Source organism: Ceratotherium simum, chromosome 5, assembly GCF_057802395.1.
Source record: "Ceratotherium simum simum isolate JZ-2026a chromosome 5, ASM5780239v1, whole genome shotgun sequence".
NCBI lineage: Eukaryota > Metazoa > Chordata > Mammalia > Perissodactyla > Rhinocerotidae > Ceratotherium > Ceratotherium simum.
In genome coordinates this window covers 14,023,952-14,096,040 of record NC_141904.1, presented here as the reverse complement: position 1 = coordinate 14,096,040, position 72,089 = coordinate 14,023,952, and the positions used below count along the sequence as shown (strand labels likewise).

General features: G+C 41.0%; 2 protein-coding genes across 2 annotated transcripts; one reads left to right on the top strand and one right to left on the bottom strand.

Annotated features, from left to right (window-relative positions):
- Positions 1–14,575: 14,575 nt before the first annotated feature.
- Positions 14,576–31,136, top strand: MRPS22 (mitochondrial ribosomal protein S22). The gene is made up of 8 exons (XM_004419312.3): positions 14,576–14,750; positions 20,887–21,050; positions 22,138–22,302; positions 24,523–24,666; positions 24,981–25,064; positions 26,401–26,546; positions 29,704–29,812; positions 30,901–31,136. The coding sequence occupies exons 1-8, from the start codon at positions 14,579–14,581 to the stop codon at positions 30,994–30,996; spliced, it is 1,080 nt and encodes a 359-aa protein (XP_004419369.1). The 5' UTR covers positions 14,576–14,578; the 3' UTR covers positions 30,997–31,136.
- Positions 31,137–31,706: 570 nt separating this feature from the next.
- Positions 31,707–66,391, bottom strand: COPB2 (coat protein complex I subunit beta 2). Its single transcript, XM_004419309.3, has 22 exons — positions 66,250–66,391; positions 62,508–62,645; positions 58,667–58,753; positions 58,345–58,471; positions 57,335–57,483; positions 55,315–55,461; positions 54,370–54,469; positions 53,575–53,717; positions 53,120–53,319; positions 51,621–51,731; positions 49,558–49,646; positions 49,365–49,471; positions 48,155–48,298; positions 47,355–47,485; positions 46,893–47,100; positions 42,576–42,686; positions 41,375–41,589; positions 33,077–33,169; positions 32,805–32,985; positions 32,551–32,619; positions 32,324–32,395; positions 31,707–32,084 (listed from the first exon to the last, which is right to left on the bottom strand). The coding sequence occupies exons 1-22, from the start codon at positions 66,250–66,252 to the stop codon at positions 31,989–31,991; spliced, it is 2,721 nt and encodes a 906-aa protein (XP_004419366.1). The 5' UTR covers positions 66,253–66,391; the 3' UTR covers positions 31,707–31,988.
- Positions 66,392–72,089: the final 5,698 nt, after the last annotated feature.

Here is a 72,089-nt window from a genome sequence, read left to right as displayed (position 1 = left end):
CCTTGTGCGGTCTTTCTGTGGCTGGCATTCAGAGTTAACATTAAAGGACATTTCGTCCAAAGCCACGACAAGGATGGGAACTGTGCACTGGTGTTTCAGAAGGATTATCAGCCATGGGCAGAGAAGGAAAAGTGATTTCAGGTGCCTCTACTCCCCACTGAAGAGCCCACTGCCCCAGACCTCACACAGCCAAGGTCACCTGGCCGACACTTCCAAGGCTCGGTGATAAGGTTGCTGTGCAGGGAGGCGCTGAGGACACAGGCCTCGCCACAACGCATGGACAGGGCCGGCCGGCCACAGCACCATCTCCTTCCGGTGGGTGGGAGGAGGTAAAGGCCGGCGCGTTGGCATACCACGTGGCCCTGTGGTTTGTGTGGTTTTCCCTCAGAGCGGAGATGGCCCTGTCCTCCGCACGTTTCATCCCCAAGTGTGTCAGTGTGTGTGTATGTGTTGGGCTGGCACTGCCATGGGTCCCCAACCAGCTTCTGTCCCTGAGACAGCTCAGACTGGCCGGGCTCCCAGCCTTGCTGGGAAGTGGGAGGGAAGCCTTGGGACACCATTCGTGGCATCGGTGCAGATGAGAACACGCGTGTGAACAGCACCGGGTCACCTGTTGGGTGCTGCCTGCTGCCGCCTGGCCTCCTTATTCTCCCACAGGAGAGCCCGCTGCCCCAGATCTCCGGCCAGCCAGGGCTGTCCTCCTGAGATGGAAAGGAGGCGGGAGCCTCAACTCTCAAGCCCATTTCAACTGTCAGGAAAAGTCAGAGGGGGAACCGCACTTCCGAAACCACAATTAAGAACAGAGTGGATGGCACACAGATTATGGGAGCCTCCAGGCTGGCTTCCCAGCGCTCCCCTCTCACTGCTGCCAGAGGAGTCTCTCCAGGGCTGCTCATCTTGGGTGGAGGTTCCCTGATGGCTGGGTACCGGGTTCAGATTCAGTGGCCAGGCACTCAAGTCCCGGCATCTGGCTCTGTCCTCTCTTCCGGCCTCTGGACCAGGCCCCACTGACCGCACTTTCCAGTCCCATGCTCCTGGAAACCCACTCCCCCTCCACGCCTAATCCCAACGCCTGGCTTAAGGCCTGTCTCTCCCTTCCAGCCCCCTCTGGCCTCCCTGCCCACTTCAGCCATTTTGTGTGTCCCAAGGCTGTCCCAGTCTGTTATCTTCTGGTGATAACCACATCTCACAGGCGCCTAGAGCTTGCCAGCGGACAAAGCACTACCACAAGGCACACTCATTTATTCCTCACTGCCCCCCTACAAGCAGGAGTTGCTCTCCCCTTTGCAGATGAGCCTCAGAGAAGTCACCATATTCTTCTGGTTCTAAATCACCCTTTTGTGGAGGCCAAGCTTGCCCTCCAGGTCGGATGGTTCCTGACTCATGCTCTCTCTTCTGCCCCACATTGAAGGATCCACAGCAAAGGCCTGTGGGCACAGGTCGGGGTTCCCAAGTGCCAGGTGGGAGGGAGAGTTGGCCCTCTGGTTCTCCTAAACAGACCCTTTTAGAGAACCCAGTGTCCCCAAAGACAGGGTTGCAGAGATTTATCATCAATCTTCCAGAATTAGAAAGAGGAGTTTTGGCTTTTAGAAGGTAGACGGGTTCTTTGCAGCAAGGTCACCTTCTCTCTCAGGACCAGTGCTCATGTCTGCTCCCCACCGCTCCCTCCATCCTGGGAGATCTGGTGCCTCTGTGGCAGAAAGGAGGGAGGGTCGAGGTTCTCTCTGTTCCTGGGGGCCGGTGGGGAAGGAATCAAAAGGCCGCATGAAAAGGGAGGATGCACTGTGTCGTTCTGAGAGATGCCAGCACGGAGCGGGGCTGCCACAGCTCCACCAAGGGCGGGCGGAGAAGGGCTCCACTAGGGCTGAGCCTCCTGGGAGGACTGAACGCCCGGGGTCTGCATCCCCACAACAGTCCCACAGCGCCACCTAGTGCCAGCTCAGTAGAACACAGACCCCCTCACCACACAGAGAGGGGCGCTGGGCAGGGACCCAGAGAACCTCCTTTGGCTGGAACCTGGGCCAGGCGCTTTCACACATTAAGTGGCCGAATCACTGAGTATAATCCTCCCACCAGGTCCGCCTGGCAGGAGAAAGGACTAGGCTCAGAGAGTGAGTGATCCTGGGAGGTCGGTCCCTCGCTGGGACAAGTCAGCTGCTTCCGGCAGTGGCTCCTCACGTCCACCTCCAGTGCCCTCGGCCCACACCCACCTGTGTTCCCCCGTCCCTGCTCCTCACTGGCACGCTGGATGATCTTCCGTGCCCGTCCTCTCCCACCACGTCATTTTGGGAGGCAAATGAAAAGGCTGTAATGTAGAATGGCAAAGTGCCTTGCAAAAGTAGTACCACTCCCTGAATGCCTGCTCTGTGCCCGAGGCTGCGCATCATTTATGCCTATTATCACTAAGCCTCACAGCAACACTGAAAGGCAGGGATTAGCCACCCCATTTTACAGAAGAGAGACTGAGTCTCGGAGAGGTAGAGTCATGCATACAAACTCACCCTGCTGGTACAGGCCAGAGCTGGGATTCACACTAACCCCAAAGCCTTTGGGTCCCTGCCCCCCGGGAGGCACTCTCGCATTGTCATCTTTGTCCTCTTAGAGCAGCCTCTGCTGTGGTGGAAGAACACAGGCCCTCCATCATACGGCCATGGGCTCAAAGCCGACCCAGCCACTCAGCAGCTGTTTGGGTCTGGACAGCCACATCCCCGCCTCACAGCCTTCCCCTGTGCACCTCCCCAGGAGTGCCTTTCTCTCCTGCCGCAGCTCAAGTCCCTCTTCCTACAGGGAGGCCTTTCCCGCTGACCACCCAGCTCTCAGAGAGTGGGGCCTGTCTTCCTGTGATCTCCTGCGGCCCTGCCGTGGGCCCCAAACCATCTGACACCAGAACTGAGGTGCTGTCATGTTGCCCCCCCACCCCGTGTCAGCATTGCCTCCCCTCAGCCGGGTTGGAGGCTCTCATGGCACACGGGCCCTCTATGCAGTAGTACCCCACAGGTACTCTGCGTGGTGGTTTGTACACGTGACCGCACGTTCTTTGACACTCCTCCCTTCGTAAGGTGGAGTCTAATTAATTCACCTCTCCTTGAACATGGGCTTGCCTCCGCTATGTGCTTCGGTTGAATAAAGTGAAATGGAAACGATGCTGTGCGATTTCCAAGATGAGGTAGAAAGGGTGATATGGCTTTGGCCCGACTCTCTCTCCCGGGGTGCTCACCCTTGAAATCCAGGCCACACGGAGAGGCCACATGGAGGTGTTCTGGCTGAGAGTCCCCACGGAGGTCCCAGCTGACAGTGTCAACTGGGAGACACATAAAGAATGAGCCTTCAGATGATCCCAGCCCACAGCCTTTGAGCCGCCTCAGCCGGTGCAGGGAAGATCAGAGACGAGCTGTCCCCACCACACTTGCCCAGATTGCAGATTCGTGAGCAAAATAAATGGTGTCACTGAGGTTTCAGGAGTTGGTGATGCTGTAATAACCAGAACAGTCTGTCAACTTGTGGAGGAAATTGTGAGCACCCACTGAGTATTGAGCACATCCGGGGGTGAAAGGGCTATAGAGATATCAGATGTTGTACCAGGCAGGCCAGGCAAAGGGAGTAGAGAGGAGACAGAGAGAAATAAGACCAAAGCCACTCGAAAGTCGTGTTGATCGCACATGTCACTGACATTCTGGTCTTGTGCCCAACATTTTAGGACTGTGTTCACCGACCTCCCCTCTCATCTCACCAGGGGCCAGTGTGTGCGTGTGTGTGCATGTGTACGTGTGTGTGTGTGTGTGGCACATCATCATTTTATCCCTTCTCAACAGAGAATGCTGCTGACTGAGCAGCACCTGGTGGTCCAGGTTCCTGGCTGCAGGGCGTCTGCCCCCGTAGGATCACTCAGGTGACAGTGCCCAGGTCACCGCTGTTTGGGGAACCCCAGCTCACGCACTCAGCTCTCTCAAAGTGGTCATTCTCCATTAAGTAATGAAGTGACACCTACCATGTATTGAGAGCCTATTATGAACCATGCACTTCATTTGCATCATCTCAGTCCTCCTCAGCCCCACAAGGCAGACTGTATCACCTCCATTTTCTAGGTAGCCAAATTAAACTTGCTAATGGACACATGGCCGAGGTTTGACCCTGCATTTGCTTAATATCACAATCTCTGGTCTTGCCACTAGCTCCCCTCCACCGCCTTCCTGAGGAAGTGAAAGACTTAGGCAGCTCTCTGGCCTTTGTCGGTACTCTGTTAACTGGTGCATGCAGTAATTACTAATAGCAACATTTTCAACAAAAAAATTCATTAAAGATCCAGTCCTTCCATAAATATTTGCCAAGACTGAGCATATATACCAGAAACTAACCTAACTTACTTATTTTTTTTTTTTGTAACAAGGAAGAAAACAGCAATAAAATGGTGGTCTTAAGCTTTCTGACCACATTCAGATTCTTTCTTTCTTCATAGCTTAAATATGAATGAATGTCATTATTGTCATCATCATCATCAACATGATATGTTCAACAAATACATAATTAACCCCCTCTCATATCACTGCAGGGGCCCAAGGAGACTCATGGCCCCTGTCTGCCCTCAAGGTCACCATCATGGCTGCTCTCCAGCTCCTAGAAGGAGGGCTTGAAGGAGGTCTGGGCCCTTTTCTCCTAATTCTGCTTATCATTATTTCTGTATTCATTCATTCATGTATTCCATGGATATTTATTGAGCTCCTGCTACATGTTAGGCACTGGGATGAGTACTGAAGACATAATGCCAAAAGGCTCTGCCCTCATGGAAGCCATAGCCTGGAAGGTAAAATAGATGATAACCAAGTAAACTAACAATTATTTAGCTGTAATCTTCATAAGCACTAGGAAGGCAGGGCTGGGATGCTACCATAGCATGTAACAGGGGAACTGGCCATTGTCTGGGGGTTCCCATCTCTGCAGCCTGCCCCTTGTCCTCCAGCCCACACTGACTGTCCATTCTAGAAAATCCTCCAGCCCTGTGGCCCTCCATTCTAGAGGTTCAGTGATAATTCCAATTTCCTGGAATTTCATCACTTTCTTATAGTTGCATCATAGTTTGTTTTACTTGTGAGTCTTCATGAATTCTAGTTTTTAAATCAGAAGAAAAATGTCCCTTGATGGTCTGGGTTCAGAAAATTCATGTTCTGCAATCTTGAATTACTCCTTAATGGTATCGTATAGGTGTTTTTCCCTGCCAACTCCATTGAGGAGGACTTCCACCTCCACCGGAGATAGAGGAATAGGGACTAGATTTACCTGAAACAAACAAAAAATAGACAAAATATATTAAAAAATGGTTTTCAAGACACTAGACATCAGGCCATGAAGGGCAGTGATCCCTGAAACACAGGAAACAAAGAGGTGAGTCCTACAATTTTCACAGCTTACTGCCTTGAGAGATTTTCCAGGCTACAGCACAGAGAAGGGGAACCCAGGCAGAGCCCAGAACATTCCCTGAGTTCAGGAGATGGAGCTGAGAGTCCAGGGAGATCAAGGTGACTAGAATTTGCTGAACACAGGATCAAATAAGCAGAGAGCTGCAAAAAGAGAGAGAAGTCCCAAGATCTGTAGAGGGTCCCCTCAAGTAGTCAGCAGAGCACTGATCAGAGCATATGTATGAAGAAACTACCAGAAGCTGAGGGGGGTGGGGGGAACATCTTAAAGGATTAGAGAATAGTAGAAGCACACACAAAGAACTGTAAATAGTGTCTTTTCCCACAAGCAAGAGAAGAAAAACTCATCAATTATGGGGCATTGGGTAGAATATTTGGCAAGGTCTTGTTTGAGCAACATGAAATAATTAGTCCGAGGTGGAGCACTGCTCCAGAACCACCTAACAAATCATAAAACAATATCCAAAAAGATCAGATGTTTCCAATTCACTTAACTGCATCCCAGACCAAGGCACAAGAATATGTATAGGAATACCAAAATATCCAGCACCCACCAAAGTAAAATTCACAAAATGTGGCAACCAAACAAAGATTAACAGGCACACAAAGGAGCAGGAAAACATGACCTGTAATAAGAATAATCAGTCAATCTAAACTGACCCTGAACTGACACAAATGTTAGAATTAGCAAAAAAGGATATTAATGGTGATTATAACTGTTTTCTATCTATTCAAAAAGTTAAGTAGAGACATAGAAGATAAAAGAAGGGGCCTAAATCAAACTTCTAAACAAGGAGACGACAATGTCTGAGATCAAAAATACACTGGGTGGTATTAACAGCAGATTAGATGTAGCAGAAGAAAAGATTAGTGAACTTGAAACCATAGCAATAGAAGCTCTTCAGAATGAAACACACATAGAAAAAAGAAGTTTTTTGTGTTTTGTTTTTTAAAAAGGAAAGAGGATCAGTGAGCTGAGGGACAACTTCAGGTGGCCTAGTATATACATAATTGGAGTGCCTGACGCAGAGCAGGGGATGGGGGAGTGGACAGGAAAATATTTGTAGAAGTAATGGACAAAAATTTTCCACATTTACTGAAAACTCATACACCTACTGATTCAAGAAGCTCAACAAATCTAAAGCACAAGGAACATGAAGGAAACTACACCAACACGTCATAACCAAATTACTCAAAAGCTAAGATAATGAGAAAAATCTTAGCTGCCAGAGAAAAAAGATACATTATGTACAGAGGAACAAAATATAAGAATTTCAGCAGATTTCTCACTGGAAAAATGTTAGCAAGAATACATTGAAGCCACATCTTTAAAACACTGAAAGAAAAAAATGACAATCTAGGATTTTATACCTAGCAAAAATATCTTTCAAAAAATGAAGGTGAAATAAAGATTTTTTCAGACAACAACATATGAAAAAAATTCCACAGCAGCACACTAAAAAAAAATGTTAAAGAAAGTCCTTCAGGCAGAATGACAATGATACCAGATGAAAATCTGGATCTATGCAAATAAATGAAGAGCACTGGAAATGGCATACATGGGAAAATATATAATTTTTTCTTATTACTTAAATCTCTTTAAAAAATAATTGTTGAGCATGCAAAATGGTGCAGCCACTTTGGAAGACAGTTTGGCAGTTTCTTACAAAACTAAACATACTCTTACCATATGATTCAGCGACCGTGCTCCTACGTATTTACCTAAATGAATTGAAAACTTATGTCCACACATATACCTGGATATGAATGTTTATAGCAGCTTTATTCATAATCACCAAAAATTGGAAGCAATCAAGATGTCTCCCAATAGGTGAATGGGGACTGTGGTATATCCATCAATGGAATGTTTTTCAGTAATAAAAATAAATGAGCTATCAAGCCATGAAAGGACATGGAGGAATCGTAAATGCATATTACTAAGTGAAAGAAGCCAGTCTGAAAAGGCTACATACTGTATGATTCCAACTAAATGACATTCTGGAAAAGGCAAAACTATGGACACAGTACAAAGATCAGTGGTTGCCAGAGTGCAGGGGGAGGAGAATGGGATGTATAGTTGGAGCACAGGGCATTTTTAGGGTGGTGAACCTATTCTGAATGACACTGTAAGGGTGAATGCATGACATTACGCATTTGTCAAAACCCATGGAATATACAACACAAAGAGTGAGCCCTAACATAAACTATGAACATTAATTTTTTAAAAAAAGTATCAAGATTGGTTCATCAGTGGTAACAAATGTAAAACAATAATAATAGGGGAAACTGTGGGGAGAGAGTATATGAGATTTCTCTGTACTTTCTGCTCGATTTTTCTGTAAACCTGAAACTGTTCTTAAAAAAATAAAGTCTATTAAAATAAAAAAAATTGACTGTTTAAACAAAAAATAGTAATAATCCATTGTGGGGTTTATAACATATATAAGTAAAATGTATGATAAAATAGCATAATGACTGGAGGGAAAAAATAGAAGTATACTAATGTAAGGTTCTCATATGTGAAATGGTGTAATAGCACTTGAAGGTATGCTATTATAGACATATACTATAAATCCTAAAACAATCAATGAAATAAAAATATAACAAGCCAACAAAGGATATAAGTGGATTACTAAAAAATACTCAGCTAATTTAGAAGAAAGCCAAAAAAGAGGGAAAAGAGATCACGAACAGTTTGGACAAATAAAACCCAAAGAGGTTTCTGGTCTGGCACGTCAGGAACTTGGAAGTCATCACTCTATCCTAACAAATAAAAAGCCAACAAACTGAAAATGAACAACCTTTCTTAGATCCGTCAGAGAAGTGAGGTCACAGGGCAAACTACTGCCCCCAAAACTGGAGAGACAGAATCTTGACACACAGAATCACAACTTAGGGGAGCAGACACCTCTGCAGGCACCAGTACTGAGGTAGGAAAATTTGAACTGTAATTAACAAACTGCTGGAGGCTCCATGTGGACAAGTATGAGGGACAAAAACTCCAGGGGGACCACTCACAGGGGGACCTTCAGACTTTTGTGAGTTTTCCCTCCAGGAGCTGGACCAGGTTCTCACAGTGAATATCAGAGAAAAATCCCCTCCCCTCATGCTTCCTGCACCAAAGGGGGAGAGTAACCATTTTGAAATATGCCAGAGCATTGCCTTCTTCTTAACAAGGTCTGCCCTCAAGAAAAACTGTTTAAACAGAGCCTAACCTGCTGGGGTTTTATCAGAGCCTAACTGACCTGGGGGAAGGAAAATACCCACCTCAGCCCCCTCCAGCCATCCTGTCCCACCTAAGGGGATCGGGGAAACTGAGAAGCATACGTGATGTTCACAGCTCAGGAGCACAGGCTCACTGAAAGACTGAGACCCGATCATAGGACCATAGAACACTTCCTTTCCCCCACACCCACCACATCACTAAAGGCCAGTTTACTGCAATTCCCTTTACTCAGTATATCATGAAAAAATTACAAGGCATACTAAAGGGCAAAAGACATAGTTTGAAGAGACAAAGCAAGCATCAGAACCAGACTCCAATATGGCAGGGATGTTGGAATTATTAGAAGAGGAATTTAAAACAACTATGATTAATATGCTAAGGACTCTAATGGATAAATAGCGTGAAAGAATAGAGATGGGCCATGTAAGAAGAGAGAAAGTCTAGAAAGAATCAAAAAGAAATACTAGAAATCAAAAAGTCTGTAACAGAAAAGAAGAAAGCCTCTGATGAACTCATTAGGAGCTGATGGGGAAATTGTGATTTACTGACTTAGCAAAGTCACGACGGGGTGAGGGGATCCGTCTGGTCACTCATTTCTCTGGACTGGTAGTTCAAGTCAATTCATTTCCATCTGAAACGTATGCCGCCCTGGATAGGTTATAAAGGAGACAGAACGAATGAAACACAGCCAGGGACCAAGATGAGATGAGACAAGAACGATGGTGATGGTGATTAGAATAGTGATAATACTAGTTCCCACTTGAGGGGCACTGACTGTATGCCAGAGTGCTGTTGCCTCATGTCTCTTAACCCTCACTTGGTCCTCTGTGGAAGCTGTTACCACCCCATCTCAGAGAGCAGGAAACCAAGTGGTCAGATGCAGGGGCTCATATGACTAATGTGGAGTGAGAATTTGAACCCACATCTATCTGATCCCAAAGTTCTTACCATTAAACTGCCCCCATTCCCAGGCCAGCATACACAGGTGAACACATGCATATCCACCTGTGCACCGATGGCCATACACACAGACACATGTGCTCACTGTGCACACGTGTGTACATGCACACAAGGACACACATGCATGCCCATATATATTTGAACACACATGCACATTCACGTGCATACACAATGGCCACCCATACATACACACACGCAAGCAAATACAAATGCCCCACGAAGACACACACGTATGCACATATGCATTTGCATGACACATAAGCCAAACATACACACATCTGCCTGTGTTCATACACACACACACACTTAGAGCACCCTGAGAACATACATTCTGCCCTTTCGGTTCTGGCTTTCCCTCAGCAGCAGCCAGTGCATCCCACTGCCGGCCTCTCCCAGCCCAGGCCTCAGGAATCTTCGGGACACTGCAGTCCTGAGTCCAAAGTGAAATTGGGCTCAGGCCCCTGCTCTGGGGACTGCACACAAGTCAGGACAATCAGATGCATCACATTTTCTCATGAAAGAAATTTCTGACAGCCTTACTAACCTTTGAAAAGACCAGCTCTCGGTCCGAAGGACTTCCTGAGTCCAGATCTCACTGCAGAATAACCTTGTGACAGACCACCCGGGTCTGAGCTGATGGGAGTTACTTTCAACCCAGGCCAGCTTCTCCCTCAGACAAAATGTTCCACATACCAAACCTGACAGCAGCCAGCTCTCGGGAGCAGGGGAGTCAAGTGTCGGCTATTGTCGATCGTATCCACGATGGCTGTGACACGGGGTGATTGCTCCGGGCCTGCGTCACTGTGGGGGCAGCTAGGATGGCAGGAAGGAGCCGGCCTAAATGCCTTTGACATTTATGTCCCTGTGCTGTAGGACAGAGAGTCTGCCTATCCTCACAGACAGGTGTAGCCCTAGCCTCTGGTAGTCGTTTTTGTTTTGAGTGCTCAGTTTGGGGTAGAATCTAGTTCAGTGAGTACCGTCACAAGAAAAGAGACAGAGTGTCATGTGGAAAATGAGATAAACTGATAACTGAAGGAGCTGACTCATCCACCCCATCGTCTCGTGCTGGAGGACAGTCTCCCTGCCTGCTCTCTTTTGGGCCACATTCTGGGCTCACCCGACAGTCTGTATCATTTCTGGCAGTCTCAGTGTTTTCCCTGACCCCATGAAACACATGTGAAACAGAGCTTTGCCACCATAACAGCTGTCAGGGACTCCAGAGTTTAGCCCTGTCTGTGTATTGAATAAATTGAGTGGCCTTGGGTAAGACTCTTAACTTCAGAGCCTCGGTTTATGCATATAGAAGATGGGAATATTGGTGCCTTCCCTTTCTACCTTGCCAATTTGCCACAAAGACCAGTGGGATTAATGGGAAGACAGCGTACTCCAAGTGAGAGGGAAGGTGGCTGTGCTTTGTCACCTTTCAACATCCTCACCATTGCTCAAGGTTTTTCTGCTCAGGTACGGCCCTGCACAGGCTTGCCAGCACATCTTCAGATGTTTTCCGTCTTCCTTTAGAACTATCGGAAATAGTTTCCTGGCTTCCAGATCCTGCTTCCTCTTCTCCCGCACTCCTGCAGACTGTCCCACCACTCGGTGGGCTGGTGTTGCTTCATGTTCTAGCATCACAGCCACGTGCACAGCCCCCAGCAACTACTTTAGACTTCTCAATCCTGCAGCTCCCAGCACAGCTCTACCTTTTCTCACCTTTGCTTAGAGAAAAGAGAGGCAGAGAGGCAGGAAGGCCCTCTGATTCCCTCCCCAAAACCTATCCACACTCTATCCATCTTTAACTCCTTGCTTCCTGGTACAAAGGCCCCTTCCCATCAGTGGCTGATGTCCTCACTTAACATCTCATCCCTTGCAGCTTCATTGGGAACCTCCCATCATCACTCGACCTTCTCCCTTTACTCTTTCCCTTGCTGCTGGTCCCTTCTCAGCACACAAAGGGGCTTTGGCCATGGAACTTGTGTCTGTAGGAACATGTTGGGAGTTTGGCCTCTGAACAGGAACAGGGGAAAAACACTCTGAGTGAGAACAAAAATGGGGCAGATGTGGTCCTTGGGGAGTGCTTTGAACATAGGGTTTTGAAGACTGTATAGAAGTTGCAAGGGTGTTCCTGGAGATTGCCAAGGTTCTTAGATTGTCCAGACTGACTCTTCTCCATCAGGCCCTATTCTTCCTCTTTCCATCCCTCTTCCTGACTTCTACCCCCACACCCTCATCTTGAAGAATTCTAAAAGACTGGGACAAAATTGCAGTCCCTTTAGGGAAACAGAAGTTCAGACCCTGTAAAATCACTGATAGTTGGGTAATGGAAACATCACTATACTTTTGTTTTATAAAACATAAGACCCATTCCTGCTCCACAGAGCTGGTGATCCTTCTCCCAGATTTGACCAGATGATCCTACCATTAGATGTAGGCGGGGTGTCTGGGGATTGTCAGTCAGAGGCTAGCCCGCCCCGTTCCCCGGGGGTGAACAGCACCCACCCAGGCCCATCAGCTTCTCTTACCAGGAACCTGAATTTGATGAGAAGCCTGTGGTTGGAACCAAGTCATTCTGACAGCAGCCTCCTGGAGAGATTTCTCTCGAGTTCCTTCCTCTGGGACCCCTGGAGCTTCCATCCTTCAAGTCCTTGCTGAGGCTGGGCTATTCAGCCTTCCCTTTAGCTCTGTGACAAATTCCACATACTTTGCATCACTTCCATCTCTGTTTTAGGAAAGACTTCTGTTGCTTGTAACCAGAGAATCTTAACTGATAAACGTAACTCTCTAAAGCTCTTCCTCTGAAGATCTTTAGAAAGCCACTGACTTGCTGCCACATGACCTTCTTGCACCCCCTTTATGAAACACCAAGCATCAGATCCTGAAAGTACTTCATCCTCAAAGTCTGCAAGGCAAGTACTATCCTTATACCCATTTTGCAGGTAAGAGACTGAGGCTCTGAAAGATGCGGGCATCTGCCCAAGGTTACAGCTGGAACTAGGAATCTTGGTTACTCTATGTCAATAAAACTTAGTGTAGTCCAAGTTAAAGGAGGCTAATGAAAGGAAAGTGGGAGAATCTCTGGCCAAGATAGCGCCTTTCTCCATCTCTCTCTTTCTCAAACCACATAGTCTCCCATCTCTGTTTTTGCTCCATTTCCCTGCCTTTCTCTGCAGACTGATTTTCTCTGCTCATTCATCAGTGAGCATATTGCCGAAAAAGGCTGCTCTACACCTAACTCTAAATAGTTATTCACTTCAAGCTTCTGCCATCAGCTATAGTTTCTGTGTTTCTTAGTTTGAAATATTGAGAGAAAATCTGCTTTGTGTCTGGGCAGCTGGGGTAAGCTGAAAAATGTCCTCCCTTCCCAAAAGATATTTACCTCCTAATCCCTGGAACCTGTGAATGTTACCTTATATGGGAACAGGTCTTTGCAGAATTAATTAAGGTTAAGGATTTTAAGATGGGGGGCAGTTAGCCTGGATTATCCAGGTGGGCCCTAAATGCAATCATATATATCCTTATCATAGTGAGGCAAAGGGAGATCGGGCACAGACAGAAGAGAAGGTGATATGAAGATGGAGGCAGAGACTGGAGTGATACAGCCATAAGCCAAGGCATCTTGCAGTCACCAGAAGCTAGAAGAGACAAGGAACAGATTCTTCCCTAGAGCCTCTGAAGGCAGCACAGCTCTGCTGACACTTTGATTTTGGCCCAATGATACTGACTTCAGATTACTGGCATCCAGAACTGTAAGAGAATAAAATTCTGTTATTTTAAGCCACCAAATTTGTTGTAATTTGCTACAACAGCTACAGGGAACTAACACAGCAGCCAATGGATTCATTCCTCCTGCATTAGGTGTCCACTCATTGCCCAATCAGTTCTGTCCAGGGGGATGTTAACAGGAAAAACACCGCCACTGAGGCCTATCCTCTCAGCAGTGGCTATGGGAAAGAAGTAGGTGGTGGATTCTCGGAGAGGGGAATGGGCTGGGAGACACTGGCATGCATCCCACTACCGCTCCCTGACACCTGCTATCACGCAGGTGAGAGAGGAAGTGTTGGGAAGCACAGGGCAGCAGTCAGGCCTGAATGCACCAAGCCTAGGGCTCTCTCCTTCCCCACCTGAATAAGGAATGAGTTCATAAACAGAGCTCTTACTGGGCAGTGGGGGAAGAGGTGAAGTTAGAAGATGAGTCTGCCTGTCCAGCTAATTCAAACAAGTGTTGACTTAACGCCCCTCTTTAGCCAGGCCTTGGGGTAAGTTCTTAGCACAGGCACCAACTGATAGTCTAGGGAAGGATAAGACTTGTGCATCCTGGACAGCTGGGAAGAAAATAACATGATCATTTAGTCATTTATTCAACAAATATTTGCTGTGCACATAGATGTACTAGGCTAGGTGATATTATAATAAAATATATAGAGTCATTGTCTTCATGGGGTGAGAAAAATAAGTAAGCAGATGAATGAGTAAAATAATCACATATTGAGCAAAGGGCTATGAAGGAAAGGAGTAAGGTTCTGAGACAGAGAATAAGGTGTATGAGCTGATGTGGGATGGTGGTAGTAGTGGTCATCAGGACTTGGAATCAGGAGTTATCTTTAAAGTGTGTGTGGGAGGGTGTCTGTGAGAAGTCTGAATGGAGAAGTTGAATAGGCAGTTGGATTTAAACTTGGGGCTGGGAGAAAAGGTTTGGGCAGGAAATGGAAATTTGTTAGAGGCATGGGAACAAAGGAAAGGTCTAGGAAAAAGAGCACAATAGGGAAGATGGTGTAAGTTCTACCTTTGGCTCTATACACAGAGAAGGACATGAACATCTACGTGCAAACAAGCAGTTTACAAGGAACAATCTATAAAAGGCCTAAAAGTTGCGTCGCTTCCGGCTCCTCCCTCTCTCATCCAGACTACATTTCCCAGAATGCCATACAAACCGCGGGAGACCCGGAATCGCTCCCAGCCGCTTCCGGTGCAAGTGGCCCCGGATAATATGGCGACCCTTGGAGCCTCTGTGTTGCTGCGGAGCCTCCTGACAGGTTCTCGGGGCACGGAACGGGTCTGTTTCTGGGCCCGAACTCGGCCCCGGCCCGGCGCCCTGCTCCAGCCGCTGCCCGGGCGCTGCGGGGCGGGAATGCCATGCCGTCGGCTCGGCTCCGCGGCCGGTAAGTGACCGCCGGACGGCCGCTGGGGCTCTCTCCGGGCACACCTAGGGCTTTGGGCGGGCGAGAAGCACGCGGAGGCCCCGGCTCTTCCCGCAGCGCGCCCTGAGACCCAGTCGGCTCGCTCCTGAACCTGCGCCGTCTGTCCTCGCCCGCGTTCGTTCGTTCCCTCATTGATAGGGGAACACACGTAAGAGTGGCACTCCAGCTGAGTTAGAAGGGCAGGGAAGGGTTCCTGGAAAATATGACCAAAGCTGACACCTGGTTAACCATGCTAGGGAGAAAACAAGAAGCATTCCAAGCGGAGGAAGCAGCGTAAGCAAAAGTAAAACAGGTAGTTTGGGAACCCATTTTGAAGGTAGCATTGAGGAGGCTTGGTTATGACTTTGGATTCGGGTTTAAATGGAGAAATCAGTGTTGCTTCTCAAGTTTCTGGCTTGAGTGGAGAGTAGTCTTATTTAGACCAAGACAGAGAAGATTAATTGTAGGAACACTTTTTTAGGGGGAGGGGTAGAGGAGGAAGAGGCAGGAGTAGGTGAGGTGAGGAGATGGGAAGGGAGGCGGAATTAAACTCCTGTTTTGGACACGTTAAATTTGAGGTGCTTTTGAGATTCAATTAGAGGTGTCCAGTATTCAGCGACATATAAATTGAGAAACTCAAACTATAAATTGGGGTAAAGATGGTAACTGAAGCTGGGGGAATGGGTGAGATTGTCCGAGTAGAGAGTAGTCTGAGCACCTGTTGTATACCAGGCACTATACAGGACCCTGGCTGCTGGAGATGAGTTCAAGACAGGGTTCTGGCCTTGGGAGAGCTCATCGTCTAGCGGGGGACAGTGAAGTTAGCAGACCACCTTAGCTTTTTGTCTAAATGATGTTGGAATCCATTGGTGAGGTGTTTTTTTTTTTTTTTTTTTTTTGGTGAGGAAGATCAGCCCTGAGCTAACTTCCATGCCAATCCTCCTCTTTTTGCTGAGGAAGATTGGCTCTGGGTTGACATCCATGCCCATCTTCCTCCACTTTATATGGGACGCTGCCACAGCATGGCTTGACAAGCAGTGCGTCGGTGCACCCCGGGGATCCGAACCCAGGCAGCCAGCAGCGGAGTCCGCGAACTTAACTGCTACACCACAGGGCCGGCCCCCATTGGTGAGTTTTAAGCATGGGAGTGATCTTGATTACAGTTTTTAAAATGTAAAAATTTTTTTTCCAGTTTTATTGAGATGTAGGTGACATACAGCAGTGCATAAGTTTAAAGTGTACAGCATAATGATATGACTTACATATATTGTGAAATTCTCATCACAGTAAGTTTTGTTAATATCCATCCTCATACAGATACAAAAAGGAAAAATAAAAAAATTTTTTTTCCTTGTGATGAAAACTCAGGATTTACTCTCTTAATTTTCGTATATACCATACAGCAATGTTAATTATAGTCATCGTGGTGTACATTACATCCCTAGTACTTATTTATCTTATAACTGGAAGTTTGTAACTTTTGACCTCCTTCATTCCATTTACCACACCCCCCCACTACTACCAACCCCCCCCCCCACCTCTGGTAACCAGAAATCTGATCTTTTTTCTATGAGTTTGGCTTTTTTTTTTAAATCCTGCATATAAATGAGATCATAAGTATTTGTCTGACTTATTTCACTTAGCATTATGCCCTCAGGGTCCATCCATGTTGTCACAAATGGCAGGATTTCCTCCTTTTTTATGGCTGCATAATATTCCACTGTATATACATACTACATCTTCTTTATCCATTCGTCCATTGATGGACGCTTAGATTGTTTCCATGGCTTGACTATTGTGAATAATGCTGCTGTGAACTTGGGAGTGCAGATATCTCTTCAACATAGTGTTGTTGTTTTTTTCAGATATATTCCCAGAAGTGGAATTGCTGGATCATATGGTAGTTCTATTTTTCTTTTTTTTTCGAGGAGATCAGCCCTGTGCTAACATCTGCCAATCCTCCTCTTTTTTTGCTGAGGAAGACTCGCCCTGGGCTAACATCTGTGCCCGTCTTCCTCCACTTTATATGGGACGCCATCACAGCATGGCTTGCCAAGCAGCGCGTCGGTGCGCGCCCAGGATCCGAACCAGCGAACCCCGGGCCGCTGCAGCGGAGCGCACGCACTGAACCGCCTACGCCACCGGGCCAGCCCCGGTAGTTCTATTTTTAATTGTTTGAGGAACCTTGTTTTTAATTGTTAGAGGAATTCTTTTCCATGGTGGCTGTATAAGTTTACAATCCATCAAGCAGTGCACAAGGGTTCCCTTTTTTCCACATCCTCACCAGCATTTGTTATCTCTTGTCTTTTTGATGTTAGTCGTTCTAACAGGCATGAGGTGATACTTCCTGGTTGTTTTGATTTGTACTTCCCTGATGATTAGTGATGTTGGGCACCTTTTCATGTACCTGTTGGCCATTCATATATCTTCTTTGGAAAAAGGTCTATTCAGGTCCTCTGTCCATTTTTTAATTGTATTATTTGGTTTTTTGCTATTGAGCCCTATGAGTTCTTTATATATATTGGATATTAACCCCTTATCAGATATATGGTTTGAAAATATTTTTTCCCATTTTATAGGTTGTCTTTTCATTTTGTTGATTGTTTCTTTTGCTGTGCAGAGGCTTTTTATTTTGAGGTAGTCCCACTTGTTTATTTTTTATTTTGTTGTTGTGCTTTAGGTGTCATGTCCAGAACATCACACCAAGACTGATGTTAAGGAGCTTACTGCCTATGTTTTCTTCTAGGAGTTTTATGGTTTCCGGTCTTACGTTTAATTCCTTAATACATTTCCAGTTAATTTTTGTGAGTGGTGTGAGATAGGGGTCTATTCTTTTATATGTGAATATCTAGTTTTCCCAGCACCATTTATTGAAGAGACTGTCTTTTCTCCATTGACTATTCTTGGCACCCTTGTCAAATATTAGTTGACTGTATGTGTGTAGGTTTATTTCTGGGCTCTCAGTTCTATTCCATTGGTCCATGTGTTTTTATGCCACTACCATACTGTTTTCATTGCTATAGCTTTATAATATAGCTTGAAATCAGGAAGTGTGATGCCTCCCGCTTAGTTCTTTCTCAGGATTGCTCTGGCTATTTAGGGTCTTTTGTGGTTTTATGTAAATTTTAGGATTGTTTTTTCTACTTCTGTAAAAAATGCCATTGGAGTCTTGATAGGAATTGCTTTGAATCTATACATGGCTTTGGGTAATATGGACATTTTAACAATATTAATTCTTCCAATTCGTGAACATGGGATACCTTTCCATTTATCTTCTTCCATTTCTTTCATCAGTCTTATAGGTTTCAGTATAGAGGTCTTTCACCTCCTTGGTTAAATTTATTCCTAAGTATTTTATTGTTTTTGATGCTATTGTAAATGTGATAATTATTTCTTTTTCAGATAATTCACTGTTAGTGTATAGAAATGCTAGTGATTTTTGTATGTTAATTTTGTATCTTGCAACTTTACTGAATTCACTGATTAGATCTAACAGGTTTTTGGTGGAGTCTTTAGGATTTTCTGCATTCATCACGTCATCTGCAAATAGAGACAGTTTTACTTCTTCCTTTCCAATTCTGATGCCTTTTATTTCTTTTTTTGCCTGATTGCTCTTGCTAGGATTTCCAGTACTGTGTTGAATAGGAGTGGCAAGAGTGGGCATCCTTGTCTTGTTCCTGATCTTAGAGGAAAGGCTTTCAACCTTTCACCATTGAGTATGATGTTAGCTGTGGGTTTATCTTATATGGCCTTTATCATGTTGAGGAATGTTCCTTCCACACCTAATTTGTAGAGTTTTTATCACGAACAATGTTGAATTTTGTCAAATGCTTCTTCTGCATCTACTGAAATGATCATGTGATTTTCTTTCATTCTATTAATATGATGTATCACATTGATTGATTTGAGTATGTTTCAACCATCTTTGCATCCCAGGGATAAATCCCACTTGATTATGGTGAATGATCTTTTTAATGTGCTGCTGACTTCAGTTTGCTAGTATTTTATTGAGAATTTTTGCATCTGTATTTATCAGGTATATTGGCCTATAGTTTTCTTTTCTGGTGATGTCCTTTTATGGCTTTAGTGTCAGGATAATGCTGGCCTTGTAAAATGAATTTGGGAGTGTTCCCTCCTGTTCGATTTTTTGGAAGAGTTCGAGAAGGACTGGTGTTAATTCTTCTTTAAATGTTTGGTAAAATTCACCTGTGAAGCCATCTGGTTCTGGGCTTTTCTTTGGGAGATTTTTGATTACTGATTCAATTTCCTTTTAATTGGTCTGTTCCAATTTTCTGTTTCTTCCTAATTCGGTCTTGGTAGGTATTGTGTTTCTAAGAATTTTTCCTTTTCTTCTCGGTTGTCCAGTTTGTTGGCATATAGTTGTTCATAGTAGCCTCTTATGATCCTTTGTATTTCTGTGGTGTCAGCTGTAATGTCTCCTTTTTCATTTATAATTTTGTTGATTTGGATCTTCTCTTTTTTCCTTGGTTATTCTAGTTATAGGTTTGTCAATTTTGTTTATCTTTTCAAAGAACTAACTCTTACTTTTGTTAATCTTTTCTATTGTTTTCATTACATTTTTAAGAGATCACTCTGGTTGTTCTGTGGAGAATGGTCTACAGTGGGGTCCAAATGGCGGCAGGGAGACCAGTTAGGAGCCTAAGGCAAGAGATAAGGGTGGCCATGACTAGGTTAGTGGCAGTGGGAAATGGAGGAGTAAAGAGAGATTTATGAGATATAACAAACAGTATGTTCAGTGTCAGTGTTCTTGTTTGTAAAATGGGGATAATCATAGAATTTATGGGGTTGTAAGGATTAAATGTGCTAAGTATGTAAAGTACTTATTAGCTCAGTAAGTACAGGCACATAGTAAATATCTAACAAATGTCAGCTGTTATCATTACTGTTATTGTTATTACTGCTATTGGCTAGATGTGGAGGAGAGGTAAAGGAGAAGTTAGAATGACTGTAAGGTTTCTGGCCCACATGACCTGTTGGATGGCGCTAGGATAGGGAACAGTAGGAGCGCAGGTTTGAGACAGGAGAAAGTGGATGAGTTCTGCTTTGGCAATATTGAAGTGCCTGTGAGATGTCCGTTGGGTAGTTGGATGGAAGATAATCTCAGCTGGAGATTCAGATTTTAGAGTCTCCAGCATATAGAAGTAATTAAAGTTATAGGCGGCTAGAGATCATCCGTTAAGAATGTGAGAAGGGAGAAGAGAAAGATGTAGTTCAGAATCCTGAGGGACGCCAGCATTTACAGGACTAGCAGAGGAAGAGGTGGCTGGGAAGGAAGGGCTTTTTTCCTTAATGGAAATGGAAATGGAGCTTAGGCAGAGGGATAGGCAGACTGCGTGAGGCAGAGCTGAGATCTGGGTCTCCTCTCCTGTCCAAGGCTCTTCCATGATAGCACATGGCCTCTTCAGTGTCCTGTCCAGTGATCCAGGCGTCTCTTTCCTAGCTGCACCCCCTCAGCCTAGAATTTCCTTTCCTTTTTTCCCTATCCCACCCAGGTCCCTAGTTAGCCTTCTTTGACCCTGCCGTGCCCTTTTCTGCTCCCAGGCTATGTTTAATTCCTTCCTCTGTCGGCACACGACCCCTCGTACCTCCCCTGTACGTAGTGTTTGCACTGAGCAGCACCGTGATAGATTGGAATTGATAGAGGCTCTAGAATCAGGTAACCCTTGGTTTAAATCCTGGCTCTAGCACTTAATAACTAGTTGTCTTAGGCAGGCTCCGGTATCCTCATTTATAAAGCTGGGCTATCAATACTATTTTGTGGGTGGTTGTAAGCATTCCTGAAAATGTATGTAATGCCTGGCATGTAAGAGACAACTCTGTAAATGGTAGCAACCATTGTTATTATTAATATTATTACATTACTTTTTCCTGTTGCTTCCTTCACTAGACTTTGAGTGCCTTTTTGGCAGAAACTATCTTCATCTTAGCGAATGCTCAGTACATTTTAAATGAAGGAATGAATGAATCTTGTAGGTATTAGCATTATGCATACTGAGGTAGACATTGTATTCATCATTTTTAGTGTTAACTTACTTTTCTATTTAGAGGTGTTGGCTTGTCACTTTTGCCATCATCTTATTAAAATTCGTTTTAACAGAATCTGGTAGCTCAGAAATCAAGAAACCTACATTTATGGATGAGGAAGTCCAAAGCCTACTCATCAAGATGACAGGCTTGAATTTGCAGAAGATTTTTAAGCCAGCAGTACAAGAACTGAAGCCGCCAACCTATAAGCTGATGACCCAGGCACAGCTGGAAGAGGTATGGGAATGCAGGAATATTGGTAGAATACCTTTCTTTAAAGGGTTAAACGAGATTTCCAGAGGCCCCTCCAGATGCTGATAGCTGCTTTTCCTCAGGTACTAATGAGGGGGTGTCGCAGGCACGGAACCGAGAAAAGAAAGGCAAGCAGCCAGAGAGGAGCAGGGAGCATGGCCCAAATTAGGTAGACTGGGGCACGTGGGTCAGGTCTGGGTGTCCAGGCAGAGCCTCTTCTGCTCCAAAACCAGCCTGAGCATCCTTCTTTTGTCCTGCCTGCTCCGGCTTCCCTCCTGGAGAAACATCTGCTGTGAGCTGCTTTGAGGCTGAAGCTTTGGTGAGATTATGAGATCCTGCTGAACAGCATTCTCCTCCGGCACCAGTGTCCTCCTGGAGTCATGGGTTTTGAGTGCTTTGTAAATGCTTTGATGTATGAATATGTGAAGCATTATTGCTCTAATTCAAAAGTTATTTATAGTCATAGCAAAAAATTCAGATATCTGATAGTGTATCACATGAAGAGGGAAAGTCCCCCTTTCATCTCTCAGAGGTAATCACTGTTAACAGTATGGCATGGAGCAGTGTGGTCAGTGGTTAAGAGCATGGGCTCTGGAGTTGAGTTGCCTGGGTTCAAATCCCAGTCCTTCCAGCAATTTACTTAACATTTGTGTGCCTCCATTTTCCCTCCCATAAAAATGAGATAATAGCACCTAGCTCTTAACGGTAATTGTGGGGATTAAACGAGCCAAATACATTCAGAGTATTTGAACACTATCTGGCATATAGTAAGCACCCAATAAATGAATTCCCTTATTCTGTTTCAAGCAGCTCTTGTGTGGCCTGGCTCTGTCTCGGAGCATTCCTTTGCTGTTTTGAGACCAGTTGAACCCATAGCTGGTGTTCTCAGTCACACCACAGAGGCAAAGGCCAGGGCCCAGGAGCCCAAGTCTGGCTTTTCATTCACTGATTCATGCCTACAGCTGCTTCTCTTTGCAGTCCTTAGCATTTTTGATTAGTATCTGCTTTTGTTAGATAGTCCTTTTGGTCTGTAACCTTGTGGCTTTCCTTAAGAAATATTTTATTTCATTAGGCTACGAGACAGGCGGTTCAGGCAGCTAAAGTACGATTAAAAATGCCACCGGTTCTGGAAGAGCGAGTGCCAATAAAGGACGTGTTAGCTGAAGATAAGATTTTGGAAGGAACAGAAACAGCCAAATATGTGTTTACTGATATATCATATAGCATACCACACCGGGTGAGTATACCTCTAATCACAAAATGATCTTAATGTGGAGATGGGCCTGAGGGACGAGGGTCAATATCATGTGAGCCAACTGCCTCTGCTCTTCCAAACCAGAATTCCTGTGACTGGGTGAGATCCTTCTAGAAGATAAAGCATAAAGACGAAGAGAAATGCAGACCAGCCCCACATCATCATGTTACCATTTCCCTACATATTATGCACACAGTATATTCCAGATTGACTACAAGGAAAGAGACAAGTGTGCTGAGAACAGAGCAAGAGATTTACAGGCAGAAACCCATACCCAAACCACAAACAGGCAGAAATCTTAAAGGCAGTGGGAGAAGGGGGATTCTTTCTGTCCAAGTTAGACTGACTTCCTTAGCTGAAGCTTTTTGAGGAGATGAAGGGTTTCTTTCCTGTAAATTCTTGATGATTCCAAAAACCCCAGACTTCCCAAAGGATGTTCACTTTTCAGAATTTGCATGAAGAATGGCAGATTACCCTAGATAACTTTCAGACAGCACTGCTTTTTCAGTGAGAGTTTTTGTTCTCTAGCTCTTCTTCCCTTGATTGCCAGGTCCGGAACACTCTGGCACTTATAAAATGTATGTTTTGTGTTTGAGCAGTTTCAAGTCAAGGGTAAAAAGAATAATTTACAATTCAGCCTACAAATTGCAGAATACTGTATAATGCCACAGTTGGGTGAAGGGCCACCCCATATTAATCTTTTTTATCATATACGCTTATGGTTAGAAGACATGATTTGAGCAATGTCCATGCCTGTACATCAACCACCTGTATACCTGACATAATGAACAGGGATTAGAGTTTCATTTTATTTAGAATTTTTCCTTGGGGTGCTTTAATGTATGTTTGCAGTGCTGTGAAGGCTGGTTGTGGGAGCATTCTATAGCCTGAAAGGGAGAAAGGAACTTGGAATGCAAATTACCAAAATCCTTATGAGGAACAGTTGTGTTATTTTGGCATTTGCTGGTTTTTTTCTATTTGTACTGCTTGATGAAAGTTTTAATTATATCATCCTCAAAACTCTTACACCTCTGAAAAGTTGAGAGTCAGTACCATCTGGTTAATTTCAACAATCAGATGTGTACCAGTTAACTGCTATGTGCAAAGCTCTGTGTAAGTCACTCTGGATGTTACAAAGAATTACAACCTACAGTTCCTGTCCTTTTGAGTTCTATAATGATATCTGAGAGGTGTCAAGAATCTTGCACATGATAAATTGCCAGTTGAGTGGTACAAACAGTGAGTGGAATTCAGAGGAAGTGATCCTGTGGCCTGGGATGTGGCAGTTGGAAGAGTGAAGAGACCAGAGGCAGGTGGACTGGTCAGTCTCTCTGACACAGTTATGTCTCATGCCAGTATGAGGAATCATGGAGGTGTGGAATTAAGACTCCACATTCTTGGGTTTGTTCCTTTTATCCCAGGGACTTAATATTATGAATTTTTTTTAATTTTTAATTTTCTATTGAAGTATAGTTGACATGCAATATCCTGTTAGTTTCAGGTGTACATCATAGTGATTCGATATTTATATATGTTATAAAATGATCACCACAATAAGTCTAGTTACCATCTGTCACCATACAAAGTTATTACAATATTATTGATTATATTCCCTATGCTGTACATTACATTCTCATGACTTGTTAATTTTATAACTAAAGTTTATACCTCTTAATCCCCTTCGCCTATTTTGCCAACCCCCACCCTCCTCCCCTGCTTCTGGTAACCGCCAGTTTGTTTCCTGTTATCTGTGTATCCCAGAGACTTTAAAAGTGGATTAGAAAGTAGTAAAGTCTGTTTAGGTGAGACTTCGGGATGGGGAAATGAAAAAACTCGGAAAGGTCTAATAGCACTTCTTTCCTCTCAAATGGATTTAGATGAATCTCAGGTCAGCTTTTTTTATTTGAACCATTTTATGTATTGAACCCACTTTAGGACCATAGTTGGCACTTAATAAATACTTTCCTTTTAGATTTCTGATTATCAGAACCACAGCAGTGATTAGTAAAGGAAGTATCAAATCTTGCCAAGTGTTTGAGGTTTAAAATTATCCTTGAAATCATACACATGATTGCATTTTACGTTTCCCAGTTGCATTTTATATTGTTGATTGCAAATTATTTTTACTATAGTGCTTAGTGAAACATTGGAACTAAAAATAAGTCCTCATAAACTCATCCTTGATTATGTTTTCTATTTCAGGAGCGTTTTATTGTCGTCAGAGAACCAAGTGGCACACTACGCAAAGCCTCTTGGGAAGAACGAGACCGGATGATACAAGTTTATTTCCCAAAGGAAGGTCGTAGAATTTTAACACCAATAATTTTCAAGGAAGAAAATCTTAAGGTAAGGTGACTGGTTTCATAGTCAGTGGTGATGGTTTCTTTGTTGAATCGGTTGGCTCTGATGCTGCTGGACATTCTGCTTTGATAAACACAGATAACATTTCTAATAATAACTAGGATTATCTATTTTGTAATTGGCTTAGCTGGGATTTGAATCCTGGTATGACAGTTACAAAGCCTGTGTTACTTCTGCATGCCTCTTGATCGGCACAGATGTGGCCTGTATGTGGATGGGCAGGCCTGTCATGGTGGCAGGACAGGTGTTGAACTTTCATGTTCCTTTCATCTAATTCCAACTCTGCTGTGTGCTTTTAGACCATGTACAGTCAGGACCGGCATGTTGATGTCCTCAATCTCTGTGTTGCCCAGTTTGAGCCAGATTCTGCTGAATATATCAAAGTGAGTATATTTTATAGTTTCTAAAGTATGGGCTTATATGGTTATGAGTAAGATTTTTGATCTAGGACAATGAGTTAGGTAATAAGCTTTGACACAGGGGAAAGAGAAGGAAAATACTCGAACACCTTTTGAGTACCTGATATGTATACCAGATAGATATTTTATCTTCACAACAACCTTTGAGTTAAGGATGAGATAATTTTAATCTTGGAGAGTTAAGCAGCTTGCTGAAAGTTGCACGACTAGTAAGAGTTAGGACCCAAACTTGATGGCAAAGCCTGTCCTCTTTTCACTTTATCATACAGGAACAAAGTTATTTATTAAAATTTGCCAAAATGCAATGTATGTGTCTTACAATTCAATTTAAGAAGTAATCATGTAGTACCTTCGACGTGTAAGGTATTATTGTGGATAGTATAGGTGATGACAGGAACTAGGATAGGGTGTGCTGTGTCAAAGCTTACAGTCCAGAAATGATTATGGGGAAGGGTGCTAGATAAGTATACAGATGATTATCACCTTAGGTCTAAGATGTTAGTTGCTAAGAGATGGTTACAAAGTGCTCTCAGGAAGGGCTTCATAGAGGTCTTGAAGAGAGTTCTAGAGGGGCAGGGAACACTGTGGCAGGTGGAGCTGGGTGAGGGAGAGGTGTTTCAGGTAGAGGGAACAGTGTCAATAGGCAGGAAACAACAGAGTATGCTTGAGAAATGGCCAATCATCTGGTTTGCTTGTACATGCAATTTATATGTAGGGGAGTGGTTCAAGATTAAGCTAGAAAGGTGGGTGCGACCATGTCACAGGTGACCTCAGATGCTAAGCTGAGGAATCTGGACTTCAATCAGCAGACCTTTGAAAGCCTTTTGAACACAGGAATACCCTCATCCAAGTCCTTATTTGGGAAGGTCAATGTGGAAGGAGAACTGAAAGGACATTAGTTAATAAGATGGAATGGGGTAGTTGATGGGATAGGGGAAAAGGGCAAGAGTGAAAGAATATTCTTGATTTATTTTTTCCCATCTGACCAAGAAATGGTGGTCCATTATTTCCAGTGGTCTACATATATGTAATAGATGTTTCATAAATAGCGCTTGGCTGCTAAAAAGTAATTGATTTGGCTATAAATGTTTGACAGACTTGTTCCAGGGTGCCACATACTTCTATAGTGGAGGGTTGGTCTAAATCATACTTGTTAGTTAATGATAGTGGAGGCAGGTTAAGTAGACCTGGTTTTACTGATAACTTTCTTGGGCAGCACTCATGCTAGTATAGTGTATCTAATAATGCTGCTCACTTCTTTTTATTTTCATGTTTCTGAAAAATTGTTTCATGTGGATAGGTTCATCATCAGACCTACGAAGATATAGATAAACATGGAAAGTATGACCTTTTACGTTCAACGAGACACTTTGGTGGAATGGCTTGGTATTTTGTAAATAAGAAAAAGATTGATGGCTTACTGATTGACCAGCTTCAGAGAGATTTGTAAGTATGATCTCAGTAAGTAAAAGAAATTTTTATTACCATTACAGTAAACCTATATTTAAGCTATGTTATTTTTCCAGTGATAACAGTTTATTTCTGGGTTTGTCTTTCGGCATAACCCAGTTTTCTCAGTCTTTGCTTTTGTGTTGTGTAAACAGGGCTAGATTCTTTGAAAGAGTAAATGGCTTTGGAACTGTACTGTATACCTTGATACTGACTTACCCCTGGTCTCGCCCGTGCTCCTGGGTATCAGTGACCTTTCCAGATACTCAAAGGGGATTAAATAGGAAATATAAAGAAGCAGACGTAAGCTCTAGTGGGCACTTGTTTTCTAGTAGACTATTTCTAGGGCTTTTCAGTAAAAGTGATTTATCAAAACACTCTTGCTTTTGCAAATTTTTTTTTGTGTGTGTGAGGAAGATCAGCCCTGAGCTAACATCTGATACCAATCCTCTTTTTGCTGAGGAAGTTCGGCCCTGAGCTAACATCCGTGCCCATCTTCCTCTACTTTATATGGGATGCCGCCACAGCATGGCTTGACAAGCAGTGCGTCGGTGCGTGCCCAGGATCCAAACCAGCGAACCCCAGGCCACCACAGCAGAGCACGCGCACTTAACTGCTTGCGCCACCGGGCTGGCCCCTTGCAAGATTAAGACATTGAAAAAGTTAGTTTTTTTCAAAGTCACGTGAAACAAAGAATGTCTATTGTATTTTAGCATGCAAACTGGTGTGCTCTCAGGCTTCTAGCTGAAATAATAGTCTACTTTACAACTTGTGATAAAACTGAAGAGAAACTGTTTTTGAGTATCTTTCTATCGGTTGGGTTAGAAAGGCCAAAGTGACAAGAAAAACAAACCAGCATGGCTGTAGTAAGAAAGTCAACTTTCCACAAAAAACCCTTGCTTAATTCAAAGTCTGAACTACAAGAAGAGGGTTTAGTGATTATTGCTACCTTCAGACTGTAAGGAAGTTGTGACTCACAGAGTATCCTCCATGTAGTCTGAACCATTCACACAAAGGTAAGGCATTTGGAACCAGGTTCCATAGGCACTAAGAAGTACAGCCCATAGCTGGAAACAGAGCATCATTTCTCATAGAAACAGCATTCTTAAGGGTAGATGATTTCTAGGCCAGCCCATTTCACCATCATGTGTAGTATAATCCAATTCAGAGGGCAGAAATATACCTTTTTCCCACATAAGCAGGGGGCTGGCTGGCGGTCATGAGGATCCTCAAAAGTGACTTGTGTTAGGTGCGTTAGCAGTAACATCTCCTGTGAATGAATTTTCTTATTAAGTTTCTCAAATGTAATCATTCTGAAATTATATTATAAAAACAACATAACGTATTTCGTAAAAAATTGGAGCCACACAAATATATAATTTTGAAAATTAAAGTTCTTTATTGAGGTGTACTAATACGTGATATTGTAGTAATACTTATCACCTGTAAGTTTTACATGTGAAACAGTTTATTTGCATACTGGGAGGGAGTTTTGAGTACGCAGTTAACCTTGCCTGCTCTGCGTAAGTAAAACCATTCCTGGGGAATTCTGAACAGGACAGTTTGCTGCAGATCCCAGGCTAGACAGTAGAGGGTGCACGTCCTCAATGAATGGAGCCCAGGCTAGACTTGGGATTCTGCACACATTTATTCCAGGCTCAGGTCCCACTGTTGGTTTTGAATTGATATTCTTTTGTAATATTTTTGAACATGTAAATTTATTTGCTCTCAGTTTCAAATATGGGCTGGGTGTGAAGTTAATTGTTCTGTGAGATGCAAGCATTAAACTTTAGCATGACTGTAATGAAGCCCTCAACATGATTCTAATACATAAAAACCCAGCTAAGCTCTTTACAGGGCCACATGCCTAAGCTCTAATGGGAGTTACTTTTATTTATTTGGGGGATATTTTGTTGCTGCATTTATTGCACTTTGTTAGATTATAACAAGCATAAAAGATCTGTAATGAACGTGTTTGAATTTTTTTCCCCTGGGAAGTTTTACTATATGAGCAGCTCTGACTTCTCAGTTCTCCCAAGAGAGGCCTTTAGAGCGGGTGGGCCTTGGGATAAGCCCAGAGCATTTCTCTAAGGTCACCATGGCTTGAGAAATTGTTTACCTCTTCCCACTGTCACCCCACTCTTTATCTCCCTGTTCAGGTCGTAGGAAAGCAGGGAAGGTCAAAGAGTGATGGCTGAGGGAGCACTGAATTAGGGTGTCCTCACCCCCAACTAGAAGCCAGTAGCTCACTAAGTGTATACAGCAGAACCTCAAAAGCACAAGCATTTTAGAAGAGTTATTTTTATATGCTCCCTCAGCTTTGAGGTGGCGGTAGGAAGGTGTTGACTGTGTGAGAAGAGAAGATAGTGATTGTTTCATTTGGAGAAGGCTAGGGAAGTTTTGATGTTGATAAATTGTTCACAGGTTTCTAAAACGGTAAATACAAACCAGAAGAATTGAATTCTTGTTCCGGCTTCATCAAAGATAGTTGTGTGACACTAAAGTTAGATTGCCAAAGTGGAACCTGACTTTCCTTCTGTCTGATATGCATAATTTCAAATTTGCTTCACTAGGATGCTACTTTTTAACTAATGGGGGCCTGGGAGTCTTTCCTTGGACTCCTAGGAGGCCTCCTATAGAGGCATTTATCTACTAATTCAGAGTCTCAATGAAAATTTGTTAGATGTTACTGCTACTGCACTTAAAGGCAGGTGGCTTTCAGCATCCCCGTGACTACTAGCCTCTGGATTATGTGGGATGAAGGTATATTCTTACTCTCTGAGTTGGTATACATTATTATCTGCTGAAGTGGGCTGGCCTAGAAATCATCTACCATTAGGAATGCCCTTTCTATGGGAAATGTTGTTCTGTTTCCAAAAAGAATACAGCCACATTTAGAATATATTCACTTTCATAAATTGGCCACTGCCTATAGTGACTCCTGCCCTACCTACCGCAGAGTAGGTATGAAGCCTCAATTAGCCCCTTTTCCTGAAAACACCTTTGAAAATATAAAACTGAAGGCTTTTAAAAGTTTTTTTGGCCCAAGGAAAGTTTGAAATGTAATTTAGTTTTAAGTTGGCACACACTTTTATAGGACTGTGAAGCAAATGAAGAAAATCCCTTGGTAACAGTAAACCCTTTCACTCTATAGAGTTGATGATGCCACCAGCTTGGTCCAGCTGTATCACATCCTCCATCCAGACGGCCAGTCAGCTCAAGAGGCCAAGGAGCAGGCTGCTGAAGGGTTACATTTAATTAAGGTAAAGGGACTTGTTTCACATTGCCTGTTGTCGGGTGATAACTGACTTGGGAAGAATTCTGAAGTGGGTCCTATTTAATGGTAACTAAAAAGATGTGTGAATATTGAACATTTGTGGTCTTCAAACAGTGATTAGAGCCCTCATATTTCTTCAGCCTGGACAACAGACAGATGGGGTGGGGAGCTACAGCTGGAACCCAAGATGTTCGGATGTTGGGGCAGCAGCCCCCTTGTTCTGTAGGGAGTACTAGCATCTGAGGTAACCAAGTCACCAGCAGGGCAGGGTGGAGGACTAGCTGGCACATGTCCCCAGTGCAGCTTCCCGTTCCTTCATCGTGGTCAAGGTGTGCAGAAGGCGGAGAGGGTGTGCTTGTATATCACTAAGCCTTACTTGCGTTATTATTTTGGAACTGCATACCTCAAAAGTACGGGTTTACACAGGTTTCTCTGTAAATGTTGAGAGCTGAGATGATTTTTTCAGGAAGGGGAGATCACTGTATAATTTTCATATCTTCTAATGCTCAGCATAGACACGGTTTTGTGAATCTAGCTTCTATCCCAGTATTATTTTATGCAAACTGCAAAGCAGCTATAAAGCTTACTGAGGACAAAAACAACCAGTGATGACACCCTAGGGAAACGACAGTACTAATTCTGATTTTCTGTGCTAAGCCAGATAAAACAAAATGCTTTTGGGGAAAATATTCTTTAAAGTGAAAAATTACTTTGCTAACTCTCATCCTTCAGATTCGTCTTGAACCTCGTGGTTTTCATTTTGTTCTAGCAGGAGGTGCAATGTCAGGTTTTCTTAATCTTTTTCTGAAAACAGGCTAAAAGAGATGGCAGCCATATTAGGATACTTCTGGGTTTTAGAATTAGTATTCTTGAACTGTGTTAGATACTGTTTTTTGGTCCATGTAGTATGCTTATTGTTTTGTAATCAGAAAAACAATTATTGTGAAACTTGGAAGACTTTTTTAACTGAGACTTTTCTTTGCTACTACAGAAATGTTAATGATGTCTCAGAACTGAAAGCTTTAGTATATGTTCTATTGCTTTAAAACTTTTTTTTTTTTTCAATTTAAACAGGTCTTTGCAAAAACAGAAGCGCAGAAGGGAGCATATATAGAATTAACACTGCAAGCTTATCAAGAAGCATTCATTAGCCATTCTGCAGCTTCCTGAAAATACTTGAAAAAATAAATTTCATTTCACTAAATACTAACCAGCTTTCTCTGTTAATACTGAGCTGAATGTTTAAAAATGTCAGAATTAAAAGGTAATGATTTGGAGTTCCCAATAAAATTGTTTTTTTACATTCCAAATCGTGTCTTTAACAGAAATAGAAAGAAAACTTCTGAGTTGTCCCCTTGCAGCCTAGGAAAGTTTGAAAAGTTTTTCTTGTTACCCACTCACTTTCCTAGGCTACAAGGGGACAACTGAGAAGTACAGTTGAGTGCCTGATTATGAATTTCTGTAAGCAGACAAGTGCACTGTAAAAAAAAAAAAAAAAAAAAGTACTATATCTTGCTGTGTTACCAAATAGGCCAATAGGTAATTTAAACAGAGCCCCACTTAATGAGGTCAGAGAAGCTGGAATTTCAAACTCTGACTCCAGAGACAGGTAACTACTAGACAAAATCACAAAAAGGCACAAGAACCCAAGCTACACAGACTGAGAGGAATAATGCAATGAGATTAAGAAAAAGGGGTGAGAGAATTCTAGCGTGGATATTCTGTTCTAAGAAAAAATGTGATTGATGATATTTGAAAATATGATTTAGTTATGCAAAGAAAAGAGAATCACCTAGCTGATCTCTAGGTGAGGTGTAGTTTTGGCTTAGCCTTCTAAAGCTGGAAGCCTGTTTTCATTATTCAGAAAGGAAACTTTGAAGTATCTTTGTTAATTCAAAAAATTTTATGAGATATGGTCTAATAACAGTATGAAAAAAATCAAAGCCCACCTTTGTTTTAGTTAACAAGGAAACAGTGATTTAGTTGCTGCACATAAACTCACTCCTTCTAAGAGGAGGAGGGCACTGTGCTCCCGGTGGGCCACAGTGTTCACATATAAAAATCAAAGGAGTTTCTCAGAGTCCACAGCACTGCGGTAAGGGTGATGATCAATACCTGTGCATAATAATGAGCTGTTTAGTTGGGTAAATGGGAAACATTATTCAATCATCCAGAATATCTTCATCCAGGTTGATATCTGTTGTGTCAATATCTTCTAAGTCCAAATTATCCAAATCTACTTCCAGTTCAAGTAAACTCTGCAAAGAAAAGGAAGGAGGTGAGTTACATAGTACTGTGTTAGAGACAAGTTATCTCTGATTCATAATCCAAAGAGAACCAAAACAGGTCAGTCCAAAGGGCATCTTCCCATTCAAAGCCCCTACTCTGAAACTGATTACATCACTTAAAACGCAGAGGCCTGCACATTCTGCAGACATTCATGGGAGGGAGGGAGAGGCTGGGGTTCCCATAGGAAGTTTGGGTGTGATGTCTGTACCTTTTCTTCTTTTTTGGCTGTGTGGGAGGCCACAATAACTGGAGTAGGAGAAGCAGGTTTTCCATCAAGTTCCTGAAAGCCCAAGTGGAGATACATATAAAGACAAAGGAATTTGTTCAGGAATTTAAGTTTTCCCCAAAGGAAAGTTGATCAGATTTAGGAAGTGGGAGATGATACTTAAAATGAACAAGTCTCAACCAGGTTATCTCCTGTAGTATTCTACTGACCTGTTGAGCTGCAGATCTTGAGGGCTGAAAGCCTTTTGCCTCTTCTATAACATTTCTTTCTTCATTTGGCTATCAGAGAAGCAAGCAATGATGAAATATTCTGAAGTCATAATTCATCTATGAACTTGGCCTAAATCCCAGACACTAGCTCTCAATCCAACAATCATGTGTGTAGCACAGTTCAAACCTTAAGTTGAGAATGCACTTCCACCCTGCAGTCACACTAAATGAGGCCTGGCATCCTGGCCACTCACCGTGACAAGTGGGTATTGTTTGGCTGGCCACAGATCAGCATGTGTTTCCTTTACCCATTCTTCCACAACAAAGGCTTCTTTTAATCCAGGAAAAAGGTTTTCATATTCTGTTGGATCAGCAAGGGATTCCGCTGCTTTCTGATTGACTTTTGAGAGATTTTCTCTCCAGAGTTTCACCACCCTGTTATAGATACCATGGAACCAAAGGGAGACTGAATAAGTGTGCTCTGTTTTTATCTGCAACATTTCTCCCTAAAATTAATAGTCTGTACCTTGAAACCTGACTGGGTAAGTAAGTCCGGGCCAGGAAGGCAGCTTCTGGCAATCGTCCAGTTCTAATCAAGAGCTCCAGGCAAGCATCAAGCCTAAAGATGAAAAAGGAGAGGCACTGTTACCAAGAAGAAACACTATAATGATGGCACTTAGCACCTTAAAGAAATGTGGATTTAGTGTTGCAAAGTCAGCATTCCTTCCCCAACTCCCACACATACACTTCATTTCTGTCACTGAGCCATTAACTTGTCATCACTGATGTGTCACATAATCAGTGGACTCCAGGAGTATGAGAGAGAAGACAGCTTTTGTGACCATGTTCAATCTCCTTGTTTTAACAACTAAGAAGACTCTAAAGGGGCTTTTCCAGACAAGGCAGCTTAGATGAGCACATTTTAAAGGCTTCAGGAAATATAGGAGCAGAAACTCAGTTTCACAAGTGGGAATACTGAGGGCAGTGTCTCCAACGTGGGCTGTGCTGGATGATCCAGTGGTGCCCAGTAGGAAAATAACCAAGTATCTATTTTTTCTTAATTTCAATTTTTTCCTATGTAAGTTTGATAAAGGGGATAATGTGTTTTAGAATTGAGATTTTTTTTGGATTTTAGAAAGGTAATACAGTATATACACTATACCTAACATCCTCAGCATCAAATAAAAGTCACAACACTAACATTCTGCAATAACACATGAATACTAAATGCGATAAAAACATACTAAGTGGCATAAAAGCAACTCATAATAAATATCTCAGAGTTCAGGTCAGGTTTTGCCATCAAATAAGTCATAAAAAACTTCAAAATATTTTTGGATTTTTGAATTATGGATAAGGAATAGTGAACCTATTCTTACATATATAAATATAAATTTATAAACATTATAAATACATATATTGAGGTGCACATTCAAAGTTTTTATAATAAAGTGTGGGGTTTAAAAAGTATTAGGACAAGGTTAATGAATATTTTTGTGTCTTACTTCATAATATGGTCAACTAATGTTGAAATGATACGGTCTGCACTAACAGACTTTTAGAAATCTATGACATTTCTAAATGTCATATTGGCTACAGTTGGACTCAAATCTAAAATTAACTGGCATCCTCATCTCCCTTTATTCTTGCCATGAACAGATCAGAATTATCCCATTTGGGTAAAATCAACTGCCATTCAGGTACCAACTGGGACAGCACAAGAGCCTCCTGCTGTCATAAAATAAAATGGCCTCAGCCAGTGAGTGGAAGGGCTTTGGAGAAAGGGGTGGAGATTAGGGAGTCAAGATGGCGGCGTAGGCAGACTCTGAACTCACCTCCTCCCGTGGACACAGCCAATTTACAACTACTCGTGGAAAAATTACCCCTGAGACAGAACTGAAAACTGGATAAGAGGAACTCCTGCAACAACGGACAATCCTAATTGAGGTGGAAGAGGCAGAGACTCCCTTCTGGAGAGGGAAAACGCCGCCTTCACAAGCCGCCAGCTTCACGGCCGCCGGGAGCAGCTCACAGGTACGCAGCCTCCCTGGAGGCGCGGGGCCCTGAGCCAGGGAGCGCCCCCGCTGTGGGCATTTTGTGGACCCAGCACAATTGAGACCAGCAGCATAATATCTGACTTTGCCTGCTACTAAAGCATTGGGTAGCACCCCCAGAAAACCCGGTTCACAAAGAAACTAAAACTGGCTCTTAAAGGGCCCGCGCACAAACTCACCCGTTCCAGAAAGCATCCTAAAATCACCAGAAAGAAAGGTGCACAGTGCTTCGGTGACAAGAGACTCACCTAATAGGCCCTGAGTGCATTTCGGTGAGGGGTGAGACCTCTCCAGGGACTGGGACATTGGCGGCGGCCATTGTTGTGGCCTGGTGTGAGCGTGCTGACACAGACGCCATTGGAGTTCTCCCTGAGACCTGCTAGCCCAGGGTCTGCTCCACCCGCTAGAGCACCGATTTAATCCAGCTCAGCCAGGGCAGGCAGCCCACCCTAGAGACTAGCCCCACCCAACAACAAGCCCTCAGGCAACGTGTGGGCCTGCATAGATTGGTGACTGGATTCTCTGCAACCTGGCAACTGAGCTGACTTGAGCGGGGCAGGGTGTGCACAAGGAGCGGGTGGAGAGTGTGGGGCAGTGGCAGAGTGTGTGGGGCTCCCGCCGTGGAGAGACTGGGTCCACTTGGGGAGGTCGGGGCACTCACACGGGGCAGGACTGTGTTGACTGTGTGTGTGGACCTGTGGGCGGCAGGGCTTCTCAGCCGCAGAAGACTTGTGTTTCTCAAAGACCCACATAGGAGGTTTGCCCCACCTTCCAAAGCCTGAAACAATTGGGTGCTCCTGTGCCTGAGGCCAGCCCCACCCAGCTGCAATCCTCAGAGAGCTGACAAGAGACCTAATAGGCTAGAGGCTTACAGCAATTGTAAGGCCCTGAGCCTAACAACCTGCCACGCTGGGGGCCTACTCACTTAAAAGAAATACTGCAACACAAATGTGGTATTAGAACTTGCAGCCAACTGTGCTGGGGCTCCCCACAGCTGATAAAGAGACTGAAGGGCCCACAACAACTACAAGCAGCTGAGCATTACAACAGCTGGCCAGGAGCATAACTCAGCCTCCCTGGGTGCCTCCAGGGAGAGCAAACAGGCCACAGCAGAAGGATACACGTAGCCCACATAGGGGTCACCCCTGGAACATTGAGAACTGAGGGAAGCACACTGGAAGCCTCCTAAGCCATCACTTACATAAGGTCACCTATCCAAGAGCAGGAGACGTAGCTGACCTACCTAATACGTAGACACAAGCACAGGAAAGAGGCAAAATGAAGAGGCAAAAGAATACATTCCAAGTAAGGGAACAGGACAAAACCCCAGAAAAGGAACTTAGTGAAACAGAAATGAGCAACCTACCCGACAGAGAGTTCAAACTAAGAGTGTTAAGGATGCTCACTGATCTGGGGAGAAGAATAGATGGACTCAGTGAGAATGTCAACAAAGAAATGGAAGATATAAAAAGAACCAATCAGAAATGAAGAATACAATACTGGAAATGAAAAACTCATTAGAGGGACTCAAAAGCAGAGTAGAGGATACAGAAGAACGGATCTGTGAGCTGGAAGAAAGACTAGAAGAAATTACCCAAGGTGAACAGGTAAAAGAGAAAAGAATTAAAAAGAGTGAGGACAGTCTAAGGGACCTCTGGGACAACATCAAGCGCACTAACATCCGTGTTATAGGTGTCCCGGAAGGAGAAGAGCGAGACAAGGGGGCAGAGAATCTATTTCAAGAAATAATAGATGAAAACTTCCCTAACCTAAGGAAGGAAACAGACATCCAGGTACAGGAGGCACAGAGAGCCCCAAACAAGATAAACCCAAAGAGGCCCACACCAAGACACATCATAATCAAAATGTCCAGAATTAAAGATAAAGAGAGAATCCTAAAAGCCGCAAGAGAATGTCAAGTTAACTTACAAAGGAAACCCCATAAGGCTATCAGCTGACTTCTCAGCAGAAACCTTACAGGCTAGAAGAGAATGGCATGATATATTTAAAGTGCTAAAAGGAAAAAACTTACAGCCAAGAATACTCTACCCAGCAAGGTTATCATTCAAAATGGAAGGAGAGATCAAAATTTTCCCAGATAAGCAAAAATTAAAGGAGTTTGTCACCAAGAAACCAGTGTTACAAGAAATGTTAAAGGGACTGATTTAAGGGGAAAAGAGAAGACCACAAATAGGAAAAATTATCTATTTCCACGATTAGAACGTAATGGATACAAATGCACAAAAAAGAGGTTGGATATGATATCAAAAACATAAAAGGAGGGAGGAGGGTAGTTAAAGAGTACAGCTTTCAGACAGAGGTCAAACTAAAGTGACCATCAATTCTGTATAGAAGAAGTAAGGAACAGAGAAGGACTACTAAAACACTGAGGGAAAAAAAAAAAAGTTAAAAAATGGCAGTAAGTACATACTTATCAATAGCTACTTTAAACGTCAATGGACTAAATGCTCCAATTAAAAGGCATAGGGTGGCTGACTGGATAAAAAAACAAGACCCATATATATGCTGCATACAAGAGACACACTTCAGACCTAAAGACACTCACAAACTAAAAGTGAAGGGATGGAAAAAGATACTCCACGCAAATGGCAATGAAAAGAAAGCTGGGGTAGCAGTACTCATATCAGACAAAATAGACTTTAAAACAAAAACTGTAAAACGAGACAAAGAAGGGCATTACATAATGATCAAGGGAACAGTCCAACAAGAGGATATAACACTTGTAAATATCTACGCACCCAATGTAGGTGCACCTAAATATATAAAGCAATTATTAACAGACATAAAAACAGAAATAGACAGTAACACAATAATAGTAGGGGACTTTAACACTCCACTTACACCAACGGATAGATCATCCAAACAGAAGATCAATAAGGAAACATTGGCCTTAAACGACACACTAGAACAGATGGACCTAGTAGATATATACAGAGCATTCCATCCAAAAACCGAGGAATACACATTCTTTTCAAATGCACATGGAACGTTCTCCAGGATTGATCACATATTAGGCCACAAAACAAGTCTCCATAAATTTAAGAAGATTGAAATAATACCAAGCATCTTTTCTGACCACAAAGGTATGAAACTAGAAATCAACTATAGGAAGAAAATCAGAAAAACCAGAAATACATGGAGATTAAACAAAATGCTACTGAACAACGACTGGGTTAATGAAGAAATCAAAGAAGAAATCAAAAAATACCTGGAGACAAACGAAAATGAAAATACGACATGCCAGAATTTATGGGATACAGCAAAAGCGGTTCTAAGAGGGAAGTTTATAGCGATACAGGCCTATCTCAACAAACAAGAAAAATCTCAAATAAACAATCTAACAATGCACCTAAAGGAACTGGAAAAAGAAGAACAAACAAAGCCCAAAATCAGTAGAAGAAGGGAAATAATAAAAATCAGAGCAGAAATAAATGAAATAGAGACCAAAAAACAATAGAAAAAATTAATAAAACCAAGAGCTGGTTCTTTGAAAAGATCAACAAAATAGACAAACCTTTAGCTAGACTCACCAAGAAAAAAAGAGAGAAGGCACAAATAAGTAAAATCAGAAATGAAAGAGGAAAAATTACAACAGACACCTCAGAAATACAAAAGATTATAAGAGAATACTATGAAAAACTATATGCCAACCAATTCGACAATCTGGAAGAAATGGATAAATTCTTAGAATCATACAACCTTCCAAAACTGGATCAAGAAGTAGAGAATTTGAATAGACCAATCACCAGTAAGGAGATCGAAACAGTAATCAAAAACCTCCCCAAAAATAAAAGTCCAGGACCAGACGGCTTCCCTGGTGAATTCTACCAAACATTCAAAGAAGACTTAATACCTATCCTTCTCAAACTCTTCCAAAAATTGAGGAGGGGGAAGCTCCTAACTCATTCTAAAGCTGACATTACCCTGATACCAAAACCAGACAAGGACAACACAAAAAAGAAAATTACAGGCCAATATCACTGATGAACATTGATGCGAAAATCCTCAACAAAATACTAGCAAATCGCATACAACGATACGTTAAAAAGATTATACACCATGATCAAGTGGGATTTATTCCAGGTATGCAGGGATGGTTTAACATTCGCAAATCAATCAACGTAATACACCACATTAATAAAATGAAGAACAAAAATCACATGATCATCTCAATAGATGCAGAGAAAGCATTTGACAAGATCCAGCATCCATTTATGATAAAAACTCTGAATAAAATGGGTATAGAAGGAAAGTACCTCAACATAATAAAGACCATATATGAGAAACCCACAGCTAATATCATCCTCAATGGTGAAAAACTGAAAGCTATCCCTCTAAGAACAGGAACCAGACAAGGATGCCCACTGTCACCACTCCTATTTAACATAGTATTGGAAGTCCTAGCCAGAGCAATCAGGCAAGAGAAAGAAATAAAAGGGATCCAAATTGGAAAGGAAGAAGTGAAACTGTCACTATTTGCAGATGACATGATTTTATATATAGAAAACCCTAAAGAATCCACCAGAAAACTTTTAGAAGTAATAAACGAATATGGTAAAGTTGCAGGATACAAAATCAACATACAAAAATCAGTTGCATTTCTGTACACTAACAACGAAGTAGCAGAAAGAGAAATTAAGAATACCATCCCATTTACAATTGCAACAAAAGAATAAAATACCTAGGAATAAACTTAACCAAAGAGGTGAAAGATCTGTACACGAAAACTATAAAACATTTCTGAAAGAAATTGAAGAAGACACAAAGAAATGGAAAGATATTCCGTGCTCTTGGATTGGAAGAATTAACATAGTTAAGATGTCCATACTTCCTAAAGCCATCTATAGATTCAATGCAATCCCTATCAAAGTTCCAACAACATTTTTCACAGAAATAGAACAAAGAATCCTAAAATTTATATGGAACAACAAAAGACCCCGAATAGCTAAAGGAATCCTGAGAAAAAAGAACAAAGCTGGAGGTATCACACTCCCGGATTTCAAAATATACTACAAAGCTATAGTAACCAAAACAGCATGGTACTGGCACAAAAACAGACACACAGATCAATGGAATAGAATCGAAAGCCCAGAAATAAACCCACACATCTATGGACAGCTAATCTTTGACAAAGGAGCCAAGAACATACAATGGGGAAAAGAAAGTCTCTTCAACAAATGGTGTTGGGAAAACTGGATAGCCATATGCAAAAAAATGAAAGTAGACTCTTACCTTACACCATACACAAAAATTAACTCCAAATGGATTAAAGACTTGAATGTAAGACCTGAAACTGTGAAAGTTCTAGAAGAAAACATAGGCAGTACGCTCTTCGACATCAGTCTTAGCAACATCTTTTCAAACACCACCTCTGACCGGGCAAGAGAAACAATAGAAAAAATAAACAAATGGGACTACATCAAACTAAAAAGCTTCTGCACAGCAAAGGAAACCATCAACAAAACGAAAAGACAACCTAACAATTGGGAGAAGATATTTGCAAACCATACATCTGATAAGGGCTTAATCTCCAAAATATATAAAGAACTCATGCATCTCAACAACAAAAACTACCAACCCAATTAAAAATGGGCAAAAGACCTGAACAGACATTTCTCCAAAGAAGATATACAGATGGCCAACAGACACATGAAAAGATGTTCAAAATCACTAACTATCAGGGAAATGCAAATCAAAACTACAATGAGATATCACCTCACGCCCGTCAGAATGGCTATAATTAACAAGACAGGAAACAACATGTGTTGGAGAGGTTGTGGAGAGAAGGGAACTCTCATACACTGCTGGTGGGAGTGCAAACTGGTGCAGCCACTATGGAAAACAGTATGGAGATTCCTCAAAAAATCAAGGATAGAACTACCATATGATCCAGCTATTCCACTGTTGGGTATTTATCCAAAGAACTTGAAAACACCAATTTGCAAAGGTACATGCACCCCTGTGTTCATTGCAGCCTTATTCACGATAGCCAAGACTTGGAAGCAACCTAAGTGCCCATCAAGGGACGAATGGATAAAAAAGCTGTGGTATATATACACAATGGAATACTACTCAGCCATAAGAAACAATGAAATCCAGCCATTTGTGACAACATGGATGGACATTGAGGGAATGATGCAAAGTGAAATAAGTCAGAGGGAGAAGGTCAAATACCGTATGATTTCCTTCATTAAGTAGTAGATAATAACAACAATAAACAAACACATAGGGACAGAGATTGGATTGGTGGTTACCAGAGGGGAAGGGGGGAGGGAGGAGGGTGAAAGGGATAATTGGGTACATGTGTGTGGTGATGGGTTGTAATTAGTATTTTGGTGGTGAACATGATGTAATCTATGCAGAAATAGAAGTACAATGATGTACACCTGAAATTTTTACAATGTTATAAACCAATGTTACTGCAATAAACAAAAAATTAAAAAAAAAAAAAAAAAAAAAAAAGAGAAAGGGGCTTAACATTTATCCCAGTTGAGCTTCTCTAAACAGCTCATTTTGCTCAAACATTCAGACTAAATGTGCTGAGAGCATCCCTTGCTGAAGGTGAGTGCTGCTGTAGCACTGTCCTCCTCTGACTGCCCCACTAGCAACAGCCTTCGGCCAGGTATCAGTTCTCTCTCCAGGGTTCATTCTTCACATTCCTCCCCAGAAATCACCTTTCCAAGTCAATGCAGAAATAAGTGCTTTTATGTTACTATGCTACCTCTTTTAGACCTTGGATTAACACTTACTTGCCCTGTAAAAAGTAGCTCATGAATGCCACGTTATTCTTGCCATCTCTCTCCGCACCCTCTGCTAGCTTGTTCACCATACTAGCGTTTCCAGAGGCAGTGGCCAAAAGCAACAGACCGCCGTAATCCTGTGCGTGGTGCAGGCACTCCTGGGCTAGGCCAAACTGACATTTACTAATAGCAAGTTCAGCAAGTTGTTTCCACTTCTGTTCTGACTGCAAGAAAGAGTTTCCAAGTTAAAATACCTTTGGAAATAGACATTTGGATTTCCAACATCAACATTATTCCATTAACCTGAGCATTACTGTGCAGACAATGGGAGATTTTATATACATACTGAGCTGTGCTTGTTAAGTTGGTTCTATTAGTCAAGAATGGAATGACAAAATGTATCATGAGGAAATGGAAATTATTCACATATACAAAATTAATAAACACAATTTTAATGATGCATGAATAATCATCATCAACCCCATTACCTTTCTATTTTGTAATTATACAGTGAAACTAAAAGTAAAACTAATGGTAGTTTTAGGGTAATTAGATTGCAATTATTTTAATGAGTGATTTAATATCATTTTTTGAAAGAGTAGAAAATTGCTTCCTATATCCTTAAATATTTAACAATAAATATTATCTGTCATTTGTAGCTTCTCATAAATCAAATAAAATGCTGCACATTTGGTGATCTTAACATAGCTAAAATTTATTTAGCACATCTGAAATGAATCTACCAGTAAATGCTAGAGTTAAATCACAACTGGGAGCCCTCAATATACAAAGATCCATAAAAATGTCATTAAACTGTCTCAAAATGTCAGAACCCTTCTTTAAAACCAACATCTTTCTCAGTAGTTTGGCAAATTACTGCTATGTCTGCATTCTTTCAGAGTTCCCAGAATACTTTATCTACTACCTTATATCCTTCCTTCTCTTCCAAAACAGATCTCAAATAAGATATGAAAATACTTTTTCTTAAACAAATTAGAATGCTAAGAATATATCCAATATAATCCATTTAATTTATGCAAAGATTAACATAATGCATTTTCTAAAAAGACCAAAGAGAAGCAATAACCTCACCAAAATGAGTCACTAATATGCATTTCAGAAAATTTTTAATAACACAGCTTACACTAAACACATAGAAGTACCTACTGACCTTTCCATCAGTTATGAAAAATCATGAATTAGCACATACCTCTGCTTCCACTGCTAACTGGTATGCAATTTTTAGTTCTCCAAGCTGAAGAGCCAGTTCAAAGCGGTGCTCAGGATCTGTGGATACTGTAAGAGCTTGCTGCTTGAAGCCCTAAACAGATAAAATATATGTACTTATGTATGTATATAAAGATGTGTGTGTAGTCTGTATGTATATGTAGTGTGCACACACGCACACAGCAAATCATCCATTTCCCTCAAACTAAAAATACCCTGCTGACACAGAAACCCCACTACTTAGACAAAAGTAACAGATAACAAAATACTCTTTAGTGAGAAGACAGGGAAAAATTAAGGAGTCATTAAATTAACTGATAAGAACAAACCTGGCAGACAAAATTTAGTCACATAATATCTACTGTTTTCTAAGCAGGGAAGCTGACCAATGCTAGATAAACTCACGTAAAACAATAAGTAAAAATGTAAACATAAACAGAAATGTCAAAAAGAAAAGGATTTTGGAAAGTTGACTGAACAAGAGCCATTTCAACAAAAGAAAGGCACAGTGGTGTAGACCTAGCTGTTCATAATCTACTCACTAAGCTAGGCCTTAGAGATCATCTGGTCCAGCTTCTCAAAGAAAAGGCAGTCAAATATAAAACTTTCTAATTTTCTACAATCTGTAGGTCACTGCACAAACACTTTGCTTTCAGGTCCTGACACTGATTGGGTGTCATCACCTATGCCTTTACTGTGGGTCTCACGTCCAGTTTATTCATCAGCAGGCACTGCAGAGGGCAGGAAGTCTAAAGTTGCCTTTCCACGCTCCACTCAGTCATCAGAAACAGGCTTTTAAACCAGCTATTGTAATGACTAAGTTAGCTTCTCCCCCAAACGGTACTGATGGGGTCTGCCCTCTGGGCAAGCTCTTCAGCTCTAGCGCAGTGGTGTGTAGACAAAAAGCTCAGACTTCAGGAGACTTCATCAGACCGAAGCAGAAGGCTCAGTTAGGGGGGTCGGGTGCAGAGGCTGGACAGCTCTGACTTCTGCCCGGCTGGGTCTTCACGATGCCTGTATCACTGTGTTGAAAATGTTTTCACTTCAGACTATACAAGCTGCCCCTCCCCCACCCGTTCATGAGTACAGTGTAAACAAGGCACTCTGGATAATCTGCGTTCCTCCTTGTCCTCCCTGGCACTGATGGAGAAGATATAAAATACAAGAGTGGAGGACGGAAGATCTGTGGAGCTAGTCAGATACAGGAAGGGCAAAGCAGATGAAATGAGGTGGACTAGGTACACTCCTGTTTCCCCCAAATCCCCACTGAGAGGACACCAGAGGGATTCTGTTTTTAAGGCATAAACTCCCAGGGACACACAGAAAGGCAGAGGAGACATCAGTAACAAAATTTTGGAAGCTGGAAAGCTGGTGAGAGGAATATAAACACTCCTATTTAACTATTCAGTTAAAACACTAGAGAAAATGAATCCCAAATCAGGAGTGAGGACAGCATAGAAACAACCCGATTCCCATACGAGAATCCCCAATGGGCAGCTCGTGAAGGGTAGTGCTAAAACAAACAAAACTGCCTGAAAGCCTAGAGAAGCAGCAGTGAGATACTGCAGGTCCCCACTCCTCTCCGCCCACCTCTCGACACACACAGAAGACAGGAGGTTTCTTCTCTGGGAGGGTAAGCTAGAGGGTCTCCAGTCTGAGGGATACCCTGCACACCTGGCAGGAGTACTAAGTATCAAAAAGAAAACCGGAGATTGTGAGAATGGACACTGAGACTAAATGAAATACTAAATACTGAAACACCAAGCCGTTTTCTACTCAGCCTCCAGAATGATGGTGACTCGGGAGCTTCTCTGTAAACTCTAACCAGCCCAAGGGGTAAGACTTAAAAATCCTAAAATGTCAATGTGGGCTATATGCCAACTAGAACAGTGCCTGGTACGATGTTAAGTGCTCGTTAAATCCATTAGATGAATACACTGACACTGAGGTTCCCCAATCGAATGGCCCAGCCTCATCACACACTGTGAAGTCCATACCCAACAAGCCTACCCACAAACTCAGACCTTTTGATCTGCTTCTCAGACCACTCTTAAATGAAGGTCCAAGGGTCATCAGATAGCTGAGGAACATCTCTAATAGGAAAGACAGAGATAAAAATGAACCAATAACAGCACCTTGAAGGAAGCAGACCATGTAAGGGGAAAAGAAAACTTCAAAACAACCAAAAAACCTATCATTCATATCCTCAGAGAAAAAAGAGAAACTTCATCCACAAACAAGAATAAGATTTAAAAAGTCCAAGAATAACAAAATGAGAAAACTAATGGAGGAGGTCCAACATTTGAGTAACAGTTCCACAAAGACAGAACACAGAAAACGAAGGAAATCATCAGAGAAATGATTCAAGAAAATCTCTCAGAAATGAAGACATGAGTTCCCAATTAAAAGAGCTCATCTAATATCCAGCAGAATGAATGATAATTGACGCCTATCAAGGCCCACCATCATGGTAACATTTCAGAACAGGGACAAGATCCAAAAAGCTTCCAGAGAGAAAAAATAAATCAGGTACCAAGAATCAGGAATATAAATGGCTTTAGACTTCAACAATTACTAGAAGCTAGAAGGCAATGGAACAATGCATTCAAAATTCTGAGAGAAAATTACCTCCAACCTAGAATTCTATATCCTGTTAAATGGTCAAATATGTTTTAGAGCAGAACAATGGCACTTTCAGATGATGGAGGTCACAGAAAAATTTACTTCCCATTAATAACCCTTTTCTCAGAAAACTACTAAAGTACGTGCTCCAGCAAAATGAGGGAGTAAACCAGGAAATAAGATATTAGAAATAGGAAACAATGGATCCAACTCAAGGGAAAGGCAAAGGGAAGCCCCAACATGATGGTGCTGGGATATCCATCCATTATGAGAGCACACTAGTGTGCCTGAGGCACACTAAACATAGTGAAAGAAGATTTCAAGGAAACCTGGGGAACCAGCAAAATCTAGGGAGAATTAACCAGTTACTACATAGAAAAATAAGCAAAGGGAAAAAAAAAGAGACAGTTATTAACTCTAGGGAAAGCAAACAATTGTAGGAAGGTAAAGCTATAATATGCCACACGGCTCAGCTGTGAACAGTGTTTAAAGAGACATATAAACATTGAATACTGATCAAATCAAAATTACGACATGACTATATTTGGAGGATAAGGGATAGGAAAGTGGTATGTATGTGGTAGAAGCAGAAGGGCAAAAGAAAGAAAAATCCTTATCTTCTACTGAGTGGGAAGTCACAAAAATGCCTAAAACTGGGAAACAGCAATATAAGCATGTTATTTAGAGATGTGGAAATAAACACCAAGAGAGTCAGCTAAAAGAATTAAAAGTGATTAATTAAAAGTAGAGAGAGAGAGGGGCCGGCCCTGTGGCTTAGTGGTTAAGTGCGCGCTCCGCTACTGGCGGCCCGGGTTCGGATCCCGGGCGTGCACCGACGCACCGCTTCTCCGGCCACGCTGAGGCCCTGTCCCACATACAGCAACTAGAAGGATGTGCAGCTATGACATACAACTATCTACTGGGGCTTTGGGGGGAAAAATAAATAAATAAAATTATAAAAAAAAAAGTAGAGAGAGAGAAAGGAGTGCTGTTTTTTTCTTAAGCCTTGCAGAACTTGATACTTTGTGTACATATAACCGATTAAAAAACATTCCACTAAGAAAAAGGCATATCACTAATGGTAAATTTTATGTTATGTTTACCACAATACAAAAAAGAGGGGCCGGCCCAGTGGCGTAGCAGTTAAGTGCGCACACTCCGATTTGGTGGCCCGGGGTTCTTGGGTTTCGATCCAGGGTGCGCACTGACACACTGCTCGTCAAACCACGCTGTGGCAAGCGTCCCACATGTGAAGTAGAGGAATGTGGGCACGGATGTTAGCCCAGGACCAATCTTCCTCAGCAAAAAGAAGAGGAGTGGCATCAGATGTTACCTCAGGGCTAATCTTCCTCACAAAAAAATAAAAGAAAGAAAGAAAAAAAGCCAGCTAGGATAGAGAGAAAAATGCAGCATAGAAACGAAAATATTGACAGAATGGCAAAGAAGTCTACAGAAAGAGAAGACTGATAATCACTCCAACATTTGAAAGGGGTACTAACGGCACTGAGAAAGGACAAGTATAACAAGTGACTCAAATTTACAGGAGAAATTCCATTGCCATAGGAAAATCAGTGGCAATTAAGAAATAAAGTTTTTCAAATCCATAATAACATTCTTTCAAATTGTTGGTTTTAAAAAACACATAAAAAGAAAATAACAAACAAAAAAATCCTCTTACCTGCTTTTCCAAAAAGTGTGCAACCCTGGTCCTCTGTTCTTTTGGAATGGTAGGAAGGACCTTATCAGCCATGAAAAAGTCCCTCCGCATGACAGCCGTCTGGTACTCCAGCACAGAGACCAGCAGGGAGTAGCTAACGATGTTCAGTTCTTTATCCCCCAGATACAGCCTGTTGTCTTTAGGAATGTAGCCCAGGAGATACATCGTCCTATAATAGTAACAGAAACTAATTTACAAGTAAGCCCAAATCAGTACATAAACACATACACCCACACCCTGTCTCTTGTTCAAAATCTTTCCACTTGACTGATGCAATTTTGGTTAACAATCGCCAACCTACCAAAACTGTAACACTGAAAAATCAGGCCTATTCATTGCTACAAGTCAGCAATAGGTTTTGTTTAAAAAATATAATCATAAATTTAGGATGCTTAAGACAAAAGCAAAACAACACTCAGCTACCTGTCCAAGTGGGCAATGGTGACTATTTCTCCTCCAACATAATAATTTAATCTGTTCACAGAACTTGTGTAAATGAAGCAATCGCCTACCCACAGCCCTGTTTTCACAATTTCCTGAATCTCACCAAGAACCTGCAGAAAGAAAATAAAATCTATTACCTTATTCAGCATTAGAAATCCTGTCAATAATAAAAAACTGAATATAATTGGGGGTGATAAGGTAGAATGAGGAATGCAAAGTAAAATCCTACTTCAAGAAAATCTGTCCTTGGAATTTCTAATCTTCTTTCTTCAATTGAGAAAAGATCCTGGATGAGTATTTGTAATGTAAGATCTCACTGTTGCATCAAAGCTATGACCTAAAAAAGTATTGATCTAAGCTATGACCTAAAAAAGTATTGATCTAAACTTCTAACACACATGAAACTGGAACAAGAAGTATTTCATAAAATCTTCCAGGACATCTCCATAACAGATGATTTATCTTCACCATTTGACAGCTCATTTAAATCATTCTGGCTAAACTGTCTTAAGACCAAAACACCTTCTAATTTCCTTACTGAAAGATATCAAAGATAGTCTAAAGATTTCCTAAAATTAAAGCACAAATTTCTTTTAAACATATGTACTTTCAGACCCTGATCTTTGAGACAAGATTTTAATTTTCATACTCCACCAGAATTCCTTAAATGCTTAGTTTCCCCAAATCTAACTTATAATAAAATGTTAATATCAGTGAAGTTCTGTTATAAGAATATAAATCATTTAGAAACAAAGTTAAAGTTGTGCTGATGCAATTACCTCAAAGGCATCTTCAATGCCATCTTCAGTAACTCCCTCATGTGTTTCCTGTGCAGCCAAGACTTTGTCCGACAGATACTTAAGGATAAAAAATGACTCCTCGGTAGCAATACAGACAAGCTCTCCAGAGTCAGACCAGAAAATCTGCAACATGACAAACAGAAATACAAATGATTTTCTGAGTGGATATGACAAACTGCATACACTTCATTTCTGTCAAGATTTATCTTCTTATATTAAGATAAAAAGTATGCACTTAATTTTATGTAGAATGTGTGTGTGTATGTATGTATTTGAGAGGGTGGACAGGGCAGTCTTATTCTATTTAGCGTAGAAATGGAAAGAGACAAGGGAGACAGGACGGAGAGCTGTCAGTAAGCATTGGATGTGCTATAATTTAGAAGAGCAGTAGCTTACTCCCTATTGCTCTAGAATAGTATTTCTCACCCTTTTTTTCATTATTACCCCCCCAGGAACCTTTTTAGGCATTTTTTTTCTAAGCACCTCCCCCTATAAAATTTGAATACCACAGATACTATATATATACTTATACATATATAATGCATATATACATACACATATGGTATATATATATATACACACATAGGAATATCTATGCTTTACAGATAAAAAGAATCAGTTTTTTTCACCCCCCAGGAACCAATTTTTGCCCCGTTGGGGGCACTATTGCCCTACTGGGAATGCACGCTCTACAAGACAAAGGCAGGACCCTAGGGAGGTGTATTTGTCTCCAAAGATAATTTCCTGACAATTAAAGCTGTCAAGCAGGTAGTTCTCAAGGTAGGAAATTTTGTCACTGGAGACAGTTTCCTGAAGTTTACACAGCCATTCTCAGGTAAAGTATGAAAAGGCTTTCTGAATTGTGCAGGAGCTCCTCAGGCCTTTCCAAGTCAAGAGCTCCCTGACTTCTCTTCAAAGCATGCTTTTTTTTCACTCTGTCAAAAGCCATTTAAAATATGAATAGCACTTCACATCTGTATAAATTTTTATACTTTTCAAAATACCCAATATCTACTGCCTCACTCAAACACAGCAATTCTGATTTTCTAAGCAATCCTGAAGTAAATGGCACTGTGTACAACATAATGGAACAGGGACAGCAGCGTACAAAGACATTTCTTGGCCTCAGGGACCCAGAGCTCCTCACAAAGATGCACATTCCAAAAGTAACAATGGAAGGAAAACTCACGTGTTTCGGCTGAATTTCAATTCTGCGTATGAGTTCTGTATTGTCCCAGTCATAGAAAGCTAAGCCATTTACAGACCTGACTCCCAATAAGAAGCCTCCATAGATACCTAAAAAGAACAAAAAAATTTTTGTTTAGATGTTTTTGAACCATTACAAAGCTTCTAAAAATGTATCATATATAAATAGCACTCACTTTCAGCTCCAAAATCTGGTTTAAATGATTTTTTTTCCTTAAAGTTCTTAAATATCTTTACAACACTGTTACTCTCTCTTATCGCATATCTGGGGGAAAAAAGGGAAGCAAACAGCATATTATACATTAAACCATAATTCTACCAAATGTCAGAAATATCTTCAAATATATTTGAGTAATAAACTATGGGTTTCACACTATTACACAAATTACTAGGGCTTACAAACTATTTCAGAAACTGAAAAAGACTCAAGTGTCTATTTATAGGTGAGTGATTAAACCAACCATGGTCTATTCATGCAAGGGGAACCAATTACTGATCCATGAAACAACATGGATGAATCTAAAAACATTATGCTGAGCAAACGAAGCCAGACACAAGAGTGTACACTCTACACCTCCATTTATATGAAACTCTACAGAAGATAAATCCAATCTACACAGTGACAAAAAAGCAGATTAGTGTTTGCCTAGGGCCAGGGAGCAGGGGCGGGGAACTGGCTGCTAAGGGAAACAAGGGGATTTTTTGGGATGATAGAAATGTTCTGTATCTTGATTGTGCTAGTGGTTACAGATTGTATACATTTGTCCAAATTCATTGAAACTTACATTTAAAATAATGCATTTTATTTTGTATAAATTATATCTCAATAAAGGTGACTTTAAAAATAAACTTTTATAAGTGGCTCACTAGTCAGCCATGTTTGGCAACAACTTAAAAGATTGTGTATATTCATGCCTCTGCCTTGAAAAGAGGGGCTGTGGCTGTTGCTGGATATTAAAGAGCATCTGAGAAAGTGATCTGATAAGTGTTTTGCTCAAGATAGGAAAGATGCTGATCAGGGTCTTGGCTGGATAAAGCTGAAAGAGCGAACTATCAAAACAGGGAGAGGTAAGTTGAGAGAGGTAAGGCAATTCGTGAACTCTAATTTTGCTTAAGATGACAACAAAGTACCTTTTAGTATAAGGGACTGTGCATGTATGAGTGTATTTAGGAAACTTACGAAAAGATCAAAACAGTTTCTTACCTCAGTAAATCTCATTGTCAAAAAATTTTTAAAAACATGCATCTTATTACACAATGCTGAGGCTCAAGTTATCCACTGTTCTGGGTGGGGGCAATACAAAATATGGGGAAAACAAAACTAAGAAAACTGTGAAGACGTAATTTAGTTGTGTGGTCTGAAAAAACCAAAGCCTTAATGTTTATTACCTGCACCAAGAAGGAATCAAAAAGGAACCACTCAGTGTCTACCTCGTATAATAATTCAGAGTTCATTTTTCCCATTTTTAATGAAAACATTTTATGAACATTTGGAATTCAGACAGAATTTCTTTTGTTAAGAATGGGGGGTGGGGGGCCAACCCAGTGGTATAGTGATTAAGTTTGTGCGCTCCGCTTCAGCGGCCCGGGTTTGCAGGTTCAGATCCCGGGCGTGGACCTACACCACTCGTCAAGCCATGCTGTGGCAGCGTCCCACAACAAAATAGAGGAAGACTGGCACAGATGTTAGCTCAGGACCAATCTTCCTCAAGCAAAAAGAGAAAGATTGGCAACAGATGTTAGCTCAGGGCCAATCTTCCTTACCAAAAAAAAGAATGGGGGCTGAGTAACATCACAGAAAATGAGTTTTAAGAAAGATTCAATGAAGTTCTTATCAAGATGACATCAAACTACAGCATCTCTCCCAACTAGCTCAGAAACAGCCAGGAGCATCTCAGGACACCAGGTCACAGGGAGAGCCTACTTTGTCTTGAGCCCATAAGCACCAGGCTCTGCCATGGGCTTCATCAAGAAAATGGATGGTGGGCCCCCAGTTTAATGGGATTATTAGATCAACTTGAATGAGCCAGCTCAATACTGAATACAGAAATGGCAAAGGCAGCTCACACTGCACAGCTGCCTCTGACTCTAATCTTCCAACAGTCAGCTCTCGTGAGAACTATTCTTTAACATGGAGAAGGACAGCCTACAGTGAGCCTCGGGAACCTCTTTAACACAGCCACACACAGAACCCCCTGTGCCATCAGGGCAAGCTCGGTATCACATAGCCAAAACTTACTCTGAAGAATCATGGGCCCATGCAAACTCCTGGGCAGACCCAAAGCTCTTGTTTCTCAATGCCATTGCCGTGTAGATGATGTACTCGCCATCACCACACACCACAACAAACCTAGAAATTACAGAAGCCAGGGGGGGAAGTAGAGAGGACCAATGACATGTAGAAGTTAAGAAACAATGATTCATCTTTATGGTAAAATATTTCTAATAAATATTATTTCAGTTGACTGTTACAATTGAATCTAATATCTTTTAAAGTTACACGTTTCTTTGAATACAGAGCTAGACATAAATATTCCACCCAACAAATCCAAAAGCAAATTATGAAGATGGTGTTATTGCTGAAAATATTATTGCAATGGCCTTCTCTTATAAACAAAGAAGACTTGGACAGGAAGATGAGAGAGGCTGGAGATGCATAGAGGGAGGATTCTAATAATTCAACTAGTATTTGTTGAGCAGCAAAATGCCTAGCACTTTGCTCATTACAATTTACATCATAAGAAGGCACTATCTTGTTGCAAGATTATCTTCATTTTAAAGCTGATCATTCAAATGAATAAAAATACCTTAGTCCAGTTTTTAATGACTGTTAAATTTATCAAAATAAACAGAATATTTTAACATTCAAATAATGAGTAAAAATAGAATGATGCATAGTCAAATAAAATTTTCTCAATAAACATAAACAACTCTCTTTAAAGTTATAATTTAGAACACTGTAGTGGCTGCTATTAGATTGCCAAAGGTAAAATGAAAAACTTACAGCAAAAAATGTTTTATGATATTAAGTGAAAAATATATAATGCATTCTTAATCTTCATAAGAAAATTATATTACAAATAATTATAGATACTATTTACTGAATGAGGCAGCATACTTGGTTTATATAATTTGTCCTTTTCAATAGTCAGGACAGCATTATAAAATGCCCAGATGTATTGTAAAATAATTTTTAAAGCTCCACACGTTTCAACTCATTGTGCTAGAAACTCCTCTCTCACAATATATTTGGTGCTTTCTAAATCTTAAGGGAGAAACAGAACTGATGGTTCAAATTATAGATAAGCAGCAGAATTATTACCAATCCCAAAACTTTTTCAAAAGACACATACCACAGAATCAGTTTTTTCCCTTAAGAGCAAATGAGTCAGCAAGTATTTAGAGGATACCCACTAAGTCTCAGGATAAGACATGATCCTTGCCCTCAAAGAAGCACAAGCAGACAAACCCAACCCATCTGAAATAAGAGTAAACAAAACTATTTAACCGTTCAAAATTGTGTGGTGGGACAAGGCTAGGAAGGCAATGCTTTCACCTTGCATGCCAACTCAATCAATTTGTATGGCTGCCTGCAGTTGTGTTGAGAAGGATTGTGAGGCCAGGGCAAAAGCTCATGAGGAACGCCCACCAGAGGGCAGGAGTGGTATATGCTATGGATATGCAGACCCTGCTCTAACATACTCAGAAGCTCAGAGAAAGATTTTGGTGATGGCTTACCGCCCATTAGGATTGTGCTGAATAGTCTGAGGGTATATTTCACAACTGCCCATATCCTTTACTGCCAGTGGCAATCTTTCTCCATCTTTAATTTCAGCATCACCCATTGCTTTTAGGTTGGCCTGCTGGACTTCTGAATGTTTGGCCCAAATTATCTTTCCATTGGCATCCATGGACATAGCAGGTTCTTCCCGACCAAGCTGGAAGAATGACAAATGGCTCTTAGCAATGAACAGGAACACAAATAAAACTACAACAAAATAAACATTCTCTATTTTCATTTAACAGAGGACTCCTTTCTTCCACTTTAAACCTCCAGTGCTTAATCTCTTGTGCTTAGTGAAAGAAGTGCCAGTCTAACAAAACCGGTGACTGGGAAGATGACTGTACTAATACAAGGAAAACTGCTTCCCCTATGTCCATATAATCAGAGAGATAGTATAATTAGAGATTACCTTAACAATGATGCTCCCTTCATCATAGCCCAAAGCGACATTGTTGGACCCTCTCAGACTGGCCACACACCACACCCTCTCCATTCCATAATTCAATGTGCTCTCGAGGCGATACGTACTTGAATGCCAAATACGCACGGTTCCTAAAAAGAACAGTGTGAATACTCCTTTTGATTTGAACATCCAGCAATGAACTATGTCTGGTGAACCAGCCACAGGGAAGTCTTTATATTCAAACAGAAAACACCTCCTGGCAGCTTAATTTTTTGATCTATAGTCTGTAAGTGACTTTATACAGCAACATAAATTAATAATAGAAAATTTATGAGAAACTAAAACTAACAAATGTGATTTTAAGTGTGAAATAATGACAGAATTTCCTGGGTACAGTGACTACTATGTGCCAGATGCTTTATACATGTGGTTTCTTCTCATCTTTTCACTATAATCCTATGAAGTGGAAATGTCTGTTCCCATTTCTTAATTTTCCCAAACCACACATCCATGAAGTGGCAGAGCCTGAATCTGACCCCACATTTCTAGACTCCAAAGCACAGGCTTTTTCAGTTTTTCACTAGGACTTCCAGGTGTCCTCTTATTTAAGTAATAGAGTCAAACACATTAGAATCATGATATGATGATAATGCCCCTTTACTCTTTGATAGCTCAAGTATTCTAATCTAATAAAAATATCAAAATCTTTGGAAACCTCCACTTATAATGCAGGGCACTACCCGGCTTAAATATCCACTTAGTAATTAAAAGCAGAGGAATAAGCATACATTTCTAACTTACCATCTTCTGAACCTGTGATGATGATTGGCAACTCAGGATGAAAACTGGCACAAGACACATTTTGGGCATGTCCCTCCAGTGTCTGTACACATGTTTTATTCTGTAATCAAGACACAGAAAACATTTTTATTAGTGGAAAAACAAGTCACTCATCCTTTATTTTCCCAGTGCACAGATACATTATAAACGATAGTGGTTATGATAATCTAAGTAGAATTCAATACAGAAATTTCTGAAATAGAATTATCTTGTTGTGTGCATATTTTCTCTAATTATTTGGTAGTACAGGCAAATGTAACTATCACATTTAAAGAAGAAAAAAACGCATCCCTCGCCCAAAAAGACCTGGCTTTCATCTGAATATTTTCCCCCCAAATTCCTAGGGTAATGTCTTCAATATTTTTATTCTGTATTTAAATACGAACGTGAATAAGTTTCTAAGTAAAACTGGTTTTCTAGGCCTCATTTTATTAACTGCTTGTGGAAATTTTGATGAGAAACATAAAAACAGAAACTTAACAAAATCTCAGAGATCAAAAGCATGGTAACAAGAGCTCATAACTAGGTTTACAAGAGTCTACGTGGCAAAATACCTGTACCATGGCTGTGTCCTGACACTATTCACTGATCTGCTGGTTTTCAAATATAAACGGAAGTCTGCCAATGAGGATACTAGAGGATGTGAAAATTCATTTTAATTAAACAGTTAAAATTTCTAATTTCTCCTATTAAATGAAAAATAAATATGGCATTTTATTTTGAAAATTGTGACAGGCATTTATTTTCATATGGAGAATAAATTGGGACCACAGTTTAGGTGCAAATACCGAGGGCTTAAGTTGTTATGCTATGAACAGAATTTGACAACCCAAGTTTTAACTGTCCTGTAAGAAACAGTGAGAAGCATGTCAACATACGTCAAAGAAGGTTATGAAAAAACCGTACCTGATAGTCCCATATTTTAACAAGACGGTCATCTGCACCTGAAATGAGGTACGGTTTGTCGCCACCACTGTAGTAATCAATGCAATTCACGCCTTTCTCATGTCCCTCCAGAGTGAAGTTTGGTGAGGAAGAGCCCAGCTGCCACACCTTCAAAGAGCAACAGCACTGCCAGTCAATACAGGGCCTCGCTTTTCAGAAGGCAGCTTCACCACTTCTGACATATTATATAAAATGCCAGAGCCCAGGAGAGAGAAACTAAAGAATGTTCATTCTTTTCACCCATTTGTTTTTGTTCTTTCTCACTTGACTTGAATTTCCAGGGGACAGAATCACTATGGCATTCTCTGAAAACGCCAATTTCCAGGCTTTATCTCTAGAGATTATGATTCAGTGGATCTACAGTGAAACCCAGGAATACAGATTTTTAAGAGACACCGCAGGTAATCCACAAGCTACACTTTGAGCAACACTAATTTAAGGGTAGGAAATGATTCTACGAAAGATTTTAACGTAAAGCTAACGAAAGTGGATTTAATAAGATGTATTAAAAGGAGACAAGTACCACTTAATTAAAAAATTAAAAATATGGAAAGTAGTCAAACACTACTACAGTACTGGTATTAAGCTTTATCTTGACAAGTATTTATTGAGTGCCTACCACATGGCCCTGTGGGGAGTATAAAGATGCGTAAACAAATGTTTACCACTTACTGTATACAACAAACTTTACTAGAGCCAAAGAGAAGACCATTCTTGTTCTCAACGTATATCTAATTTAGTGAAGAAAGTTTAAAACTAATTTCAAAGTTTCCAACCTATGTCAAAAGCAAGGACAATCCAATAAAAGGGAAAAAAAGTAAGGTCAAAACTCTAAGATATTCAGACATATAACATTTAATAATAAATGTCAGACAAATAACTTATAACATTTTATGTAAGTTAAAGGAAAACTAATATAAGATGTAAACTCACGTGTAAGCAAAAGTTAATGCAATATATAATTTTAAATGTATGCATGCAGAGATATCTGAAATATTGTAATGGAAAAAGGAATAGGACTGCACTCATGCAACATGTATTAAGCATCTAGTACAGGCAGGGCACTGTGCTGCTGGATACTGAGTGTCTGTTTGGGGAAGTGGGAGCGACACACAGTTCCTGCCCCAACATCAACATTTCAGGGAATACAGATTTCCAGAGACACATTATTCAATGTGAAGCCATAACAGAGGAAAAAGCAAAGAAGGAATGGGATTAGCGTGAGTGGCTCTGTCTAGATGTGAAATGGATGTTTAAAGAGAGCTTCTCAGAGTAAATAATTGTGCTAAGCCTCAAAAGATGAGTAGTTCTCCAGAGGAAAATAAATCAAAAAGTGAGAATAAAGAGTTCTGCATGCAGAGGGAACAGCTGAATAAGGTAAGGTTCTATGAATATTCATGGCATCTCTAGAGAGAACAGTGAGTAGACCAGGGTTAGAGGAGATGTCTCATAAAATTGGCTGAGGCTAGTCTTGGAAACTCTTATATTCCACACCAAGGCATTTGGCCTTTTATCCTTAGATTGGGAACTGAGAAGATGGAATCCACGTTTTAGAAAGCTAACTGGCAGCAGTACGGAGAAATGGAGGAAGAAAAAGAGAATGGAGGCAGATGAAATTTAAATATAAAATAAATTAATAATCAGCACAGGTCAACAGTAAATGCTTTAAAACATTTTTAAGGAGGAAACAGTAACCTAGAGAAGATAACGGCATTTTTCTTATTCTGGGTTTGCAGAGGTTTAAAAGTCTTACAATATATTGCTCCCACATGGAAAAACACTCCTTCGTTAAAAGCACCGAGTTGCCACAATATTTTCTAAACAGACTATGCCCTTCTAGATCAAAATGAGAAGTCCTATTTTGAGCTTTTGAGAGAAACTTCTAAGACAGGAATAACTTTCTGGGCAGCCAGTAGTAAAATACCTAAAACAACTATATTTCACCAACAATCACAGCTGACACAAATAGTGGACACCCTACCTTGATGGTCCTGTCCAAAGACGCGCTGGCAAACTGATTGTTATCTTTGGGGTTGATCACAATCTGCATAACATAATGGGTATGTCCTTCAAACACTTGTGAGCAAGACCATTTTTTATCCCAGTCCCAGAGCTTAATAAGCATGTCATCTAGGCCAAAAGAAAGTCTCAAGTTAGTTGCAATTTCTATTTCTTTCATTCAGAACTAAGATGCAGGGTCTGTGCCTTTTAAGGGAGCAAACATAAATCATACATTCCATGACTTACAGAAAAAGAATCAGAACTGAATAGATTTTTTAAAATCCTTATTTATTCTAAGAAAAAACTTAACTTTCTACAGAAGAGTAGAGATAAAAGAGAGAAATTACTAATAGCAAATATAAACATTTCATGAAAAAATTTAAGAAAGACTCAGGGCTTTACAGGATGACAAAAGAGTAACACAAGTTGGATTAGAGTCTAAGAATGACTGAAAAATGATGGCAATGACTATTAAAGGAATAAGCATTTGCTCTTATAAATACAAGACTGGTTTAAAAAAAGTTTTGAATTACTTCTCAATTTTTAAAAATGTTTCAAAGAGCTATTACCAATTCAGTGCAATTTGTTTTAATTGCCCTCCAAAAGTCCACTGTTTTATACGTAATACCAAGGAGCAAACTAATCTGAAAATAAAGATAAAACTGACTAGGGTATATGGCAATCTGCCAAACTCACTCATCAGCATGTAAATAAGCTTTCTGTTCAGCAGATGTTTAAGCATCTAGACCTTCAAGTCGGTCTTCCTTGACAGGCATTGGAGCAATTGCTATACAAATCCTAAGCAGAGTTGATATTTTATTAAAATACAAAAGCAAGCAGCATTGACAGCACATTAATGGATTTAAAGAGTTTAAAGGCTGCTTGGAATCAGAACTCTACTTGTAACAGCAGTAAAAGAATTGCATGTCTCACTGAATGAAAATGAATTACTCAAAGAGACACACATGATCAAAAGGGGTGATCTCTTACCGCTGCTGGTTAGAATGAAAGGCTGGGTTGGATGAACAGCAATACAGCGAATGTAGTCTGAGTGCGCTTCAAACATATGAACTCTCTCCAGAGTATTGTAATTGAACACTCTAATCTGCATGTCATCCTAGAAATGGAAATTTACAAACCATCATTACTGTTATGAATTGCACAAAAAAGTATATTATAGACTCAAGGTATAAAAAGTCCGTGCTCCAAACATTGCACTAATCAACAAATCAAGAATCAAAATTCTGAAATTCATTTACATAATCATTGACCAATTCAGAAAATGGGATTAGAAATTCATATAATTACTTACCGCTCCTGTCACAACCCAATTCTTCCTTGCAACAAACTTTGCAGCTCGGACAGGAAGATCACACACTTCAAATGTTTTCACCAGTGTCTTTAAAATTTAACAAGAATATACACTTTGAGTTATGAGAAAATAACTGAAAAATCTACTGTTTTAAAATATTTAAAACATCCAATTATTTAGATCACTTCTAATTTAAAAATATTCTCCAGCTAAAATATGAAAGCTCAATAGTCAAATGAAAAAAATAGATGAGTCAACTTTTCTTTAACAGATTCAAAATTATAATACTTATAAAAGATAAAAGAAAGCAAACGTCCACAAGATGGACTTCCAAATCCTCTGTGCTCCAGCCCTTCCCTACTTCTCTACCCTCATCTTTGGCTGCTCCCAGCCTCACCTTTGCTCCTGTTCCCTCTGCCTGAAAACCCACCCACAGAACTATATACTTCCCTTTCATAAGGTAACACCTTCGTAATTACATGTTTAATGTCAGTCGTTCCTGCTAAGCTCCCTGAGGGTAGGAATCTTGTTCACCACTGTATTCCCAGAGCCTAGAACAGTGGCTGGCAAACAACCAGTGTGTAAGAAGTATATGTTGAATAAATTAGCTCTTAGTTTCTTCTTTGTAAAATGAAACCCTTAAACTCATAAAATAAACTCATAAACAAGATACAATTCTTTTGTACACTTCGCAATATGCTTCCATACAAATGGTATTCATCTTTTTAGTGAAGTATGAGAACACAGTGATTCAGACGCCCCTTCAAGCTGCTCAGATGGACTAACTTACACAGGATAAAGGTAGAAAACTAGGAGACCCCCCCCTAGAAGCAGCAGGGATGAATGCATCTCTTCATCCTCCCACTCTGATGCCTTGTTCTTCAAAATTCTGAAAATCAAACTATCATTTCTCAATCTCTCTTTTTTTCTCTTTTGCTGAGGAAGATTGGCCCTGGGCTAACATCTGTGCCCATCTTCCTCTACTTTACATGTGGGACGCCTGCCACAGCATGGCTTGATAAGCACTGCATAGGTCCACGTCCAGGATCCGAAGCTATGAACTCCGGACTGCCAAAGCGGAGCGCGTGAACTTAACCACTACACCACTGGGCCAGCCCCTCAATCTCTCTTTTTGTACCAGAGAGTAATGAAAACAGTACAATCTTACTGATTGATTAACCACGTGCACTAAATAAAAAGAGTAGGGACTGGTTCATAAGAACTGTTGAGCCTACTCTGGCTTCCCAAGCCAGACTTCAAAGATTCTTCAGACAAAGACTGAATAAACGGGGACATCAGCTCCACCCTGTACAACTGCTACCAGCTGACTATGATATAGACACTGAGAGCAGACAGAACGTGCACTCTATAAGATGACACAAACCCACGAAAGCTCATCAGGAACCAACAAATCCAGGGATCTGCTGAGCAGTGAAAAAGCTGCTGCAGGGCCGGCCCCGTGGCTTAGCAGTTAGGTGCGCACACTTCGCTACTGGTGGCCCGGGTTCGGATTCTAGGCGTGCACCGACGCACCGCTTCTCCGGCCATGCTGAGGCCACGTCCCACATACAGAAACTAGAAGGATGTGCAACTATGACATACAACTATCTACTGGGGCTTTGTGGGGGGGGGGGGGAGGCGGATTGGCAATAGATGTTAGCCCAGGGCCGGTCTTCCTCAGCAAAAAGAGGAGGATTAGCATGGATGTTAGCTCAGGGCTGATCTTCCTCACAAAAAAAAAAAAAAAAAATAGCTGCTGCAGAACAAACAGTCATGGCTCAGGTCCATGTTAAGTGCTGTGGCTGATACAAAAACAAATGACATGAGAGATGGTCTCCGCAATCTAGAAGCTAAACAACCGAAAGAGGAGGAAACGCTACACACTCAACACACAAACACCCAATGTAAATCAGGAAAATAATGACTAATATTTATATGGGACCTTATAGGTCTCATATACAATTTTATCTAATTTGATTTAATCCTTTTGACAATCTTATAACGCATGCAAGGCAACAATATCATCTTCATTTTAGATAAGTAAACTGAGCCTCAGCATGGTTAAAAGGCTTGCCTACATCATTTAATTAGCAGGACGGCTTCAAATTCTAGGCATACTGATTTTGTAACCATTGCACCCACCACCTGAAAGAGTATACAATATCTCCTTATTTAAAATTTAAGTGCATTTGAATTTACTTCCAAAAACCTTTCGGCTCTTTCAAGAATTTTGCTCTCAATATACATGAGTGGCAATAACTCCTACTGGTGGTAAGTAGAGGGAAAAAAGCAGGGATAACCCAAAATAGATCAACCATTCAACGAACACTTACTGAGTATCTACCATGAGCCTAACTGCCAGGTATGTGCTTGGAGCAACAGTGGGAAATAAGATTAGGGTAATCCCTGTCCTCACAGAACCTCCATTCTTGAAGGAAAGAAAGAAATTAAACAAGAAATTACCAATGAGATGAAATATGAAAGGGGAAGCAGATGGCCCTGTGAAAGAGTACAGAAGAAAAACGAGGCAAAGTGGATGACCCAGATAAAGCAGAGTTATGTTACGGCAAAGCCTGCAGAAAGATAAAGGAAGTATACCTGGGCTTTAGAACATACAACAGTGAAATGACAGAGCTGAGAGATAGCTAAATGGATCTGAGAGAGGGGATCCCTAGGAAGAATTAGGAAGGGTAGTGAGGTGGGAGAGGCACCAACATTATCTATTAAGCATAAAATCAGAAAGGTTTTAAACATTTGGATGGAGAAGTAGCCCCCCACCAAAAAAAAGAAAAAGCAGTTAGCATGCATATTATCTGCATCAAGGCAAAAGGAATTCCCAAGATAAAGATCTGAAATTGCAGAGCACAGAAATCCTGACAGTGATATAGTGATAAATGGAATGTTTATTATTCATTAGTTCAAGAAATAATTATTGAGCACTTACTATATGTCAGGTAATATTATAGGCACTGGGATACAGAGGGGAACCAAGTGTTGACGTACATGAAATGGCACTGGTGGGGGTCCTGGTTTCCTGTGCAGTCATTACTGTTTCTTTACACTGAGACAAAACTGTAAGAGTGTTTTTAGGTTTACTTCTGACCTTGGTTCCCTAAACCTATATCTGCCATCTTAAATTCCTTAAATGTGAATTTTACGCACTTAACCTTGGATGTTGAGGATAATCAGCATATAAGCAGATACATCACTGTATGGGATACTGCTTACTATCTGTTCGGCACTTTGAAAGAGAAAGATTAGGGCTAGTCAAGAAAGACTGGGAAACATGAAATAAACTAATTTGAAGGATACATTATTTACTCAGATGAAAGAGAATAAAACACGCATTTAAAGCACATAATCTGTAAAATGCATATTCTCATATGTGTAATCAAAAGCTGACTACAAATATTTCTCTGATATAATCTATGATTTGTATGGTTGATTGCAAGTTATCTGCATATTATTACATTGAGCACTTGGGAAAAAATAAAATTAAAAATCTTATTCTTAAGATTGTTAGAATATTCACTGAATGGAAAATTAAGTACTATTAAATACTTTATCTAGAGCAAGTGATCTTATATTGGTGTCAGCTTCCTTAATTTCAAAGAGCTAATATTACCTACATCAGAATTTAGTACTTAAATATCGTATATAACGAGCCCAGAACAGTATCTCCCACAAGCTATACCCTCATAAATGTTAGTTCCTCCTTACTGAAAATACTTTGTCCCAATTTGAGAAAGCAGTCTGCAGATAGCTACTGGACTCTGTTATGATATTCTTCCTCTTTCATTATAAACACAGCATTTCTAATAAAGTCCTTAAAAATTCCTACCTGTGTTTCATGATTCCAAACGCATACACTGCCATTGTAAAGACTCGCCAACATCCATGGCTCTGTAGGATGCAAATCCACACTCTTAACTCGATCAGATCGAGCAGTGAGCTTTCTCTTGATATCAAGTCGCAGAGGCTAAGGAGAAAGAACATAAAAAAAAAATTAAATTGCTATGCCAAATAAAACGTGTTTGAGATCTTAACTAAAAACAGTGTATTAACAGGCCTACGAATCAATTCAGCTTCTACTTTGCTAAATTGGAGACACAATTTCAAGTCTAAAGTACCTATTCTCTACTTGCACATACAAAAAATAAGAATATTTAAAATTTTAAAATTTATAGCAACAATTGTCAAACTTTCTGGTCTCAGGACCCCTTTACACTCTTAAAAATTTTTGAGGATCCTAAAAAGCTTTTGTTTATGTAGGTTATATCTATTGACATTCACCATGTTAAAAATAAAAACTGAGGCAGCTTTAAAATATTTATATATTAATTCATTTTCAAATAAAAATAAACCCATTATATGTTAATTTAAATAACATACTTTTATGAAAAATAACTATATTTTTAAAATTAGTGAGAAAAGTGGCAATGTTCCATATTTTTGCAAAACTCTTTTAATTCTGACTTAATAAAAGACAATTGGTTTCTCCTATCTGCTTCAGCCTTCAATATGTTGTGACATGTTGTTTTGGTTGATGTATATGAAAAAAAACCTGACCTCACAAAGATATGTAGTTGGAAAGAGAGGAATATTTTAATAATTTTTTCAAATAATTGTGGATCTTCTTCTTTGATACCAAAACTTGACAAATGATAGTTTCTTAAAGGTTAGTTACAATGTGAAATCTGAAACCACATAAATAAACTTTTTACACTTTGTTACATTAAAATCCATTGGTCTATTTCGCATTTTGAATGGATGGCTCACTCATGCTTCATTTTGTAACATCATGCATTGGTCATTTGGAAAATGTTGGTTCACTGCGTTATGCAGATCTTCCAAATGTTGACACATTTCATCATACAGTACCAAAAAATCACATTCATTAATATCATCATCTACCTCAACTGATAAGTCTTTAAGTATTAGAAATCTGCCAAGTTTAGTGACAGACAAGTTTCTAAAATTCTAATTTTCACTTGAAAGCTCTAATTTTATTATTGGCAACAAATACTGTCAGGGACCAGCTGAATTGTTTCCGTTTTTAGAAAATGTCTGCCAAATAATAAAGTCTGAACAGCTACAGTTCATCCATCATTGGTTCAAGGAAAGCCTGCAACTTAAACAACAGTATGCAACAGAAGTGCTTTAAGCATACTATCCGTTTCATCACACAGAATACTTAAAAGATGTGTTCTCAAGTGTCGAGATGTAATAAAAATAATTTTTACAGCTTCATCAATGACATTCTTAAGTGAAATTGGCTTTTAAAAAAATAATATGACAATGAAGAATATGCTATCAGTACAATTTGGTGACACTGAGCCAGCAGGTTCACCTTCCATTACTTTTACACCATCAGTGCAAATATCAACATAGCAAAAAAGGCCAACAGTGTCTTAGTATTAGGAAAATAGTTTTAATTTGTGGTCCTGCTGAAAGAGTATGGGGGTCTCCTAGGAGATCATGGACTACACTTTGAGAACGTTGGTTTATAGAATATCTAGTAAATAAATACAAAAAATCTACTAAATCACGACTGTGTATATTTTACCATAAAAGATGTTTTAAATGATTGATTACTAAGTAAAAGTGATGCTCCAGGAAGGTGGGCCAGGGGACTGAGCAAGTCCAGTATACCTCTACATATCCCCAGTGCACAAATCCCAGTTTAAAAAGCATAGCCAAGAGCTCTTGCTATATTTCTCCCAACATTGAAGTGACTACTTTCAATGAGAAATTGTATTAGCCACTCTAGAACACAAGGATGAGTAAGATACTTATACTGTACCCTCAAGTCTAAATGTCTCCCTCCATCTTTCAAAACTGGATGCATTTAGGACTCAGCTTAAATGCTACTGCCACCAATATGATCTTTCTGATTACCCAAGCCAGAAGTATCCTTTCCTACAGGATCCTATAGGATTTAATTTCAATCTTTAACATCTGTATACACATCTCTTGTTTTCTAAAGCAGATGCTCCTTAAGGGCAGGGTTATTGCTTATTCATGTCTTGATCTCCACAGCACCTTATACATTTGGGTATGGGGGTTTAAGAACAGACAGTATAATCCAGGTCTAGAGAAACATGCTGGATTCAAATTTCAGTTCCACCACTCATTTCAAACGTCCAATAGTGGGCAAGTTTACTTAACTTCTCTCAGGTTTGACGAATGTAAATGAGGGATAACACTATTATCTACCTTTTAGTGTTATGAGAATTAAATTCAGTGTTAATCAGTTAGAACAGTGCCTGGCCTATGGAAACCACTCCATAAACGTTATTTATAAATCACTCTCCCAGCTGTTGTGAGAATTAGGAGGCAAATGTTTAGCAAAGTGCATGGCACATAGCAAACATTCTATGGTAATGAGCAAATAAATTCACGTTTTGTATCTTATAGAAAAGATTAAAACCTTTTAAAGAACAAAGCAAATATTTCATTATGAAAATACACTCTCAAATGTAAAGATTGCAAAAGAAAACTAAATTAGGCAGATCCAAGAGACTTTTCCAAAAATATCCATTACAGAAAGCACAGCAGACCCCAGACCAGAGCAGGTCATCTGTAAGGTCAGGTGGTATAATTAAGACTTGAGGTCTTATTCAGGGGCTCTTAACCTGGGGACCCAAGGAAGGGGACAAGGGTGGGGGTGGGGGTGTGGTGTCTGTGAGTGAACCCACGGAAATTTCATGCATTTTTCTGGGAGTAACCATAACTTTCATCAGTTTCCCCAAGGAATCAACCTCTGTGGTATTTCCAACTCTCTGCAATTTGTCTTGTACAAACTTAATTTTAAGTTGTAAAATAAAGGCAGGAAAATGTTTAAATATAAGATACTAACTTTCTTACATTTTTTCGGAAAAGATATTCTCACACATTCTTTTCTTCTTATTATAACATTTGTGCAAATTTATTTTCAGGTCTTGAGGGTGACGGTGATAACAGAAGTGCTGTCGTGACTGCCTTTCTTACCAGCCACTATATTTGCAAATGCAGAAAAGCACGCCAACCAATTTTATAAACACCTCCCCAACCCTTCTTTTCCCCCTAGGAACTCAGGCTGGAATCCCAAAGCACATGCAATTCCACTTTTGACTCCATATACACTTTTATGGGGGGGCTTCGCTGCTTAAGTTCGTAGTTTGTGGTAAGCACACGCTATAACAGGAACAAGCCCAACATGAGCGCAAGATCAGCTGCTGCCGTTTTAAGGGCAGAATGCGGTAATTTTGCCAAAGCCTTCCACGGAGTTCAACGTTTTGGGCCTCTTGTCTCTCCCGGCCCCGCAGACCCGCTGCAGACCGCGGAGCGCTGACAAACGCCGTGAGCACCGGAGAAATCGGGGACCCCTCAATTCCAGGCCCTGCCCCCCAAAGCACCCCGGACTGCTGGGCCCCACCGCCTCCTCCCTCACAGAACTCAAATCCGACCAGGACCCCGAGGGCCTGAGGCGGCGGCCGCAATGGGAGCCCGGGCCGCTGCTCACCGCGGCCCCCAGCCCAGGAGCCGCAGGAACAGGCCTTGGCCGATGGGGCCCCGCTCCCTCCTGCAGGGTCAGGACCTACCATGGCTCCGTCGGTCCGAGCCCGGGCGCCCTCACTTGCTAACCCCGACGCAGTCCTGAGACACCCACAGACCCACCGACCCGTGACGGACTGACGTGGAACTTCCGAGAGGCGATTCTCGCGATACTGGAGTCCGGGGCCCGAGCGCCTGCGCAAACCCGGCTCTGGCCCGACGTTTCCCAAGTCCCTCCCCGGTTCCCTAGGCAACGCGGCCTTCCGAAGTGCCCGGAGCCAACCTGGCGCCGCTGGAGATGGCCGGGTGTGGCCTCGACCGCTGAGAGCAGTGGCCTGCCGCTGCTGAGCAGGCGCGAGAGGCAGAAAACGGAGAGATAAAAAGATAAGAAAAACGACATGCTTAATCCCCGCTGGACGCCAACGGCAGGGCAGCTGCCCCGTGGTGGAGCTGTGTCGCAGAGGCCGAGAGGGGCTGTCGGGCCTCCTCCGACTGGCTCTGGGGAGAGGGAGAAGGGGGGAGAGGGCGAAGCAAGGCTCCAAGCCCTCCGCTCTCTGATGGGCTGGAGCCCGAGGCCCACACGGTCTCTGCCGGCCCGGACCTGCCACTGATTGAGGCTGCGGAGATGTGGGCCGAACTCCGGGCTGAGCTTCAGACCCCGAGGTCGGAGGGAGGGGCAGAGCCTTCAGTGTGGAGCTCCCAGGAGTTGGGCCACCCAACCTGCATGCTTTTATTGAGCATCGACTATGTTATTCACTCCTTTAACAGATATTGATCACTCTTCAGCTGTATGCCAGACAAACTCTCCTCCCAAATCCTCACTTAAATCTGAATAATCTCCATTTTAGTGATGAGGAAACTGAACCTCAAAAAAGTTGTGTCCTGGCTAAGACTGCTGAGTAGAGTCAGGATTTGGTCCCAGACTGATATGTCCTCAAAGTCCTGTGCTCTTTATACTACATCAAAATATCTCTTTAGGTAGCTAACTCTAGAAAAAGGGCCTCAGCCATAGGGGTTGCAGAATAACGTGCAAGATTATTTGCCTACCACCCTTCACCCTCCTACATCCCTGCTTTTGTTTAATTTTTTTTAAAACACTGTGGGCCAAATAAAACTTGCCCTCTGGCTACATATAAACAAGGACGGCTGGCTTGAGAGAAGCCTTGGAGTTTTTTTAGACCTCTAGATTTTCAGAAAGGCAAATAAATTGTGTAGAAAGTGATATTCAGAGGGAGACATAGATGGACTCTGCATCACGTAATCTGGCTTTTCAGTAGGAGCTTTGCTGCTGATGTGACCTCTTTGTGGGCCTCAGTTTTCCTCATCTTAAAAAAAATTAGTGATGCCGGCCCCGTGACGTAGTGGTTAAGTTCGGGTGCTCTGGAGGCCTGGGGTTTGCCGGCCAGATCCCAGTGCGGACCTACACACACTGGTCAAGCCATGCTGTGGTGGTGTCCCACATACAAAATAGAGGAATATTGGCGCAGATGTTAGCTCAGGGCCGATCTTCCTCACCAAAAAAAAAAAAAAAAAAAATTAGATTGGATAATTTCTAATGATCCTTCTGTTTCTACTATTCTGTGTTTTTGTGATATTCAATAGTAGAAAGAAGAATGGTCTTGAACTGGATTTTAGTGCCAGTAGTGTGATGTTGTGATATGTAAATTGAGACTAATAATTGAATACCTACTTTACTTACTCTATGGAGCAATTGAGGATCACAAGAGTTAGTTGAAAATTTTACAAATATAAACTATACCTAATTTGATTGAATAGTGGAGCTTCCAATATTTCTGATTCCTGGATACTCTTGTACTTGAGAGAGTATCTTCAGACTTGGCACAGTACCAAGTAATACAAAATAAAATGATGTATCATCTCTATTCTCAAGGAGCTCAATTGGGGATATTTAAATACTTGTATACCTCTAGGCATCCAGGGATTTAGCTCACTGGTATTGATGAGGGGCTGAGCCCCCAGGTGTCAGGCTCACTTTGACTCTATCTTTTCTCCTTTCTTCCACTGCAGTTAACCAGCGTTAAGTTCTGCAGTTGTGCACTATAAATTCATTCTCCTTTCAGCCGTTACATACTGAATTCATACTATATCCAAAGCCCTATGCTAGGTGCTGCCTGAAGATTATACCTATAAAAATTGAGTCTTGGATTTTGGTTGAAAGAAATTTCATTTTAAAGAAATAAGATTCTCAAATATGAACTAATACATAAAATAAAATTAAATATGTGTGAATATTCCTGTGTGTTCAACTGTGGGTTTAAAATAAAATGTTCTATTTGCTCTTTGGTTTAGAGGAGACTGGAAGGTTAGGAAAATAGCTCTGGGGAAGAAAAGAAATATGGACAAGCTTAGCAAATTGGTAAAGGGTTTCCCAAGAGGTTGATTGCGGTTGATCAACAGATCTTAAAGTCTTACCTAGTCAATTTCTACAATGACTGTTTCAACCCCACCTTTTTGCTGCTGGTGGGAGAATTCCAAGTGGAAGTACAGCCAGCAGTGCTTCTATTGGTACCCTATGTACACACTTCCTCCCCATTCTAATCCCACCCCTTCGTAAGAAGTTGAGGAAATGAAAATAATTCCTTGAGGAAAAGTCACTATAGTTGGTATTTTTTAAAAATACACATGCCTTGTCACTTAACAAAGTGGTGAGTAGGAGCATGAATAAGAACCTAGATTCTTTCTTCAAAGGGGTTACAATCTGTAAGCAGGAAGAAATCTATATAAATAGGGAAGAACTGGGCTTTGATTCAGTAAGCAATCGGGAACCATTAGGCCAGAAAAGAAACTTGTTCATATCTGCACTCTATAAGACTTAGCTTTAGTTGATGCATATGAAGAAATGAATCGAGACGGTGAGATATTGTACAAGTTTGTGGCAAGTGGGTGTGGAAATAACAGTAATAATAAGTAACTTTTATTGAGTGCCTACCTTGTGTGCAGTGTTGGAGTATGCACTTTGCATGCTGCAATTCATATAGTAATACTAAAAGATAGGCATTATTTTCTCCAACTTACAGATGAGAAACTGATGCCCAAATGGGTTAAGTAATATGCTCCATGCCACACTGCTCAAGAATGAGGGACAGATTTGAGATCTGAACTCAAGTCTATCTCCAAAACTAATGATTTTTTTACTGGACTGTGATTTCTTCCTTTTTCACTAGGAAGCTAGAATCAACAGGATACACATGTGATGTGAGTTTGTTGTGAGTTAAGGGATTGGGAGGCATCTTAAGGCTAATGTTTTGAATCTAATGAACCTGGAGGAATATCTTTAATTAGAGGAAGAAGTGGAGCCAGTGAATGACACAGAGAAGGAACAATTAGAGTAAGACAGCTAGGAAAACTGTAAGGCACAGAAGGAAAGGGAGGGAGAACGTAATCAGGTGACTAGCAGTCTAGATGGCTTTAGAGAACTTAAAGAGGCTCGGTGTTTGGGGAAAAAAACTATTGCCAATGAATTAAATGATTATGAGGACACTAGTAGCCATCAAAGAAGCATTTTCAGTTGAGTAATGCTAGGGGAAGCAGGTTTGCAGGAGATTAAGAAATGGTTGGATGATAAAGAAGTGGCGGTAGTGAGTACAAACTATTTTACCAAAAGATTAGTGATGAAAGACAAATGTTAATGTCTCACTGAAAGTGGATTGATTGGTCCAGTATGTAGTGTGTAATTGACATTAATTCCTTCACGATAACGCTCCAAATGGATGTATGCAACTAAATGGACCTTTGCAGTATGAGTAGACACTAACCAGACAAATGTCAAGAGGATATATGCAGGGCATTCTAAGTGGAGGGAAGTGAGAGTTTGATTTTTCCAGAGAACTAGAAGTAGTTTAGTGTGCCTGGGCCAGAGAGTAAGAAGGGGGAGGACTGAGAAATGGGATGGGAAAGATAGATGAAGCTCGGATCCTGAAAAGCCATGATTGCCGGTTTAAGAGTCTAGACTTTATCCTGAAGGCTCTAGGGAACCACTGAAGAATGTTAAATAGGGTAATCTTCATGCCCCATTACTGATTCATCATTGCATGTCAGTTACTTTCCCTATTAAAGGAAATGTTAAGGTTATCAGCTGGATTTCTGCATGAAGTGAATGAAAGTGAGAATTTTGACCACATAATCACATACCAACCGTCAGCAGACTAAATTGAGTTGGAGAACCATTGAGCTGTCCTCCAAGAAGAATGAAGCTTGTGGTTGCCCAATGCTAGAGACAAAAGCTTTGACTGATTGCAAAAGCATTGATTGACTACAATGTGCTGTGCCCTTCGTATGATTACCTTCTAAGAATTTAAAATTTGTTAACACAAATTTACTCCTTGTGAGTTTGATGTGGAATTAGAGATGGAGGGAACGTTCACTTTTGTTTACCTGAAAGAGTAAAAATCCAGATTTTTAGTCCAGTTTTTGCTGTATGAGTATAATTTTATCTTTTAAAAAATTGCATTAACTTCATGTTTCTTTAATAAACATTTTTAGAGGAAGCAGAGTTTAAAGTGAGCTTTGAATGAAACGAAGGAGGTGTTTTCACAGTGGGACTCACTGGACATGTGAATATGCGGTGGAGTTTTGGGAGTTTGTCATTTATTGACCTCCATATTGTTCCACACACCGGGACATTCTACACCTGGCTCTTCACAGGTGGGATGCTGAGACCACCCATGGTAAGTCACGACCAGCAGGCTCTGGAGACTTCTCTGTTCCAGGGTTGTGTGGTGGAGTGAGCTCTCTTGGTCTCAGTTTCACCACTTACAAAATAACTTTGGGCAAAATAAGCTCTCAAGTCCATTCCTACTCCAAGCTTCTTTAGACTTTTGACTCTGTGATGCTATGTTCCTGACAAGTGAAGTGGGCGAGGGGACTGGCTGCAGGAGGTATTAATAGACTTTTTTTTTTTTTTACTTCATTCACGTGCCAACTCAGTATTTCTTCCTGCATATTTCACAGCAGGCATTGCTCTTTTTCTCTGGAAGCCACCTTAAATCAGCAAATTTTTGTTGAGGCTTCAATATGCAACAATATTGTATGAACAGGAGGGTCTTGGGGCTCAGGGAAGGGACCCTGGTGGGTGTGAGGGGACTCGAGCAGAGGCCAAGTGTCAGGATATGCAGAGGTCCCTGCTGAACATTTTCTGACAACCAATGCTTAACTTTCTTTCCAGAGAAAAGATTTTACAAAGTTTTACATAAGCAAGTTGATAGGTTTAGAGCAATTATGTTTCCTTAAGAATTATGTCCTTGTAAATGACAGTGCTGCATATAAATAAATGAATAATAATGACAAATAGCCTGGATATCTGGCATATAGCAGTTACCTTTAAATTAATTGAAAAAAAATTTAATGTAAAAGTGAAATATCTAGAGTGACAAGGCACTGCACAGTATAATTTCCATCAAATTGCCTTATTCCACTTTCTTCTAAAGAATTTGTCAGCTCAAGTTGATCTAAGGGCATTACTGAATTTGAATTCAAATGTAGTTCAAGCCCAAAGGTTTAAAAATGAAGTCCTTGGGCTCTGAACTTGTGATAAGCTTTTGTACCTGAAGATGATAATCTAAATCATATTGAGCTGCACTACTGCAGGACCTTTCATTTGACGTCAAAGCGACTTCATGTTGATAGTGCTTGATCCATTCACTAAAATCCAAATAAAGGTACTGTCTCTAGGAAGAAAAAATTGTTTCTTTTGCTAAATATGGTCATGCCTTGGCCCATCTGACATTTACAATAAGTACAGATATAACTTTATCCTGAAAAGGCTTAGTTAGTTAATTGGATCATATATACATATACACACACACATATATATATAGATACATAGGTAAAGTCAATATCTGAGGGAGGTAGAATGAGATTACAGGTG

What these genes read in the sequence shown, in the direction of transcription:
- COPB2 (XM_004419309.3), bottom strand. An exon ending in TTAAAATATGGGACTATCAG is followed by an intron (nt 54,470 to 55,314) that starts GTACGGTTTTTT and finishes TCTTGATTACAG; the next exon opens with AATAAAACATGTGTACAGAC. An exon ending in ACCATTGCCCACTTGGACAG is followed by an intron (nt 47,101 to 47,354) that starts GTAGCTGAGTGT and finishes TTACTATTATAG; the next exon opens with GACGATGTATCTCCTGGGCT.
- MRPS22 (XM_004419312.3), top strand. Translation starts at nt 14,579, where the DNA reads ATGGCGACCCTTGGAGCCTCTGTGTTGCTGCGGAGCCTCCTGACAGGT. An exon ending in CATATAGCATACCACACCGG is followed by an intron (nt 22,303 to 24,522) that starts GTGAGTATACCT and finishes TTTCTATTTCAG; the next exon opens with GAGCGTTTTATTGTCGTCAG. An exon ending in ATTCTGCTGAATATATCAAA is followed by an intron (nt 25,065 to 26,400) that starts GTGAGTATATTT and finishes TCATGTGGATAG; the next exon opens with GTTCATCATCAGACCTACGA.